Source organism: Thalassophryne amazonica, chromosome 12 (assembly GCF_902500255.1).
Source record: "Thalassophryne amazonica chromosome 12, fThaAma1.1, whole genome shotgun sequence".
Lineage (NCBI taxonomy): Eukaryota > Metazoa > Chordata > Actinopteri > Batrachoidiformes > Batrachoididae > Thalassophryne > Thalassophryne amazonica.
In genome coordinates, this window is record NC_047114.1 from 15712767 (window position 1) to 15784855 (window position 72089).

The 72089-nt window shown below is 42.6% G+C and overlaps 3 non-coding genes and 1 pseudogene across 3 annotated transcripts; 3 read left to right on the forward strand and 1 right to left on the reverse strand.

Annotated features, from left to right (window-relative positions):
- Window positions 1–32356: 32356 nt before the first annotated feature.
- Window positions 32357–32566, forward strand: LOC117522712. The gene has a single exon (XR_004564300.1). It is a non-coding gene; the product is annotated as a small nucleolar RNA U3 (small nucleolar RNA).
- Window positions 32567–35093: 2527 nt separating this feature from the next.
- On the reverse strand, window positions 35094–35303 carry LOC117522721. The gene has a single exon (XR_004564309.1). It is a non-coding gene; the product is annotated as a small nucleolar RNA U3 (small nucleolar RNA).
- Window positions 35304–36908: 1605 nt separating this feature from the next.
- On the forward strand, window positions 36909–37088 carry LOC117522725 (annotated as a pseudogene).
- Window positions 37089–64374: 27286 nt separating this feature from the next.
- Window positions 64375–64592, forward strand: LOC117522716. Its single transcript, XR_004564303.1, has one exon. It is a non-coding gene; the product is annotated as a small nucleolar RNA U3 (small nucleolar RNA).
- The last annotated feature ends 7497 nt before the right edge of the window (window positions 64593–72089 follow it).

Consider the following 72089-nt stretch of genomic DNA (forward strand, 5'->3'; position numbering starts at 1 on the left):
GCAGCTCCCAATTAATTAGAGGGAATTGTTCTTTCTTTTGCTTCAGATTGATTACCTTAGTAATCTGCCATAATTTCTGATTGATCTCTTGTTCGTCCTGCCAATGTTCTGCTCCTACCCTGTCAAAATAGGTCCTTTCCAGCCAAAAATGTGTCCTGATTCCCTGGGTTTCGATGTCTCCGTCAGTCAAGTAATGTTCTGGGAGTATTATTTCATCATCACTTAAGTCTCCCATCAAAGACTGTCCCAAGCATTGATCAGTCTGTCAGCTTTTTCACTATAATCTAAGCTTGAACTCTTTTGATTTATAACCAACTTTATTTATTTAATCCTCTTACAACCCTAACACTTCCTAATGTCTTGGCTCCCGACTATCTATTTTTCCTTCTAGTTTTCTTTCTTTGAAATAATATCTACCTTCTCTGTATTTACATAGCAGTCTCTTCTCCTGTCTTTTTTCCCCACTGTCTCTGTTTCTCACTTTTTCTCTTTGCCTGTCATGCACCTCCCAAGTCCTCCTGTTGGGTCTACACACCTCCTCCTTCTCGTACTCTTTACATTAATCTTGTATGTCAGCCAGCCTGCAAGCCCTCACAGTTTTGCCTGCAACTCCCCGCTTACTCTCCGCTCTCCCACACACCAATCTTCAAAAGCTTTATACACAAAAATTATTAAAAACAACTTTCTATATATCTCTATCTAGACTTCTGCCACCCTTTACTCCGCGGCTTTAAACAACCTTTTTATTCACTTAACACCAATGTGTTCTGTTTAAGTATGTATCTCTTCTTCACGTTAGACAGCTTCTCTGGCGCTGCCAGCAACTCATATATTATTTTTTAACAAGCCCTCTTTGAGCGTACAATATTTCATTTACTTCTACGCCTTACCGCGCCTCGCGTGCGTATCCTGTGCTTAATATATTATTTTTCACAAGCTCTTCTCTGAGCATACAATATTTAATTTACTTCTACGCCTTACCGCGCCTCGCGTGCGTATCCTGTGCCTTTCTGCACTTTCTTCTACTTTTTTCCCCACTTACTGAGCTCCTCGTGAGCTTAATGTGCCTTTGCACTGAAAATATTCTCTTTTTCTTTTCTTATAAAAAACTCATATTACTGTGTACTTAATTACTTATTCTTCTCCCACGCCCCACAAGCGTGTATTTGGTGCCTTACTGCACTATTTTCTGCTTCATTAATTCTCATATATTCTGCACTAACTCTCTATTTATTTTATTTTTTTTATAGTTTTTCTCTTTTCTTAAAAAATGACGTCCTTTATTGAGCTCTTTTACTTACTGTCAGCTGTGCTACTTCGCACTTTTCTCTTTAAATCTCTTTATCACGTACGGTATTTCTACTGCGCCCCCTCAGGCGCTTATCTTGTGCTTTCTCTGCACGTATTCTCTTGTTAAACTCTTTTTTCTCACTTATTTTACTTCCGTCTCTTTTTCTTTAAATAACTTCGTATTATCTTGTACCTATTTGTCAGTATACTCCCCTAAACTAACCCCTACAGCGCATGCTATCAGCCGGCACGTTAGTAACGAATTTCAACACCAATTATTCCCCAAGCATCCAGGTTAGTTCTCCACGCACTCTTTTCCGCACCAGAGTTCATGAACATTCCTGACCTTTCACTCACACAGACATTCTTTTTCCCGGGAACACACACACCTTCTGAGCATTTTATCTACAAGGCCTGATAATTTTCAATCTTATCTTTTTTAGTCTCTTATCAATTTTCTTAGTCCAGGTTCTTTTGGGTAAGAGGCAATTAAAAATATCACCTGTCAACTTGGACGGAAATCCCGACTCACTCCTCCAGATCGTGCAGAAGTTACAAAAGGTTTCTGCTTACCTTTTAGTCATGATCACTGTTATTTACGGTCTGGAGGGATGAGCTGGACTGCCCCAGGCTGCCGGAATGCCCCTGGACCCTCCTGAAGCTGGCTCGCCAAGTTCTGTCGTGGTTTGTCTTTAGTCTTCTCGGGATGTCGTCTTTTAGATAGCACAAACTAATTGCAAGTGATATGCTAGAAAAGGACACAACACTTTAGAATAATTCAGCCTTAAGCAAGATAAAATGCACAGAGTTTTTAAGTTTATTTAAGCCTTTGACACAGAGCTTAGATAAACTGAGTCCTCTAGAGAGACTGAATATGTGACAACCGCGCTCATCTATTTATTGGAGACCCGCGGGCATCGCTCCTCCTTCGACTTTTTTATTTATTTCATTCCCAAGACATGGTTTTCTATTGGAAGCGTCCTCTAGTGAACCCTAAGCAGGTGTTAGGCCATTATTTCAATGTGACAAACGCTCCCATTAAAACGTGAAGGATTTACAACTGATTTTTTTAAAAGACCTTCAGCCACAGGTGCAGCTGGCCTGAGGCCCCCCGCACGTGGCCTCAGCCACAGGTGCAGCTGGCCCGAGGCCCCTGCACGTGGCCTGCGGGAAAGCACCTAAGAGGCCTTGGAAAGCCCCTGACAGACTGAATGACTAATAGAGCCCTTTTTTTTGGGTTGAACACCTGCTAGTTCAGCCAGAGGACATACAGTTCAGATCAGGACACTTGATAGTTCATCACAGTTCAAATAAGGACCTAAAAATTCTTCTACAGATTTAAAATCAGAGGGTGTCTGGATGCACTGCACATCAGGACCAGGGTTTGGTTGCACATTACCAGACAAGAGTAATAGTAAGACAATCAACAATCTCTGCTTTATATCATGTGGTCCGATGAAACCAAAATGGAGCTTTTTGGAAAAACTCAACTCATTGTGTTTGGAGGACGACGAATGCTGAGTTGCATACCAACATCACCATATCTACTGTGAAGCATGGGGGTGGAAACATCATGCTTAGGGGTTGTTTTTCTGCAAAGGGGACAGGACGACTGATCCATGTTAAGGGAAGAATGAATGGGGCCATGTATCGTGAGATTTTAAGCCAAAACCTCCTTCCATCAGTGAGAGCATTGAAGATGCAATGTGGCTGGGTCTTCCAGCATGACAGTGATCCCAAACACACTGCTAAGGCAACGAAGGAGTGGCTCCGTAAAAAGCATTTCAAGGTCCTGCAGTGGCCTAGCTAGTTTCCAGACCTCAAACCCATAGAAAATTTGTTGAGGGAGTTGAAAGTCCATGTTGCCCAGTGACAGCCCCAAAACATCACTGCTCTAGAGGAGATCTGCATGGAGGAATGAGCCAAAATACCAGCTACAGTGTGTGGAAACCTGGTGAAGACTTACAGGAAACTTTTGACCTCTGTCATTGCCAACAAAGATTATGTTACAAGGTAACAAGGTAACAAAAGTTATTACAAGGTAATTGACCAAATACTTATTTTCCACCATAATTTACAAATAAATTCTTTAAAAGTCCTACAATGTGATTTCCTGGATTTTTTTTTTTCTCATTTTGTCCCTCATAGTTGAAGTGTACCTATGATGAAAATTACAGACCTCTCTCATCTTCCTAAGTAGGAGAACTTACACAGTCAGGGGCTGACTAAATACTTTTTTACCCCACTGTATCTTGTTGTATTCTGATGATATTGTCTTTGTCTAGAGTCTGAAGTGAAGTTACAAAAAATGTTGAATATTTTGAATGCATGGTGTAAAAATGGAGACTGTCTCTGAATAAGGATAAAACAGGTAATGTTGGGAAGGTGTCGTAGCACGGACCCACAACAGGGGGCGCAAAAGAATGGACAATGAGTAAGCCAAAAGATAACAATTTACTGTTGTGACAATACACAACTGAATATACAGAATTTGCAAAGTCAATTAACACCAGGTGACGTGTGGGCAGGCTCGAAGATAGAAGACCCCGACGAGAGAGAGGCCGCGTCCCACACGGCCTCCACCACCAACGGTCTGAAGAACACCGGAGCCACCAAGTCCCGAATCCCCAGGTGACCTCTGTCTTCGGCTGTCGACCCTGGTACTGCTGGCAAAAAGCAGAGACAAGATGAATGAGTGTAAATCCTTACACTCAGCGGTCTACAGTCTGTACACAGTTAGGAGGAGGACCTCCACCTCCGAATCACACACTCGTGCAGCTCCTAGTGTAACCACTTATCTGTAGCGCAGTCGTCGTCGTCACGCTCCACGCCAATTCCCAGATAAGGGCGAACACCACAGGATACCGGCTGCAACAGAAGTTTAGAATCCACTCAATGATACGAGTCAGCAGAGAAGTTACCTCTCGGTAGTCGATTTCTCGGCGGGGAGGTGGAGTTGCAGTCCGGCTTAAGTACTGGTGTAGATGAGTGACAGCTGGTGTGATGAGTGACAGCTGTCACTTCCTCTGGGTCTGGCGCCCTCTCGTGCTTGGAGCCCGCACTCCAAGCAGGGCGCCCTCTGGTGGTGGTGGGCCAGCAGTACCTCCTCTTCAGCGGCCCACACAACAGGACCCCCCCCTCAACGGGCGCCTCCTGGCGCCCGACCGGGCTTGTCCGGGTGACGTCTGTAGAAATCGGCCAGGAGGGCCGGGTCCAGGATGAAGCTCCTCTTCACCCAGGAGCGTTCTTCAGGTCCATACCCCTCCCAGTCCACCAGATATTGGAACCCCCGGCCCTTACGACGGACGTCCAGGAGCCTGCGGACCGTCCAAGCAGGCTCCCCGTCGATGAGCCGGGCAGGAGGCGGCGTGGGTCCAGGTGCACAGAGGGGCGAGGTGTGGTGGGGCTTGAGACGGGACACGTGGAAGACAGGGTGGATCCGCAGCGAAGCCGGGAGACGGAGCTTCACTGCGGCCGGGTTTATGATCTTGAGGATAGGGAACGGTCCAATGTATCTGTCCTTCAACTTGGTTGAGTCCACACAGAGGGGGATGTCCTTTGTTGACAGCCACACCTCCTGCCCGGGCTGGTACGTGGGGGCCGGGGACCGTCGGCGGTCTGCATGGGACTTGGCCCTCGTCCGGGCCTTCAACAGGGCAGAGCGGGCGGTCCGCCACACCCGGCGACATTTCCGAAGGTGGGCCTGGACCGAGGGCACACCGACCTCTCCCTCCACCAGCGGGAACAATGGGGGCTGGTACCCCAAACACACCACAAAAGGGGAGAGGCCAGTAGCAGACGAAACCTGGCTGTTGTGGGCATACTCGATCCAGGCCAGATGGTGACTCCAGGCCGCCGGATGTGCGGAGGTGACACACCGAAGGGCCTGCTCCAATTCCTGGTTGGCCCGCTCTGCCTGGCCGTTGGTCTGGGGTTGGTACCCGGACGAGAGACTCACGGTGGCCCCCAGCTCCTTGCAGAAACTCTTCCACACCTGTGAAGAGAACTGGGGACCACGATCTGAGACGATGTCCGACGGTATCCCATGCAGCCGCAAGACGTGGTGAACCAGGAGGTCTGCTGTCTCCTGGGCCGTCGGGAGCTTCGGGAGGGCCACGAAGTGGGCCGCCTTGGAGAACCGGTCCACTATCGTGAGGATTACGGTGTTGCCCTGGGACGGCGGGAGGCCCGTGATGAAATCCAGGCCGATGTGAGACCAGGGGCGATGAGGCACTGGCAGGGGTTGGAGGAGGCCCGTCGTCCTCCGATGGTCTGCCTTGCCCCTGGCGCAGATGGTACAGGCCTGGATGTAGTCCCGGACGTCGGTTTCCAGGGACGCCCACCAGAAGCGCTGCTGGACTACTGCCACGGTCCTACGCACTCCGGGATGACAGGAGAGCTTGGACCCGTGACAGAAGTCCAATACGGCAGCTCTTGCCTCTGGTGGGACGTACAGTCTGTCCTTGGGGCCAGTCCCCGGGTCCGGGCTCCTGGTCAGGGCCTCCCGGACGGTCTTCTCCACGTCCCAGGTAAGGGCGGCCACGACAGTGGACTCGGGGATGATGGTCTCGGTGGGGTTCGACAGCCCCGCTTTGGCTTCTTCTTCGTGCACCCGGGACAGGGCGTCTGATTTTTGGTTCTTGGTCCCGGGGCGATATGTAATCCGGAAGTCAAAGCGCCCGAAGAACAGAGACCAGCGGGCTTGCCTGGGGTTCAGCCGCTTGGCGGTCCGGATGTACTCCAGGTTCCGATGGTCAGTGAAAACCGTGAAGGGCAACGAAGCCCCCTCCAGCAGGTGTCTCCACTCTTCAAGAGCCTCCTTCACCGCAAGAAGTTCCCGATTGCCAACGTCATAGTTCCGTTCAGCTGGGGTCAACCTGCGGGAATAAAAGGCACAAGGATGGAGAACCTTATCAGCCTCCACGCTCTGGGACAGCACGGCTCCTATCCCTGAGTCAGAGGCGTCCACTTCAACTACGTACTGGCGATCAGGATCAGGCTGCACCAGAACTGGTGCAGTCGAGAACCGGCGTTTCAACTCCTGGAACGCGGCTTCGCATCGATCCGACCAGGTGAAGGGGACCTTGGTGGAGGTCAGGGCAGTCGGGGCTAACTACCTGACTGTAACCTTTGATGAACCTCCTGTAAAAATTTGCAAAGCCGAGGAACTGCTGTAGTTTCCTGCGGCTTGTTGGTTGGGGCCAATCTCTCACCGCCGCAACCTTAGCCGGATCAGGGGCGACGGAGTTGGAGGAGATTATGAACCCCAGGAAGGACAAAGAAGTGCGGTGGAACTCGCACTTCTCGCCCTTCACAAACAGCCGGTTCTCCAACAACCGCTGTAGGACCTGACGTACATGCTTGACATGGGTCTCAGGGTCCGGGGAAAAGATGAGTATGTCGTCCAGATATACGAAGACGAACCGATGCAGGAAGTCCCGCAAGACATCGTTTACCAAAGCTTGGAACGTCGCGGGGGCGTTAGTGAGGCCGAACGGCATGACCGGGTACTCGAAGTGACCTAACGGGGTGTTGAATGCCGTCTTCCATTCGTCTCCCTTCTGGATCCGAACCAGGTGGTACGCATTTCTAAGATCCAATTTCGTAAAGATTTGGGCTCCATGCAGGGGCGTGAACACTGAATCCAACAGAGGTAACGGGTATCAGTTGCGAACCGTGATCTCGTTCAGCCCTCTGTAATCAATGCATGGACGGAGTCCGCCGTCTTTCTTGCCCACAAAAAAGAAACCAGCACCCATCGGGGAGGTGGAGTTCCGGATTAGCCCGGCAGCTAAGGAGTCCCGGATGTAGGTCTCCATTGATTTGCGTTCCGGACGTGAGAGGTTGTACAACCTACTGGACGGGTACTCAACGCCCGGGACTAAATCGATGGCACAATCATACGGTCGGTGCGGAGGAAGAGTGAGCGCCAGATCCTTGCTGAAAACGTCAGCAAGATCATGGTACTCCTCAGGCACCGCCGATAGATTGGGGGGAACTTTGACCTCCTCATTAGCTGTAGTGCCGGGGGGAACCGAGGATCCTAAACACTCCCGGTGGCAGGTTTCGCTCCACTGCGTAACAACCCCGGACGGCCAATCGACCCGGTGATTGTGCTTCACCATCCATGGAAAGCCCAAAATCACTCGGGAGGTAGATGGTGTTACATGGAACACTATCTCCTCCCTGTGATTCCCAGACACAACCAAGGTCACTGGTTGTGTCTGATGTGTGATTAATGGAAGAAGAGTGCCATCTAGTGCTCGCACCTGCAATGGTGCCGGCAGAGCCACCAGAGGGAGCCCTACTTCCTTTGCCCATCTGCTGTCCAGCAGATTCCCTTCTGACCCCGTGTCTATCAGTGCTGGGGCGTGAAGGGTTAACTCCTCACAAAGGATTGTTACTGGGATTCGTGCCGATCTGCGGGGTCTTTCCGCGTGTGTGTTATGGCCCACCCTTAGCCCAGATTCTAAGGACGGGCGTTGTAGTTTGACCGTTCAGGGCAGTCCCTCTGCATGTGCTCACAAGAGCCGCAGACAAAACACTCCCCGCGGGCCAGTCTCCTTTGTCTGTCACTTAATCTTACTTTGGCCCTGCTCGTGTCCATAGCCTCCTCAGCAGGGGGAGCTGTAGCCCCACGGGGCTCTCTGGCAGTGAAGCGTGGGGACGACGTCGCCTTGTCGGAACCGGAAGGGGGAGGGACGGCTCGTACCCGGTCACGCCCCCCGGCCTGCTCCCGACGATGCTCATTCAAACGGTTGTCTAAGCGTATAACCAAATCGACAAGCCCGTCAAAATCCCGCGGTTCCTCCTTAGCCAGTAGGTGCTCCTTGAGGACCGGTGACAGTCCATTTACGAAGGCGGCGCGGAGCGCAACGTTATTCCAGCCGGACCTCGCTGCCGCGATGCGGAAGTCGACTGCATACTCGGCTGCGCTACGGCGCCCCTGTCTTATCGACAGCAGCACGTTTGAAGTGGTCTCGCCTCTGTTGGGATGATCAAACACTTGTTTGAACTCCCGTACAAACCCAGTATAAGACGTTAGGAGCCGTGAGTTCTGCTCCCAAAGCGCCGTAGCCCATGCGCGTGCCTCTCCTTGAAGCAGATTAATAACATAAGCTACCCGGCTAGCATCTGATGCGTACATGACAGGGCGCTGTGAAAAGACGAGCGAACACTGCATGAGGAAGTCCGCGCACGTCTCGACACAGCCCCCGTACGGTTCCGGAGGGCTTATGTAAGCTTCAGGGGATGGTGGGGGGGTTTGTTGAACGACCAGTGGTACTTCTGATTCAGGCCCAGGACCAGCCAGAGGAGGAGCTGCAGCAGCGCCCTGATCGTGCGCTTCCACCCTGGCGGCGAGAGCCTCCACTCTCCGATTAAGGAGGACATTCTGCTCGGTCACTAAATCCAACCGAGCCGTGAAGGCGGTTAAGATCTGCTGCAGCTCACCCAACACGCCTCCCGCTGACGCCTGCGCTCCTGGCTCTGCCATTGGCCGTTCACGCTCGAGCTGACGCCCCTCGGAATCCATGACGATTGGCCGAGAAATCCTGTTGGGAAGGTGTCGTAGCACGGACCCACAACAGGGGGCGCAAAAGAACGGACAATGAGTAAGCCAAAAGATAACAATTTACTGTTGTGACAATACACAACTGAATATACAGAATTTGCAAAGTCAATTAACACCAGGTGACGTGTGGGCAGGCTCGAAGATAGAAGACCCCGACGAGAGAGAGGCCGCGTCCCACACGGCCTCCACCACCAATGGTCTGAAGAACACCGGAGCCGCCAAGTCCCGAATCCCCAGGTGACCTCTGTCTTCGGCTGTCGACCCTGGTACTGCTGGCAAAAAGCAGAGACAAGATGAATGAGTGTAAATCCTTACACTCAGCTGTCTACAGTCTGTACACAGTTAGGAGGAGGACCTCCACCTCCGAATCACACACTCGTGCAGCTCCTAGTGTAACCACTTATCTGTAGCGCAGTCGTCGTCGTCACGCTCCACGCCAATTCCCAGATAAGGGCGAACACCACAGGATACCGGCTGCAACAGAAGTTTAGAATCCACTCAATGATACGAGTCAGCAGAGAAGTTACCTCTCGGTAGTCGATTTCTCGGCGGGGAGGTGGAGTTGCAGTCCGGCTTAAGTACTGGTGTAGATGAGTGACAGCTGGTGTGATGAGTGACAGCTGTCACTTCCTCTGGGTCTGGCGCCCTCTCGTGCTTGGAGCCCGCACTCCAAGCAGGGCGCCCTCTGGTGGTGGTGGGCCAGCAGTACCTCCTCTTCAGCGGCCCACACAACAGGTAATTCACTTCAGAAAGAAATGTGAACAGAGATGCTCATACAATTTTATGTATGGAGACATCTTTAGCATTTACAAGTTCATATACAGTGAGGAAAATAAATATTTGAACACCCTGCGATTTTGCAAGTTCTCCCACTTAGTTCTCCACTGCATATCCACTGTGAGAGACATAATCTAAAAAAAAAAAAAAAAAAAATCCAGAAATCACAATGTATGATTTTCTAAGAATTTATTTGTATGCTACTCCTGCAAATAAGTATTTCAACACCTGTGAAAAATCAATGTAAATGTTTGGTACAGTAGCCTTTGTTTGCAATTACAGAGGTCAAACGTTTCCTGTATGCTTAACTATCAAATTCAGTTTCAACTTGGGACTCCGACAAGAGCGGTCGCATCTCCTCTCCACTCTCCCTTAAGTCCTTCAAGTCCCTACTTCACCAGACTGTGAATTCCTCAAATTATATTGGATACCGGATCTATTGGACTACTATTGGATTAACCATGGAATTGATCAGCTGGTCTCTGAACGCTACTGACACCATCTTTTCTACAAGAAGGTCAGGACCGGGGGATCCTACCTGCCCAGATGGAACGTATCCTGCGGGCTATGTTCTTGACTCCTGGGAGACGTGGCGTGTTGCATGCTTTGCACCTTTCTCTGTTCAGGACGTTGAGGATTTATTCATATTTAGACTTATGATAGCAGGGCTGGTACTTTCTGGCTTATGTGCCGCCCTGATCTACCGGAAAATTGGCAAGACGGCGGCATCAAGAACCACGGCCCCTGGCTTGTCCGTCATGATTAAGACTGCGATGACTCTTGAACTCAGACACAGATTGCATGATATCTTGGAGCAGATGCGCACCATGCAGATGAAGATTTCGGAGGCCGGGGAATATTCTTAATTCATAATTGGGATTTGGTTGTTCAAGTGAAGCTGTAAAAAGTGTTTTTCACTGCTCAAACTACAACACGGCAGGCTTATCAGCCTGAAGGACAAATTGCCCTGCTGTTTTCCTCCAGAGGAATATCTTCTGCCTTGGTGAACATTTGGCTGTTTCCAGTGGTGGGCACAGATAACCAAAAAATTAACTTTGATAACAGATAACTGAAAAGTTATCTTCCATAAAAATAAAACAATAAACCACCAAAAAATGTATCAAAAGTTACAGATAACTGATAAAAATTCTAATATTATCTCTGGTACATTTACAACTACTAGTAAAACAAATGTAATACCTTCTAATAACATTAAAAATAACAACAGACCCAAACAATAAGACCACACTTTTTTCTTTCAACAGTCTGCCCCTGCTGGAAGCTCTTGTTTATTATAGCCGACCCAACACAGAGGCACTGTGAGAACAACTGTAAAGCCAGCTCTCTATCAATGACAAACCTCTGGTCATGCGGAGGTCTTGAAAAATAAAGTCATATTGAGTTATGATGTTGATTTATAAATAACATTAATACCAAGAGAATAACTCCATTAATATCAATTCTGTCATTTGTACAAAGTTAAAATATAACATATATCTTTTAATGTTGAATAATGCACTAATTTTGACATTTTGTAACAAAGAGACAGATCGCAAAGGATTCTGGGTAAACGTGCCTCTGCTAAACACTGATTGGTTCAGTCATTCATTATGTAAACTAACACCTTAATGTGACGTCTGTCGTGTGTTGGTGTTTAAATGTGCTTTTGTGGCCAATCGTATGGTCGAATGAGAATCAAACCTGTTTGATATATTATTGTGGTCGGCTGTCGTGAGGTTATCCTGCTGCTGAAAGCTACAAGCAGCATCCAACCGTTCGCATTGTGCCTGTGCAAACACTGCAGAGCTGTCTTGTAATAATGTTATTATTATTATTATTATTATTATTTTGCAGTTGTTCTGTTTTTAAACTTCATTTGTAAAAAAAAAAAAAAAGCCATTTGCAAAGCAAAAAAGTTGATGTGACAATCATCTGACGTAACCGGGGTCAAAATAAATAGAACACTGCCATCTACTGGTTCCCAGACACTGCCATGAACACTACTGGCCAGTAGATGCTAGATGGCAGTAGAGGCTTTCAAAACAAATTCTAGATAATCCCTGTCTGCTCACATTTAAAATGTGTGGAATTTAACAAACGCAATTAAAAAAATCAACGTCTATAAACGCAGAGAATATATTCAAGAGAGTTTTAGGCACTAGAGTTTAATGCTGTTGTCCGTGGAGCCTGAACAGAGTGTCTGAAATGAATGTGACGTACTGAAATTACATCATCCTACCCAAAATGCACTGCGGGGCAGAGCATGTGCTCACAAAACCTTAAAAATTAGCACATTACTTTAAAACTAAAATATATATCTGATATTTTTACTTTATGAAACTTCAGACATGACAGTAATTTTAAATAACTTGTCTGGATGACTTAGGTCATATTGCGGGCATATCAGTGTGGTGTTAAAGAAAATGTTTTTTTCTTTTTCCTTTTGGGGCTGTTTTTTCTTTGTTTGCAGAGGATTGAAATTTTTTATACAAGTAATTCTCTTCAGTTTGTAAAAGTTATAACTATATGTCTGTTACAGAACTTTTAACAGGTGGGTGCTGAACTAATCTTAAAAATGCTTGTTGCTGTTAAGCTTTGTTTATTGGTTTAAAAGTTATCAGATAAAAATTAATCGGAAAATAATTGTTTTGATAATGGTTTTTAAAGTTACCTAAAAAGATAATCTATTATCTTCGATAATAATCTGTTATCGGATTATCGGAAGTGTGCCCACCACTGGCTGTTTTCTATCTCAACTCACAAAGACAATAAACTGTTGCACAGGACTGAAGCATGCTCCACTCCCTCCCCCCCCCCACCCCCCCTCACACCCCCCCACTCTGGCTTCTGCTCACCTCATCCCTTCCCTTCTGCAGGGGCGGCGCGGTTTTAGCTGCAGCAAGTCCCCGTTCCTCCCCCCAAGCTGATGGTGGTGCAACTCATGGTTGCTGTGAGACCTTCACTCACTTGCCTCAATTCAGATAATGGACTTCTTCAAATTTAGTGCACATAAACAATGTCTTTAATTCTGATGTGTGCCATTATTATGGTAAACAAGTAATAATTGTGGACTAATTGCTGTCTGAGGTAACTCGAGTGTAAACATAATTTCTCCACTGTGAGATCAATAAAGTATATCTCATCTCATCTCAAATTTCAAATTTAGTAATTTATACAGCGCCAATTTGCAATGAGATCGCCTCAAGGCGCTTCGCACAGCATAATAAAAACAGAGAAAACTGAATTAAAAATTTAAAAACAAAAAACCATAAAAGAACAAAACAATAAAAACACATCATAACACAATAAAACTAATGATAAAACAAGGAAAACAAATGAGTCTGAACGTGATTTAAAAGTCTCCAAAGTATCTGTGTCAGGAACTGTGAGGACTTGGCACGACAGACAGGTGGACACAAATGCAGACTCATTGCACAGAGGTGGGATTTAGAAAAAGGTTTAATCAAAAACAGGCTCCAATTTATACACAGGGTGACAAGCAGGCAGGAGGAGTTACTGACAGTCCTGAGGTGGCGGCGTGGTCAGTAACAAGCAGAGTTCCAGCACAGGCAAACAGGTGTACCGGAGGAGGCAAAAGCGGAGTCAAAAAAACAAGCAGGGTTCAGGCACAGAGAAGCAGGTTAACTGGCTCAGGCAAAAGGCAAGGTCAAGACAGGCGAAGGTCATACACGGCAAGAAAACAGACTATGGCAGAAAAACCACGAGAGGCTTCGAACGAGGCAAAACGCACAACGAACTAACAGTGAGTGGTGGAAGACAAGGGGTTTAAAAGCAGAGGATAATCAGGGCGTGATGAAATGCAGGTGCAGGAAAGAAGGCGTGGCTGAGTGAGACGAGTGGAGTAACAGGTGGGCGTGTCAGACAAAAGCAGCAAGGAGAGGAATGTGACAGTGACAGAACAAATGTTAAACAATTCCTAAAATCCAAAAGTGAGAAACAGAATGAAAAATGAAAAGGCAGAAACACAACAGAAAATTAAAGGCTGGATCAAAACTAGAGAAGAACTCAACATGTGGCAGGAGTGTACAGAAAAACCTAAGGGACTAATGTGCTCAAAACAGAGTGACTGAATAACTGGAAAATAAGACAAAGACTAAACTAGAACAGAACTCAATAAGTGGCTGACGTGTGGCATAATCCTCAAAACCTAATGTGATAACACAGAATGACTAAATAACAGAGACTAAACTAAAACCAAACTTAACGTGAGTGAAGTGAAACAAATCATAAAACCAAGACTAAAGTGTAAGAAACAGAAAAACACTCAGGGTCGGACAGAAGGACAAAGAGAGGGAAACAGACGGAGACTGGGGGACAAAAACAGATTCTGGGCAGGTCCAGGGCTAATCAATCAATCAATCAATCAATTTTATTTATATAGCGCCAAATCACAACAAACAGTTGCCCCAAGGCGCTTTATATTGTAAGGCAAGGCCATACAATAATTACATAAAAACCCCAACGGTCAAAACGACCCCCTGTGAGCAAGCACTTGGGGACAGTGGGAAGGAAAAACTCCCTTTTAACAGGAAGAAACCTCCAGCAGAACCAGGCTCAGGGAGGTGCAGTCTTCTGCTGGGACTGGTTGAGGCTGAGGGGAGAGAACCAGGAAAAAGACATGCTGTGGAGGGGAGCAGAGATCAATCACTAATGATTAAATGCAGAGTGGTGCATACAGAGCAAAAAGAGAAAGAAACACTCAGTGCATTATGGGAACCCCCCAGCAGTCTAAGTCTATAGCAGCATAACTAAGGGATGGTTCAGGGTCACCTGATCCAGCCCTAACTATAAGCTTTAGCAAAAAGGAAAGTTTTAAGCCTAATCTTAAAAGTAGAGAGGGTGTCTGTCTCCCTGATCCGAATTGGGAGCTGGTTCCACAGGAGAGGAGCCTGAAAGCTGAAGGCTCTGCCTCCCATTCTAAGTAAGAAGAAGAAGCATAAAAATTCAAAAAGATCATTTGTAACCTTCACTAATTCTGTTTCTGTACTATGATGAATTCTAAAACCTGACTGAAACTCTTCAAATAGACCATTCCTCTGCAGATGATCAGTTAGCTGTTTTACAACTACCCTTTCAAGAATTTTTGAGAGAAAAGGAAGGTTGGAGATTGGCCTATAATTAGCTAAGATAGCTGGGTCAAGTGATGGCTTTTTAAGTAATGGTTTAATTACTGCCACCTTAAAAGCCTATGGTACATAGCCAACTAATAAAGATAGATTGATCATATTTATGATCGAAGCATTAAATAATGGTAGGGCTTCCTTGAGCAGCCTGGTAGGAATGGGGTCTAATAGACATGTTGATGGTTTGGATGAAGTAACTAATGAAAATAACTCAGACAGAACAATCTGAGAGAAAGAGTCTAATCAAATACCGGCATCACTGAAAGCAGCCAAAGATAACGATACGTCTTTGGGATGGTTATGAGTAATTTTTTCTCTAATAGTTAAAATTTTATTAGCAAAGAAAGTCATGAAGTCATTACTAGTTAAAGTTAAAGGAACACTCGGCTCAATAGAGCTCTGACTCTTTGTCAGCCTGGCTACAGTGCTGAAAAGAAACCTGGGGTTGTTCTTATTTTCTTCAATTAGTGATGAGTAGTAAGATGTCCTAGCTTTACAGAGGGCTTTTTTATAGAGCAACAGACTCTTTTTCCAGGCTAAGTGAAGATCTTCTAAATTAATGAGACGCCATTTCCTCTCCAACTTACGGGTTATCTGCTTTAAGCTGCGAGTTTGTGAGTTATACCACGGAGTCAGGCACTTCTGATTTAAAGCTCTCTTTTTCAGAGGAGCTATAGCATTCAAAGTTGTCTTCAATGAGGATGTAAAACTATTGACGAGATACTCTATCTCACTTACAGAGTTTAGGTAGCTACGCTGCACTGTGTTGGTATATGGCATTAGGGAACATAAAGAAGGAAACATATCCTTAAACCTAGTTACAGCGCTTTCTGAAAGACTTCTAGTGTAATGAAACTTATTCCCCACTGCTGGGTAGTCCATCAGTGTACATGTAAATGTTATTAAGAAATGATCAGACAGAAGGGAGTTTTCAGGGAATACTGTTAAGTCTTCAATTTCCATACCATAAGTCAGAACAAGATCTAAGATATGATTAAAGTGGTGGGTGGACTCATTTACATTTTGAGCAAAGCCAATTGAGTCTAATAATAGATTAAATGCAGTGTTGAGGCTGTCATTCTCAGCATCTGTGTGGATGTTAAAATCGCCCACTATAATTATCTTATCTGAGCTAAGCACTAAGTCAGACAAAAGTTCTGAAAATTCACAGAGAAACTCACAGTAACAACCAGGAGGACGATAGATAACAACAAATAAAACTGGTTTTTGGGACTTCCAATTTGGATGGACAAGACTAAGAGTCAAGCTTTCAAATGAATTAAAGCTCTGTCTGGGTTTTTGATTAATTAATAAGCTGGAATGGAAGATTGCTGCTAATCCTCCGCCTCGGCCCGTGCTACGAGCGTTCTGGCAGTTAGTGTGACTCGGGGGTGTTGACTCATTTAAACTAACATATTCATCCTGCTGTAACCAGGTTTCTGTAAGGCAGAATAAATCAATATGTTGATCAATTATTATATCATTTACTAACAGGGACTTAGAAGAGAGAGACCTAATGTTTAATAGACCACATTTAACTGTTTTAGTCTGTGGTGCAGTTGAAGGTGCTATATTATTTTTTCTTTTTGAATTTTTATGCTTAAATAGATTTTTGCTGGTTATTGGTAGTCTGGGAGCAGGCACCGTCTCTACGGGGATGGGGTAATGAGGGGATGGCAGGGGGAGAGAAGCTGCAGAGAGGTGTGTAAGACTACAACTCTGCTTCCTGGTCCCAACCCTGGATAGTCACGGTTTGGAGGATTTAAGAAAATTGGCCAGATTTCTAGAAATGAGAGCTGCTCTATCCAAAGTGGGATGGATGCCGTCTCTCCTAACACTACCAGGTTTTCCCCAGAAGCTTTGCCAATTATCTATGAAGCCCACCTCATTTTTTGGACACCACTCAGATGGCCAGCAATTCAAGGAGAACATGCAGCTAAACATGTCACTCCCGGTCCGATTGGGGAGGGGCCCAGAGAAAACTACAGAGTCCGACATTGTTTTTGCAAAGTTACACACCGATTCAATGTTAATTTTAGTGACCTCCGATTGGCGTAACCGGGTGTCATTACTGCCGACGTGAATTACAATCTTACCAAATTTACGCTTAGCCTTAGCCAGCAGTTTCAAATTTCCTTCAGTGTTGCCTGCTCTGGCCCCCGGAAGACAATTGACTATGGTTGCTGGTGTCGCTAACTTCACATTTCTCAAAACAGAGTCGCCAATAACCAGAGTTTGTTCCTCGGCGGGTGTGTCGTCGAGTGGGAAAAAACGGTTAGAAATGTGAACGGGTTGGTGGTGTAGACGGGGCTTCTGTTTAGGGCTACGCTTCCTCCTCACAGTCACTCAGTCGGCCTGCTTTCCCGGCTGCTCGGGATCTGCCAGAGGGAAACTAACGGCGGCTAAGCTATCTTGGTCCGCACCAACTACAGGGGCCTGGCTAGCTGTAGAATTTTCCACGGTGCGGAGCCGAGTCTCCAATTCGCCCAGCCTGGCCTCCAAAGCTACGAATAAGCTACACTTATTACAAGTACCATTACTGCTAAAGGAGGCCGAGGAATACTAAACATTTCACACCCAGAGCAGAAAAGTGCGGGAGAGACAGGAGAAGCCGCCATGCTAAACCGGCTAAGAGCTAGTAGCTGCGCTAAGCTAGCGGATTCCTAAAAACACGCAAAGTGAATAACGTGTAAATAATTTAGAGGTGATTCAGCAGAGGGAGTGCTTTAGTTAAGGCACATGAAGATAACACTGTGAAACAAATCGTTATCTAGGTAACTAGATCAATCTAACTGCGCAGATTACACAGCTAACAGATACAGCAAAACACCGCTGTGCTCCGGAACAGGAAGTGATACAATACCGCAGTGAGAGCCAACCACCAGTAGAGGCCAAATAAATATGACAAATGGCTAAAATATGACAGCACCCGCCACCAATGCAGCCAACACCGGGGGCTGCCCACACCACCCCCCCAAAACCCTGAGTGGGATAACCCCGCTCACAGACGACTACGGGTGGGAAGGAGGGTGGATGGAGGAGGGAAAAAAAAAATCAATTCAAAATCAATTTTATTTATATAGCACCAAATCACAACAACAGTTGCCCCAAGGTGGTCTCAAGACCCCTGAGACCAGGCAGGGACCCACAGAACCCACCCACAGCCTAGGGGAGAGGAGGCAAGTGGCCGACGCAACAAAAAAGGACCCACAGACGGGCGACGGAGGAGTATGCAGGGGTTAGACAGGGTATCAGGCAGGTGAGCACCGACAGGGTCCAGAGGCGACCATGTGGACAGACACGGCCAGAAACTGAGGTAAGGGATCTGTCAGGAGGATCACCAAAAACTGGAGCTGTGAGACCTGGAGGACTAGGAGCAGAAACAGAATCATAAAGAGTGGAATCATGGGTCTTGCAAAAACTGTTAATACGGGAGGGGCAAGAACGTCCACCAGGGCCACATGCACAGACAACCTGCTTTTGCCCAGAGCACCAAAAATGAGGAAACAGATTAAACAACCAAGCAATCAAAATCAAAAACAAATAAAGACATGAATCCAAAGAAAAGAAGGAATACAGATGAACAAGACAGGAAACAAAAACCCGAGTAATTCTGAACCCAAGAACCACAGGACCTCAAATACTAAGAAAAACCTAAGAACTGAACCAAAAGATATGGAAATGTTTTGACATATGGACATCATCCACTTGCTCATGGACTGCAAAAACTGAAAAAAGTTACAAAAAGCAATGCAGTGAGAGCTGTATACAGAAAATGGATTAGTAAAGGTGCCATGTGGAGGCAAAAATGGCATTGGCCAAACACACAGAAACCCAAAAAATGTGCAAAGTGAAAAAACAAGAAAGCAAAACATATATGTACGCAGTGGCGGTCCTAGAGTGATTTACTCCCCGGGCGAAACCCCCTGCGTGCCCCCCGCGCACACTAATGTGGCCACCACCTCCGCCCCACCACCCATGAAAACACTAACTTCATCCAGAACACCCACAATCCCACAAATTAACTCACAGCAGCTATTTTCAAGAACTAATTTCCGGTTTTAATGACTACTGCAATAACAAACACAAAGATAAACAATAATTACCTCAATAAAGTTTTTGAACATAAAAAACAAAAGACTCAGTGACTTCACATTACAACTATGTACAGTACAGGTATTTAACAAAGCACAACTGCACTACATCACCACCCGATGGTCAAAATATTGCACGTCATTCAGTTTTACCAACAGAGTGCACTTTGCATTATCATAGAGTACCATTCACCATAATGAACAAAACTTAAACCTCCATTAAAGTCGCATCATATAAATAAGTGCTCACTATCCGTGACGTGAAATTCCATCGAGTAGGAGCATTTCTGGGCAACCTTGAGCAGCCTACAGACTCAAGAAAAGACATCCTCTTTGTGGATTTTGAGAAAAATGTGGCAAACCCAGAGAGTGATGCAAAAATTATTCTGCACTCAGATAAGCATTTAGCCCCCTGAGACAGAACCAGATTCAGTCTGTGTGCATAGCAATGCACAAATATTGCACTGGGGGCTATTGCTTTAACTTTGGCCTGCAAACCATTGAGAGCTGAAGCCATGACAGCAGCCATGGCTTCATCGTTAAGGAAGACTATCAAATGGCTTCGCCAAAATCCGGTCCACAACATTCAAATTGTCTGCCATTATGTGCAGCTTGCTACCTAGCTAGCTCGCTAGCTGGGACTGGCGCGAGGCTAATGTGAACTGTGTCCGCCTGTGAGTGCTTTGTGACGGTGGAGGGGCTCAGCAGCACCCGCTGCTCGGTAGGGACAGAAAGTGCGATAGAAGTCAGAAAGAGTGATAGAAGTCAGTCTCCAAACACAAGAAGCTACAAAAAAAACCCACCAGAAATAGAAGCTCGATTTGTCGCTAGTCGTTTTTAACAAAGAAAATGCCGCTAAGAGGATTAGGAAAGTCTCCGGTTCAACTCAGAACAGAATGAAAATTAAAAAAATGCTCCCACGGATGTTTACACCAAAAGATCGCTGATTCGCTCATTTCGCTGTCAATCAAAAAGGGATTCAGCCTCAGACAGATCATCCAATCATCATGCAGAAGCTGAGCGTCCGGGCTGCCCCATAGACCCCCAGACACGCTGAGCGTCCGATGGGCGGGACACAGCCCAGCATTTATCCAATGACTCGTCTTGTTTCGCTGCACTCTTTGCTTCGCTATTGAACTCTGTGGACGCTCAGCGTCCACACTGCCGTGTGGACGTGCCCCCCCCCCCCGCGATGCTGCCCCAGGCGGCTGCCCGGTTGGCCCGCCTCCAGGACCGCCCCTGTATGTACGGGAGGAGTAAACTAAGGTAATTATACTGCGAAATGACTGAGAAACTAATCCAAATACTGAACTGTGATCAAGCAGATCCAAAAAAGAACATAAAATATAAAAGTGCAGGCATAAAAAATGCACAAGATGATAAATCCACAAAAATGCATTCCAGGACCACTCAAAAATGGAAACCCTAACCAGAAAATAGCAAGTGGTGCCAACGAAAGATTCCAGTGAAAAAAGAAAGAGCCTAAGCCAAACGGATGAAAAATAAAAAACCTGCCGAAAAAAAATGCAAGAACCAAAGAAACCAGCTGCCGGATTACATGAAGAAAAATGCTTGGCAAAAGAAAACAAAAATGAGAGAACCAATAAAGTAAAACCAGGAAGTAATCACAAATGGAAGAATTAATACTGGATCCAGGAAAGGAATTAACCAAACAAAAAGGAGAAAACTTTAACCAGAAAAACACAGACAAGCAACTCATGGTTGTCAAAACCCTGGCGTTGAGTTGTAGCAGAGACCTGATTGGATGTAGATAAGAGATGTTAGACAGTGTGTCCAAAAGACACAACAAATGTGGAAAAAAAAACAGAAAAGCATGACCAATAATTAGTATAATGTCACACCAACCGTCCAGAAAATTGTGAGTCCAACAGTTGTCCTTGGAGAGGTCACTGAAGGTTGGACACGAACAGGAGTTTCTGGAGATGCTGGCTGGGCTGCACGTTCGGGTGAAGCGAGTGCTGTGGACGCATGGGGTGAGGCGCTCTCAGGTAAAAGCAGTGATGGCTTCAGCACCACGGGTGATGTAGCTGCAGCAGGAGACGTGACGGGAGCACGAACAGGTGATTCTGAGGGTGCCACTGGAGGTCTGGAAGCAGGGCATGCTGTAGAGGAAACTCAAGCGGTTCTACAGATGGTGCACCGCAGATCTTCCACGGTGCCACTGATGAGATGGGAGGTGCACATGTTGCTGAAAGCTCCCGCGAAGTGATCTTTTCCTCTGGCTCCTCTGCTTGTGGTTCCGGGAAAGCAGGAGGCACAGATGACTCCGGAGGTGTGCGGGTCACTGAGGATGTGGCGAGCGCCACAGGTGGAGTCCTCAGTCCGCACGATTGAGCTGGTGGAGATGTGGTCTTCAGGAGGGTGGACTCAGAGGGAGGCACTCCTGAAGACCATAGCTCCACCAGTTGAATCGTGCGGACTGAGGTCTTCACGAGCACGGACTCAGAGGGAGGCGCTCTCACAGCTCGATGAAGTGGTGGAGCGCATGCTGCAGGTCCTGCTGGCATATAAGCGGTGAGGCGCAGAGCTGATGAAACACTTCCTGATGGCTCTGATGACAGTTCTGGGGGTTGTGGAAGTGGAATCACATCAAAGGTGACAGGCAACAGTGGAGCTCCTGCTCCGGTGTCAGGTGCGGTCGGGCACCGCGGCGGTTGCGCTTGGCGTTTACGTGGTACTGGCACCGGGGACGTGGCCGAAGACGGTGCGGAGATACGCCTCGGTGCAGGTATGGGTGGCTGGCACGTCGAGGGTGATGTGAGCGATGAAGACTGACTGGATGCCAGCGAGGAAAATCGGAGAAACGAGGCTGATGTGGACATAATCCTCAAAACCTAATGTGATAACACAGAATGACTAAATAACAAACAGAGACTAAACTAAAACCAAACTTAACGTGAGTGAAGTGTAACAAATCATAAAACCAAGACTAAAGTGTAAGAAACAGAAAAACACTCAGGGTCGGACAGAAGGACAAAGAGAGGGAAACAGACGGAGACTGGGGGACAAAACCAGATTCTGGGCAGGTCCAGGGCTAAAACATGACACATGTTGCATGTGTACCGGGAGATCGTTCCACAGAACTTGGGCACGGTAGGAGAAAGCTCTGTGACCGGCAGACTTTTTATTCACTCTGGGAATGCAGGGCCAGAGCTGGTACATAGGGGCTTATCAGGTCAGCCAGATAGGGAGGTGCAAGTCCATGAACAATTTTATAAACTAATAATAGTACCTTAAAATCCGATGTTGCAGTGACTGGAAGCCAGTGAAGGGATGCCAAAATGGGCATAATGTGGTCAAACTTTCTGCTTTTTGTCAAAAGTCTGGCAGCAGCATTTTGAACCAGTTGAAGACTCGTAACACTGGACTGTGGTAAAGTAGAAAATAGATCATTGCAGTAGTCCAGTCTAGAAGAGACAAATGCATGAATCAAAGTCTCAGCATCAGCCATAGACAGGATGGGACGAATCTTCGCTATAATCCGCGAATGGAAGAAAGCAGTCCTCGTAATGTCTCTAATGTGGAGGTCAAAAGAAAATGTAGAATCGAAAATTACCCCAAGATTCCTCACTTTGCCCGTATGATGTATAACACACACTAAGCTAAGCGCTGACTGATCAGATTTGATGCCAATACCTTGCTGGACCAAGAACCATCATTTCAGTCTTATCAGAATGCACAAGTAGGAACAGTGTTGCCACAGTTACTTTGAAAAAGTAATCCAATTACTCATTACTGATTACTCCTTGAAAAAGTAACTTAGTTACTTTACTGATTACTCATTTGGAAAAGTAACTAAGTTAGATTACTATTTACTTTTTAGTTACTTTCCCCAGCTGCCGAAAACAACCCTCTGCCACCTCAAAATGACAATACCTGTTTTGCCAAAACTTACTTTATAGTCACCCTTTCTTGACTTCAATGAAAATAAATATTTGTTTTATAAAAAATAAAATAAAGACCTCTTTCTTGACCTCATATTTAACTATTGACAGCACTGCAACAGTAAAACTTGCAGTTTCTAACCTACATTGTTTATAAATGTAACTATAAAATTCATTCTAACATTTAAATTATCTATAAACATTTTACTTGTCAAAATTATTATTATTTTAAGTAGTATTAGTAGTTCTATTCAGGTGTCCTCAACAACAGACTGAATCAGTACATTGAAGCACATAATATTTGAGCAGATGATCAAAATGGCTTTAGAAAAGGTAGGGCTTGCATCGACCCTACCTTTTGTATATGTTCTATCATCAGTGGTAAGGGCCAGACTGTATGAAGGAAAACATATATTTGCCTGTTTTATTGATTTCCAGAACGCTTTTGACTAGGTTAACAGAGACCTGCTGCAGTTTAAACTATTAACATATGACATTTCAGGTAGATTTTATAATGCAGTCAAATCTCTGTATAAGGCCTCAGTTGCATGTGCTCAGGTGAATAATTTGAGGACTGGCTGGTTCCCCACTCCATTTGGAGTAAAACAAGGCGATGTGTTATGTCCTGTGCTATTTGGTTTGCATATAAATGACTTAGTAGATGAAATCAAAGAAGCCAACCTTGATATCTATATTGACAACCTAAACCTAAGTACAGTGGGGCAAAAAAAGTATTTAGTCGGGCCCCTGAGTGTGCAAGTTCTCCTACTTAGAAAGATGAGAGAGGTCTGTAATTTTCAACATAGTTACAGTTCAACTATGAGAGACAAAATGAGGAAAAAAAAAATCCAGGAAATCACATTGTAGGATTTTTAAAGAATTTATTTGTAAATTATGGTGGAAAATAAGTATTTGGTTACCCACAAACAAGCAAGATTTCTGGCTCTCACAGACCTGTAACTTCTTATTTAAGGAGTTCTCTGTCTTCCACCTGTTACCTGTATTAATGGCACCTGTTTGAACTCGTTATCTGTATAACAGACACCTATCCACAGCCTCAAACAGTCAGACTCCAAACTATGTCCAAGACCAAAGAGCTGTCGAAGGATACCTGTTATGTGCCGATGCGGGTTGAGGAGCGGACCTGCGTCTGACTGAACTCAGCGCTAAATAACGAGAAAGCGTTTCCAAAAACAAAACAATTTTATTTTCCCCTCTTGTGCAATACTCGGTGTACAACATAAAATATGGTTTGTCTGGCGGAGTGAAGGACGGCGCGCTCTCCAGCGCCCAAAGGGATCGAAGCCCGGCGCTTCTGGACTCACATTCACCGCCAAACACCCCCCAGGTGGACACGACAAACTGACTCTGTGAAGGATAGAAGAGGTGAGGTAAGTCAACAGCTACAACTAATTTCCTTCAGAGGCACACACTATCAGCAACACATTCAGGTCTGAATTTAAGCTTTATGTAAATGAGCAGCTTCTCACAACAGGTGGAGGATCATCAGTCCGCACGCCACGGCCGTGAGAAGCGAGCTGCAGAATTCTCATCAATGTTCAAATATACTGCATAACAAAATACCAAATTACTATTAACACTTATTCAGACAATCAATCACCTCTGATGTGTGCTGACAGCATGTGTCCCTCACCCGTCCTCCTTCACAGGCACGATCTGTCAAACCCAGGCGCGGTCCTCAGCGTCTCACAAACGAACGTCACAAGGTCGAGTTCCCGGCAATTCTGCTTGAATCACTCATGGCTTAAATGCAGAACGCCATCTCATTATCTGCTTCAGCTGAAAGTCTTTAAGTCTGCACGTGAGCATCATCCACAGGTGCTGCGAGTCATTAGGCCTGCACATGAACATCCTCCACAAGTGCAGCCAATAATGTTGATGAGGGTGAAGGATTCTTCTGCCAGCACCTTCTCCACAGACAAAAACCAGTTTGCATACCACCTGGAGAGCAAAGAAAAGAAAACAACACAAAAACATCCAGCCAAACCCCCCAACACACAACAATACCAGGAAGAAAATTGTAGACCTGCACCAGGCTAGGGGAGGTGATGGTCTAGTAGTTAAGGTGTTGGGCTTGAGTCCAGAAGATCATGGGTTCAAATCCCCGCCTGACTGGAAGATCACTAAGGGCCCTTGGGCAAGGCCTTTAATCCCCTATTGCTCCCGGTGTGTAGTGAGCAGCACCCTAACATCGGGGTAAATATGAGGCATAATTGTAAAGCGCTTTGAACGTCTGATGCAGATGGAAAAGCACTATATAAAGGCAGTCCATTTAGGAAGAGTGACTCTACAATAGTCAAGCAGGTTGGTGTGAATAAATCAACTGTGGGAGCAATTGTAAGAAAATGGAAGACATACAAGACCATTGATAATCTCCCTTGAAGTGGGGCTCCACGCAAGATGTCATCCCGTGGGGTCAAAATGATCAGGAGAACGAACAAAAATCCCAGAACTACACGGAAGGACCTGAAAATGACCTGACTGACAATGACTGAAATCCTGCAGTGACAGGCGTGTCCCCCTGCTTAAGCCATTACGTGTCCAGGCCCGTCTGAAGTTTGCCAGAGAGCATATGGATGATCCAGAAGAGGATTGGGAGATATCATGTCAAACCAAAATGTTTTTTGTTAAAAGGTCAACTCGTGTTTGGAGGAAGACGATTGCTGAGTTGTATCCCAAGAACACCATATCTACTGTGAAGCATGGGGGTGGAAACATCATGCTTGGGGGCTGTTTTTCAGCAAAGGGGACAGGACAACTGATCCGTGTTAAAGGAAGAATGAATGTATTGTGAGATTTTAAACCAAAAACTCCTTCCATCAGTGAGAGCATTGAAGATGCAATGTAGGTATTAAAGGCACTGCGCTGCGGTGGTTTGAATCATATTTAGCTAATAGATTACAATTTGTTCATGTAAATGGGGAATCTTCTTCACAGACTAAGGTTAATTATGGAGTTCCACAAGGTTCTGTGCTAGGACCAATTTTATTCACTTTATACATGCTTCCCTTAGGCAGTATTATTAGACGGCATTGCTTAAATTTTCATTGTTACGCAGATGATACCCAGCTTTATCTATCCATGAAGCCAGAGGACACACACCAATTAGCTAAACTGCAGGATTGTCTTACAGACATAAGGACATGGATGACCTCTAATTTCCAGCTTTTAAACTCAGATAAAACTGAAGTTATTGTACTTGGCCCCACAAATCTTAGAAACATGGTGTCTAACCAGATCCTTACTCTGGATGGCATTACCCTGACCTCTAGTAATACTGTGAGAAATCTTGGAGTCATTTTTGATCAGGATATGTCATTCAAAGCGCATATTAAACAAATATGTAAGACTGCTTTTTTGCATTTACGCAATATCTCTAAAATTAGAAAGGTCTTGTCTCAGAGTGATGCTGAAAAACTAATTCATGCATTTATTTCCTCTAGGCTGGACTATTGTAATTCATTATTATCAGGTTGTCCTAAAAGTTCCCTGAAAAGCCTTCAGTTAATTCAAAATGCTGCAGCTAGAGTACTGACGGGGACTAGAAGGAGAGAGCATATCTCACCCATATTGGCCTCTCTTCATTGGCTTCCTGTTAATTCTAGAATAGAATTTAAAATTCTTCTTCTTACTTATAAGGTTTTGAATAGTCAGGTCCCTTCTTATCTTAGGGACCTCATAGTACCATATCACCCCAATAGAGCGCTTCGCTCTCAGACTACAGGCTTACTTGTAGTTCCTAGGGTTTGTAAGAGTAGAATGGGAGGCAGAGCCTTCAGCTTTCAGGCTCCTCTCCTGTGGAACCAGCTCCCAATTCGGATCAGGGAAACAGACACCCTCTCTACTTTTAAGATTAGGCTTAAAACTTTCCTTTTTGCTAAAGCTTATAGTTAGGGCTGGATCGGGTGACCCTGAACCATCCCTTAGTTATGCTGCTATAGACTTAGACTGCTGGGTGGTTCCCATAATGCATTGAGTGTTTCTTTCTCTTTTTGCTCTGTATGCACCACTCTGCATTTAATCATTAGTGATTTATCTCTGCTCCCCTCCACAGCATGTCTTTTTCCCGGTTCTCTCCCTCAGCCCCAACCAGTCCCAGCAGAAGACTGCCCCTCCCTGAGCCTGGTTCTGCTGGAGGTTTCTTCCTGTTAAAAGGGAGTTTTTCCTTCCCACTGTTGCCAAGTGCTTGCTCACAGGGGGTCGTTTTGACCGTTGGGGTTTTTCCGTAATTATTGTATGGCTTTGCCTTACAATATAAAGCGCCTTGGGGCAACTGTTGGTTGTGATTTGGCGCTATATAAATAAATTGATTTGATTTGATTTTGGCTGGGTTTTCCAACATGACAATGATCCCAAACACACTGCTAAGGCAACGAAGGAGTGGCTTCTTAAAAAGCATTTCAAGGTCCTGCAGTGGCCAAGCCAGTCTCCAGAGCTCAACCCCATAGAAAATTTGTTGAGGGAGTTGAAAGTCCCTGTTGCCCAGTGACAGCCCCAAAACATCACTGCTCTAGAGGAGATCTGCATGGAGGAATGGGCCAAAATACCAGCTACAGTGTGTGCAAACCTGGTGATGACTTACAGAAAACGTTTGACCTCTGTCATTGCCAACAAAGATTATGTTAGAAAGTACCGAGTTGAACTTGGGTGGTTGGCTCTCAATGCGGTATTGTATCACTTCCTGTTCCGGAGCACAGCGGTGTTTTGCTGTATCTGTTAGCTGTTTAATCTGCGTAGTTAGATTGATCTAGATAACTAGATAATGATTTGTTTCACAGTGTAATCTTCACGTGCCTTAACTAAAGCACTCCCTCTGCTGAATCACCTCTAAATTATTTACACATTATTCACTTTGTGTGTTTTTAGGAATCCGCTAGCTTAGCGCAGCTCCTAGCTGTTAGCCGGTTTAGCATGGTGGCTTCTCCTGTCTCTCCCGCACTTCTCTGCTCTAGTTGTGAAATGTTTAGTTATTCCTTTGCCTCCTTTAGCAGTAATGGTACTTGTAATAAGTGTAGCTTATTCGTAGCTTTGGAGGCCAGGCTGGGCGAATTGGAGACTCGGCTCTGCACTTTGGAAAATCCTACAGCTAGCCAGGCCCCTGTAGTCAGTGCGGACCAAGGTAGCTTAGCCGCCGTTAGCTGTCCCCCAGCAGATCCTGAGCAGCCAGGAAAGCAGGCCGGCTGGGTGACTGTGAGGAGGAAGCGTAGTCCTAAACACAAGCCCCCTGTACACCACCAACCCGTTCACATCGCTAACTGTTTTTCCCCACTCGGCGACACACCTGCCGAGGAACAAACTCTGGTTATTGGCAACTCTGAGAAGTGTGAAGTTAGCGACACCAGCAACCATAGTCAGTTGTCTTCCGGGGGCCAGAGCAGGCAACACTGAAGGAAATTTGAAACTGCTGGCTAAGGCTAAGCGTAAATTTGGTAAGATTGTAATTCACGTCGGCAGTAATGACACCCGGTTACGCCAATCGGATGTCACTAAAATTAACATTGAATCGGTATGTAACTTTGCAAAAACAATGTCGGACTCTGTAGTTTTCTCTGGGCTCCTCCCCAATCGGACCGGGAGTGACATGTTTAGCCGCATGTTCTCCTTGAATTGCTGGCTGTCTGAGTGATGTCCAAAAAATGAGGTGGGCTTCATAGATAATTGGCAAAGCTTCTGGGGAAAACCTGGTCTTGTTAGGAGAGACGGCATCCATCCCACTTTGGATGGAGCAGCTCTCATTTCTACACTCAACAAAAATATAAACGCAACACTTTTGGTTTTGCTCCCATTTTGGATGAGATGAACTCAAAGATCTAAAACCTTTTCCACATACACAATATCACAATATCTAAATCTGTGATAGTGAGCACTTCTCCTTTGCTGAGATAATCCATCCCACCTCACAGGTGTGCCATATCAAGATGCTGATTACACACCATGATTAGTGCACAGGTGTGCCTTAGACTGCCCACAATAAAAGGCCACTCTGAAAGGTGCAGTTTTATCACACAACACAATGCCACAGATGTTGCAAGATTTGAGGGAGCGTGCAATTGGCATGCTGACAGCAGGAATGTCAACCAGAGCTGTTGCTCGTGTATTGAATGTTCATTTCTCTACCATAAGCCGTCTCCAAAGGCGTTTCAGAGAATTTGGCAGTACAGCCAACCAGCCTCACAACCGCAGACCACGTGTAACCACACCAGCCCAGGACCTCCACATCCAGCATGTTCACCTCCAAGATCGTCTGAGACCAGCCACTCGGACAGCTGCTGAAACAATCGGTTTGCATAACCAAAGAATTTCTGCACAAACTGTCAGAAACCGTCTCAGGGAAGCTCATCTGCATGCTCGTTGTCCTCATCGAGGTCTCGACCTGACTCCAGTTCGTCGTCGTAACCGACTTGAGTGGGCAAATGCTCACATTCGCTGGCGTTTGGCACGTTGGAGAGGTGTTCTATTCATGGATGAATCCCAGTTCACACTGTCCAGGGCAGATGGCAGACAGCGTGTGTGGCATTGTGTGGGTGAGCGGTTTTCTGATGTCAATGTTGTGGATCGAGTGGCCCATGGTGGCGGTGGGGTTATGGTATGGGCAGGCATCTGTTATGGATGAAGAACACAGGTGCATTTTATTGATGACATTTTGAATGCACAGAGATACCGTGACAAGATCCTGAGGCCCATTGTTGTGCCATCCAAGAACATCACCTCATGTTGCAGCAGGATAATGCACGGTCCCATGTTGCAAGGATCTGTACACAATTCTTGGAAGCTGAAAATGTCCCAGTTCTTGCATGGCCGCCATACTCACCGGACATGTCACCCATTGAGCATGTTTGGGATGCTCTGGACCGGCATATACGACAGCGTGTACCAGTTCCTGCCAATATCCAGCAACTTCGCACAGCCATTGAAGAGGAGTGGACCAACATTCCACAGGCCACAACTGACAACCTGATCAACTCTATGCGAAGGAGATGTTTTGCACTGCATGAGGCAAATGGTGGTCACACCAGATACTGACTGGTATCCCCCCCAATAGAACAAAACTGCACCTTTCAGAGTGGCCTTTTATTGTGGGCAGTCTAAGGCACACCTGTGCACTAATCATGGTGTCTAATCAGCATCTTGGTATGGCACACCTGTGAGGTGGGATGGATTATCTCAGCAAAGGAGAAGTGCTCACTATCACAGATTTAGACTGGTTTGTGAACAATATTTGAGGGAAATGGTGATATTGTGTATGTGGAAAAAGTTTTAGATCTTTGAGTTCATCTCATACAAAATGGAAGCAAAACCAAAAGTGTTGCATTTATATTTTTGTTGAGTATATGTCCAAGTGTGGTTCCCCTTTTTGCAGAGGGACAAAGATACGTTGGATGAAATGGATGAAATGTAATAGAGCTGAGAAACATCTGCAGAGACCCTAATAGCATTATATATCCCAGAGCGTGGCAGTGATATGACATGCTGTCAGCTTTTTATCATCATTCCTTTGAGTCTCATAAATGTCACAAATTGCTCTATGAAAATTAATGACAACATACACACAATGCAATGCAACTTAATACACCTTAACTAAAGTGACATGAAATATACAATAACATGGCTAAAATTCTTCTCTATGACCCATGCATAGAACGGGTAAGTCAGGCAGTATATAAATAAAGTATGAGAAATTACTAATCCAGTTAATACACTCACCTAAAAAGACCTGCTTTTAGAAAAGAAAAACACTTCTATAAATAAAAGAGTTAAATAGACTAAACCATATTCACTGTTAAATAAATAAAATACCAATGCACACACCGAAATGTGAACAATCACTGGCCACAACTTCAAGTTGGACCAATGCAATGCATTCTGGGTAAAATGTACTAATAAATAAATGTGTCCTTATTCTACAGATTGCAGTGCTTTATGCTACTGCTGTGGTGAACATGTTGAAGTTTCTTAGATCTTGTTAAAATTGTGTTCGTAGGTATTTTTGATGTCTAAATTATGAAACATCATGACACCATAAGTGAGTGGTTGAGTTGTATTATGGGCTTCAAAGTGCTGAGCTTCATAAACTTGGAGAACAGTGATGTTGAAATAATTCCAAAAATTTTTTTCTGCTTGTTCACAAAAAGCTGACAATAATTGAAATTTTTCTGGAGTCTGACTTGTGCATTTCAGTCTTCCACTAACATATCACTCCATAAAAAAAGTTTTAATTTGTTTTATGAAATGATTCCTTAGTTTAAATAACTTTAAGGTATCACTCCATAACAAATACTCTTAAAACACTAAGTTATTTATACTAAAATGAAAAAGGATAGTAAAAAGTTAATTTTTTTTATGGAATTATATGAAAATTCAGTAAGGAATATCTTAGAAATTATATATATTATATGTTAATTTGAAGGTTGAAATTCACAAGTCAGACTCCAGAAAAAAAAAAAATTAATGAATAAATTTGATATTACCAGCTTTTTGTAAACATGCAGGGGAAATTTCAGGGATCACTACAATACTATGAAGCTCAGCATTTTGAAGCCCATAATACAACCCAACCACTCACTTATGGTGTCATGTTGTCTCATAATTTAGACATCCAAAACACCTACGGACATAATTTTAAGAAGCTCTAAGAAATTTCATCATGTTCACCACAGCAGGAGCATAAAGCACTTCAATCTGCAGAATAAGGACACATTTATTTATTTGTTGTTGCAGTTGAGGATGCCCCAGAAAAAAAGAGCATTTTATGGGGTTCCTTGAGACTTGGAGAGCTCAACATCTCCTTTGGAGACTGTAGGGGGCAGTCTGATGATCATGGTGCAAATATCAATCAATCAATCAATCAATTTTTTTATATAGCGCCAAATCACAACAGTTGCCCCAAGGCGCTTTATATTGTAAGGCAAGGCCATACAATAATTACGGAAAAACCCCAACGGTCAAAATGACCCCCTGTGAGCAAGCACTTGGCAACAGTGGGAAGGAAAAACTCCCTTTTAACAGGAAGAAACCTCCAGCAGAACCAGGCTCAGGGAGGGGCAGTCTTCTGCTGGGACTGGTTGAGGCTGAGGGAGAGAACCAGGAAAAAGACATGCTGTGGAGGGGAGCAGAGATCGATCACTAATGATTAAATGCAGAGTGGTGCATACAGAGCAAAAAGAGAAAGAAACAGTGCATCATGGGAACCCCCCAGCAGTCTACGTCTATAGCAGCATAACTAAGGGATGGTTCAGGGTCACCTGATCCAGCCCTAACTATAAGCTTTAGCAAAAAGGAAAGTTTTAAGCCTAATCTTAAAAGTAGAGAGGGTGTCTGTCAAATATGGAAGGGAAGAGGAAGGAAGTCCAAGTCAGACCTGTAGAAATAAATCAGAACTGTGTTTGACTGTGTGACGTGTATATAAATAATAATATTTCTGTTTTGTGATGGTTCAATTTGTTTCTTAAACTCGGTTAAATATGTCGGGGGGGGGGGGGGGGGTTATTCGGCACCATAACAGAGCGTGGTGTGTCGGTGGTTCTAGTCCCGCGGCAGGAACATCAACAGCTTAAGATTATACTTTCAGGAATCATTTCTATAGTTTTTGACTTGAGAAATGTGTTTTTAAAGTGTTTGGTTTCGCCAACCATGATGAAGAGTCCTGATACTTCTTCCTGAGCATGAAATGGACAGAAAGAAATGATATTTATCTTCTGTCATTGATGATTGTTCATTGCTTCCAATTGGTGGTGATGATAGAAGGAGTATGGTCTGAGTGGTTCTAACATTTTTTTACATAGAATTTAGTGTTTAGAAATTACCCAATACATGTTTCTGTGACAGCAAATCAACAAAAACTTGTTTTGGTGCTTACATCTGTTTAAATGGCATTTAAGGTTGCATTCATGTAGGCAGTAAAGGTGGGAAATCTATTATCTGAGAAGTGTGGATTCACTTAGTGAGCTCAGAAAACAAGATTAAATTTTGGACAATTTTGCAAACACTGTATTACTAATACACAAAAAACACAATAAACAGGCTTGTTGTCAAAACTTACTCATTTGTCAAAAAATATTGGTCCAATCACCTTGCTGTTTTCAAGACATGAATCTTCTTGAAAAAATTAATAAGTACACCAAAAGGACAAGAGAGGCTGCTCCCCTTTTATTATGGATGGTATTTACAAGATGATATTATTAACAATTGATTATGAAGTGTTTGCAAAATTAAAAACAAGATTAAATTTTGGACAATTTTGCAAACACTTCATAATCAATTGTTAATAATATCTCTTGTAAATACCATAATACCATCCATATAATAAAAGGAGAGCAGCCTCTCTTGTCCTTTTGGTGTACTTATTAATTTTTTCAAGAAGATTCATGTCTTGAAAACAGTAAGGTGATTGGACCAATATTTTTTGACAAATTAGTAAGTTTTGACAACAAGCCTGTTTATTGTGTTTTTTGTGTATTAGTAATACAGTGTTTGCAAAATTGTCCAAAATTTAATCTTGTTTTCTGAGCTCACTAAGTGAATCCACACTTCTCAGATAATAGATTTTCCACCTTTATCGCCTACATGAATCAATCAATCAATCAATTTTTTTTTTATATAGCGCCAAATCACAACAAACAGTTGCCCCAAGGCGCTTTATATTGTAAGGCAAGGCCATACAATAATGATGTAAAACCCCAACGGTCAAAACGACCCCCTGTGAGCAAGCACTTGGCTACAGTGGGAAGGAAAAACTCCCTTTTAACAGAAAGAAACCTCCAGCAGAACCAGGCTCAGGGAGGGGCAGTCTTCTGCTGGGACTGGTTGGGGCTGAGGGAGAGAACCAGGAAAAAGACATGCAGTGGAGGGGAGCAGAGATCGATCACTAATGATTAAATGCAGAGTGGTGCATACAGAGCAAAAAGAGAAAGAAACAGTGCATCATGGGAACCCCCCAGCAGTCTACGTCTATAGCAGCATAACTAAGGGATGGTTCAGGGTCACCTGATCCAGCCCTAACTATAAGCTTTAGCAAAAAGGAAAGTTTTAAGCCTAATCTTAAAAGTAGAGAGGGTGTCTGTCTCCCTGATCTGAATTGGGAGCTGGTTCCACAGGAGAGGAGCCTGAAAGCTGAAGGCTCTGCCTCCCATTCTACTCTTACAAACCCTAGGAACTACAAGTAAGCCTGCAGTCTGAGAGCGAAGCGCTCTATTGGGGTGATATGGTACTACGAGGTCCCTAAGATAAGATGGGACCTGATTATTCAAAACCTTATAAGTAAGAAGAAGAATTTTAAATTCTATTCTAGAATTAACAGGAAGCCAATGAAGAGAGGCCAATATGGGTGAGATATGCTCTCTCCTTCTAGTCCCCGTCAGCACTCTAGCTGCAGCATTTTGAATTAACTGAAGGCTTTTTAGGGAACTTTTAGGACAACCTGATAATAATGAATTACAATAGTCCAGCCTAGAGGAAATAAATGCATGAATTAGTTTTTCAGCATCACTCTGAGACAAGACCTTTCTGATTTTAGAGATATTGCGTAAATGCAAAAAAGCAGTCCTACATATTTGTTTAATATGCGCTTTGAATGACATATCCTCATCAAAAATGACTCCAAGATTTCTCACAGTATTACTAGAGGTCAGGGTAATGCCATCCAGAGTAAGGATCTGGTTAGACACCATGTTTCTAAGATTTGTGGGGCCAAGTACAATAACTTCAGTTTTATCTGAGTTTAAAAGCAGGAAATTAGAGGTCATCCATGTCTTTATGTCTGTAAGACAATCCTGCAGTTTAGCTAATTGGTGTGTGTCCTCTGGCTTCATGGATAGATAAAGCTGGGTATCATCTGCGTAACAATGAAAATTTAAGCAATACCGTCTAATAATACTGCCTAAGGGAAGCATATATAAAGTGAATAAAATTGGTCCTAGCACAGAACCTTGTGGAACTCCATAATTAACTTTAGTCTGTGAAGAAGATTCCCCATTTACATGAACAAATTGTAATCTATTAGACAAATATGATTCAAACCACCGCAGCGCAGTGCCTTTAATACCTATGGCATGCTCTAATCTCTGTAATAAAATTTTATGGTCAACAGTATCAAAAGCAGCACTGAGGTCTAACAGAACAAGCACAGAGATGAGTCCACTGTCCGAGGCCATAAATGCAATGCATGAATGCAACCTTAAATGCCATTTAAACAACAGATGTAAGCACCAAAACAAGTTTTTGTTGATTTACCGTCACAGAAACATGTATTGGGTAATTTCTAAACACTAAATTCTATGTACACAATGTTAGAACCACTCAGACCATATTCCTTCTTTCATCACACCCAATCAGCAGCAATGAACAGTAATCAATGACAGAAGATAAATATCATTTCTTTCTGTCCATTTCACGCTCAGGAAGAAGTATCAGAACTCTTCATCATGGTTGGCGAAACCAAACACTTTAGAAACACATTTCTCAAGTCAAAAACTATAGAAATGATCCCTGAAAGTATAATCTTAACCTGTTGATGTTCCTGCCGCGGGACTAGAACCACCGACACACCACGCTCTGTTATGGTGCCGAATACACCCCCCGACATATTTAACCGAGTTTAAGAAACAAATTGAACCATCACAAAACAGAAATATTATTATTTATATACACGTCACACAGTCAAACACAACTCTGATTTATTTCTACAGGTCTGACTTGGACTTCCTTCCTCTTCCCTTCCATATTTGCACCATGATCATCAGACTGCCCCCTACAGTCTCCAAAGGAGATGTTGAGCTCTCTGAGTCTCAAGGAACCCCATAAAATGCTCTTTTTTTTCTGGGGCATCCTCAACTGCAACAAGTTGAATTCTGATTGATAGTTGCTCTTCGTGGCTCAGATCAGGAGTGCAGTCTAAAAGTATTTATGATTACTTCATCTTACCACCCACAGACTCCACAATTTTTCCACTAATGTCATCTATTTAGAGGAAGCCCATGAGGTCGAACACAGATCAACTGGCTTCACAATGACAAAATGTAAAGAGTGAGCAGCAATGTTCACTGCCTGAGAGCAGCACTTATAATGGAGGAATTTAAATATCTATTAAGGAAAAGAGGGAACACGGCAGCAATAAATAAACTCAGAGAGAAAAGCTGGCAGGAAACTGCTGATTGACTAAATGCGTACGATTAACAAACCAATGCATTCTGGGTAAAATGTACTGATAAATAAATGTGTCCTTATTCTGCAGATTGAAGTGCTTTATGCTCCTGCTGTGGTGAACATGATGAAATTTCTTAGAGCTTCTTAAAATTATGTCCGTAGGTATTTTTGATGTCTAAATTATGAGACATCATGACATTATGGGCTTCAAAGGGCTGAGCTGCATGATTTTAGAGAACAGTGATGTTGAAATAATTCCAAAATTATTTTCTGCTTGTTCACAAAAAGCTGACAATAATTGAAATTTTTCTGGAGTCTGACTTGTTGTGCATTTCAGTCTTCCACTAACATATCACTCCATAAAAAAATTCCTTAGTTTAAATAGCTTTAAACTAAGGTATCACTCCATAACAAACACTCTTAAAACACTGTTATTTATACTAAAATGAAAAAGGATAGTAAAAAGTTAAAAAAAATTTTATGGAATTATATGAAAATTCAGTAAGGAATAGCTTAGAAATTATATATATTATATGTTAATTTGAAGGTTGAAATTCACAAGTCACAAAAAAATTAATGAATAAATTTGTTAGCGGCTTTTTGTAAACATGCAGGGGAAATGTTATGAAGCTCAGCGTTTTGAAGCCCATAATACAACTCAACCACTCACTTATGGTGTCATGTTGTCTCATAATTTAGACATCCAAAACACCTACGGACATAATTTGGATAATATGGAAGGGAAGAGGAAGGAAGTCCAAGTCAGACCTGTAGAAATAAATCAGAGCTGTGTTTGACTGTGTGACGTGTATATAAATAATAATATTTCTGTTTTGTGATGGTTCAATTTGTTTCTTAAACTCAGTTAAATATGTCGGGGGGGGGGGGGGGGGGGGTATTCGGCACCATAACAGAGCGTGGTGTGTCGGTGGTTCTAGTCCAGCGGCAGGAACATAAACAGGTTAAGACTATACTTTGAGGGATCATTTATATAGTTTTTGTTTCACCAACCATGATGAAGAATCCTGATACTTCTTCCTGAGCATGAAATGGACAGAAAGAAATGATATTTATCTTTTGTCATTGATGATTGTTCATTGCTTCCAATTGGTGGTGATGAAAGAAGGAGTATGGTCTGAGTGGTTCTAACACTGTGTACATAGAATTTAGTGTGTGGAAATTAACCAATACATGTTTCTGTGACAGCAAATCAACACTGATGTATAGTTAAAAAACCAAACAACAAAAACTTGTTTTGGAGCTTACATCTGTTGTTTAAATGGCATTTAAGGTTGCATTCATGTAGGCGGTAAAGGTGGAAAATCCATTATCTGAGAAGTGTGGATTCACTTAGTGAGCTCAGAAAACAAGATTAAATTTTGGACAATTTTGCAAACACTTCATAATCAATTGTTAATAATATCATCTTGTCAATACCATCCATATATTGAAAGGGGAGCAGCCTCTCTTGTCCTTTTGGTGTACTTATTAATTTTTTCAAGACGATTCATGTCTTGAAAACAGCAAGGTGATTGGACCAATATTTTTTGACAAATTACTAAGTTTTGACAACAAGCCTGTTTATTGTGTTTTTTGTGTATTACACTCAACAAAAATATAAACGCAACACTTTTGGTTTTGCTCCCATTTTGTATGAGATGAACTCAAAGATCTGAAACTTTTTCCACATACACAATATCACCATTTCCCTCAAATGTTGTTCACAAACCAGTCTAAATCTGTGATAGTGAGCACTTCTCCTTTGCTGAGATAATCCATCCCACCTCACAGGTGTGCCATATCAAGATGCTGATTACACACCATGATTAGTGCACAGGTGTGCCTTAGACTGCCCACAATAAAAGGCCACTCTGAAAGGTGCAGTTTTATCACACAGCACAATGCCACAGATGTTGCAAGATTTGAGGGAGCGTGCAATTGGCATGCTGACAGCAGGAATGTCAACCAGAGCTGTTGCTCGTGTATTGAATGTTCATTTCTCTACCATAAGCCGTCTCCAAAGGCGTTTCAGAGAATTTGGCAGTACAGCCAACCAGCCTCACAACCGCAGACCACGTGTAACCACACCAGCCCAGGACCTCCACATCCAGCATGTTCACCTCCAAGATCGTCTGAGACCAGCCACTCGGACAGTTGCTGAAACAATCGGTTTGCATAACCAAAGAATTTCTGCATAAACTGTCAGAAACCGTCTCAGGGAAGATCATCTGCATGCTCGTTGTCCTCATCGAGGTCTCGACCTGACTCCAGTTTGTCGTCGTAACCGACTTGAGTGGGCAAATGCTCACATTTGCTGGCGTTTGGCACGTTGGAGAGGTGTTCTCTTCACGGATGAATCCCAGTTCACACTGTCCAGGGCAGATGGCAGACAGCGTGTGTGGCGTTGTGTGGGTGAGCGGTTTTCTGATGTCAATGTTGTGGATCGAGTGGCCCATGGTGGCGGTGGGGTTATGGTATGGGCAGGTGTCTGTTATGGACGAAGAACACAGGTGCATTTTATTGATGACATTTTGAATGCACAGAGATACCGTGACGAGATCCTGAGGCCCATTGTTGTGCCATCCAAGAACATCACCTCATGTTGCAGCAGGATAATGCACGGCCCCATGTTGCAAGGATCTGTACACAATTCTTGGAAGCTGAAAATTGCAATGTATTATTAAAACAGCTAGTAGGATAACTGGGTGCAATCAAACATCAGCTGCTTCAAGATATCGTACTACACAAGGCTGAAAGTATTCTTGCAGACAGTACCCACCCTTTACATAACAGATTTCAGTTAAAAGCCAACGTGGTAAGGGGAGGCTACTACAAAGGAAAATAAGGACAACCAGGTTCAGCAAGTCATTTGTTCCCTCTGCAAAATTGTTAATGAAAGACACAGTTCTCAGCAGGGGACTTGACACTGTAGTACTATGTGTGTGTGTGTGTGTGTTTGTGTGTGTGTGTGGTATGCAGCAGCATGCAGCAGCTTAGCTGTGTGGAGAGGAGCCAGAGAGGCATGGGGGAGGGGGGTGTATTTATCTGTCTTTTATTTATTTATCTGTTTTTAAGTTTGTCTATCTTGTCTGAAGTTGTCTGTATTATACGCACCTTGACCATCTGAATTTCCCTTCTGGGATAATAAAGTTAACTTTGACTTTGACTTTCAAACTCAACTTAGATTGCAAGGCCAGTGACTTCAAACCGAGAAAAGATGAACTCAAAGCTGCTAAGAGTGGCACTTAGCTCCACTGGACTTTTTAATTTATTCATTTATTTACTATTTTACATACTGTGCAATTAATTAATTAGGATTAATTAACTAATTAATAAGAAAGAAAGAAAATATGCACAACACTCTACAGGGCTCAAGGTTGGGTTGTAAATTCATTATAAGTTTATGGCAAAAAATATCTCCCTCTCTGATATTTCCCAGAGTTGACAGGTTTGGTTCAGCGGCAACTCAGGCTAAGCCTGACAATTAGCCTAGTAGTGACCAGAGTAGTTCAGAAGTATAAGTTACTACGGTAACTCAGCAAGACTTGACGTTACTGAGATTGTTGGAATGAAACCCTTGCCTAGAAAGTTGCAACTTGTCAAAATAAGAGTGGATTTGGTTTCATGGAGTTTGCTGGAATACCCCTCTGGTAATTGGATCATTGTATTATTCTATACTAATGTTTTGTAAACAACGAGAAAAAGTGAAACAGCTTCATGTAACTTTATAAATGACATTTCATCATCAGACAACATGATCCAACGCGTCATGTCACTCAAAGAAACATCCGACAAGTTTCACTCATGGTTTCATTTAGAAACATAAACTCTGGACAGTTTATCGACATTAACTGCAGCTTTGTCATTTTTACAAAGTGAAAATATCACACATCTGTTTTTACACAATGAGCTAATTCTGAAGCCTCACTTGGGATAATTTCTCTCGGGAGCATTTAGAGATCAGTTGAGTTTGATTTATATATATATCTATATATATATATATAGATATATATATAATTATTAAATGTATACATATTGTATTTTGACTGTATTGTAGAATAATAATAAAATTAGCAATGATTGCAGTGTTTCACTCTGAATGCATTGTCCAAAAATATTTTTCTTAGTTATTGAATTTTATTGTTTCAGATTGTACAGACACTCAACTTACCACAGTTTTACCTGGTGGGTCTGTGGCAAACTTGGGAGGAAATGCAGAAAGGTGATTCCAGCCTGTGCAGTTATGGCGATAAGAAACAGGTTCCCAGAAGAGAATGACATTTATGAAGGCTTCCATGCTGCACTGAGTGGGAAACCGGTCCAACTTCTCCACAAGGATCCACACATGACTTTACATTTGTAAAATGACACTTGATAAATGAAAAGTTTTGATTGTGGTTGCTTAATAGAAATATAATAAAATTATAAACTGTACATGGTGCTGATTGCTTAATTGAAAGTCTTCTTTGTCTTTCAGCTGTTCCCGTTAGGGGTCGCCACAGCAGATCAATCGTTTCCATCTCACCCTGTCTTCTGTATCTTCCTCTGTCACACCAACCACCTGCATGTCCTCCCTCAGCACATCCATAAATCCACATCCTTGCTTCTACTGACTTTCATTCCCCTTCTCTCCAAAGCATATCTCCACCTCTCCAGACAAAACTCAACTTGCTCTCTACTCTCACTACAGATCACAATGTCATCTGCAAACATCATAGTCCACGGGGACTCCTGTCTGATCTCATCCATCGACCTGTCCATCACCACTGCAAACAAGAAAGGACTAAGAGCTGATCCTTGGTGTAATCTCACCTCCACCTTGAATGAGTCTGTCATTCTGACTGCGCATCTCACCACTGTCCTACCGCGTGCTGGGTAATTGGGAGAGTCGGGAGTTTTCCCGGTGGGCTGGTCCAACCTGGGGCCGTTGTGAGGGGGTGTTAATATGTACATACATATATGACCACCACTGTTAGGCTACACAGCAAGACACTTAACTAAACTCTGGTTATTGGCGACTCTGTTTTGAGAAATGTGAAGTTAGCGACACCAGCAACCATAGTCAATTGTCTTCCGGGGGCCAGAGCAGGCGACATTGAAGGACATTGAACACACAGAGGGTGAGTTACAAATATTTTTTGATTTTAGCATTGAGTTATTTTTATAATTTACACACAATACTTTGGTGTGTATTTATTTCAGTTAAATCATTTTTAGTTTACCTGTTTGATTTGTAATCTGTTGACAAACAGACACTGAAGGAGTTAAAAGTTGCTTTCTGCTTCAAAACGTGTCGTCAAGCTGCTGGTTTGTGTGTTTATGAAGTAAAATTCAGTCTGTGCTCTCAGAAAGTCAGTGAGTTGCTCAAATGTTAGGAGAGGAGTTGTTGTCTGGTTACCAAGGAGACATTATGCTGCATTCAAAACTGTCAGGATTTTGGTGATTCCAACCTCTGGCTCTGGGAAAATGCCTTGAATGCTCCATCGGACCAGAATTTTCACTTGTGACACACAGCAGTGATAGATGCATTTTTGATTAGTGTTGAAAATGCATAATTTTTAACAAAATATTACTGCTGTATGTAATATTTTTACATTCTATGTATATTTACTCTAGTTACCAGCACCACACATCAGAAAAAAGTCATTGACGGTAACATTTAGCCATTAATACATAACATTAGCCTAGCTCTACTATGATAGGCTCAGTACTTGGTCCATATTTGTCTACAAGGTGATCCTTTGAATGCACTTTTTCTTTGAAGTGGTGATTTTTCATGTCAGCTATTTCAGAGCTTCCAAGGGTTTTGAATGCAGCATTAAAGTTATACGCTGCATCATATTTCATCAACCATATATCTGAACCATTTTAGAAAAACTGCAGTATTTGAAGGGTTTTTTTTTTTTAAATAAAAGAACTTTAAATTAAATTTACTACTGATTTCTTCTTTTTTAAATCCATGATATTACCTCTGCCAGTGAAGTTGGAGGAAGTTATGTTTTTGCCCCTGTTTATTTGTTTGTAAACAGCATGGAGTCCACAATTTTTCAAATGTTATTATGACTATTATTATTATTATTATTTTATTATTATTATTATTGCAGATTCATATTCTGATAGGCAAGAACTGGTTCAATTTTCAAGGTAATAGGTCAAATGTTAAAGTCAGGAAAAATCTTGGGAAATTGGAAAAATGAAAAATCTCTACCTTTAACACTGAACAGATTGTCAAAAATTTATAACTGTCAAAAAAGACCAAATTTATTGAATATTTGAGTGCTTTATGTGGCTTTATATCCTTTATTGACTGACGAAATTTGATCTGGATCTGATCCATAGTATATTTTGGGGCCATTTAAATTTAACATTGTAAACCCCATTTAATGTATACAGTATTTTACATTATATCATAACATGGACCAATCTCTCTCATATTTGAAAATGAGCTGCAGACTGGCACTCACTATCAACTGTTAAATTTTGATCCAGATCTGATCTGGATCAAAATTTGTCTAATAGATTACAATTTGTTCATGTAAATGGGGAATCTTCTTCACAGACTAAAGTTAATTATGGAGTTCCACAAGGTTCTGTGCTAGGACCAATTTTATTCACTTTATACATGCTTCCCTTAGGCAGTATTATTAGACGGTATTGCTTAAATTTTCATTGTTACGCAGATGATACCCAGCTTTATCTATCCATGAAGCCAGAGGATACGCACCAATTAGCTAAACTGCAGGATTGTCTTACAGACATAAAGACATGGATGACCTCTAATTTCCTGCTTTTAAACTCAGATAAAACTGAAGTTATTGTACTTGGCCCCACAAATCTTAGAAGCATGGTGTCTAACCAGATCGTTACTCTGGATGGCATTTCCCTGATCTCTAGTAATACTGTGAGAAATCTTGGAGTCATTTTTGATCAGGATATGTCATTCAAAGCGCATATTAAACAAATATGTAGGACTGCCTTTTTGCATTTACGCAATATCTCTAAAATCAGAAAGGTCTTGTCTCAGAGTGATGCTGAAAAACTAATTCATGCATTTGTTTCCTCTAGGCTGGACTATTGTAATTCATTATTATCAGGTTGTCCTAAAAGTTCCCTAAAAAGCCTTCAGTTGGTTCAGAATGCTGCAGCTAGAGTACTGACGGGGACTAGCAGGAGAGAGCATATCTCACCCGTGTTGGCCTCCCTTCATTGGCTTCCTGTTAATTCTAGAATAGAATTTAAAATTCTTCTTCTTACTTATAAGGTTTTGAATAATCAGGTCCCATCTTATCTTAGGGACCTAAGTAGTACCATATCACCCCAATAGAGCGCTTCGCTCTCAGACTGCAGGCTTACTTGTAGTTCCTAGGGTTTGTAAGAGTAGAATGGGAGGCAGAGCCTTCAGCTTTCAGGCTCCTCTCCTGTGGAACCAGCTCCCAATTCAGATCAGGGAGACAGATACCCTCTCTACTTTTAAGGATTAGGCTTAAAACTTTCCTTTTCGCTAAGGCTTATAGTTAGGGCTGGATCAGGTGACCCTGACCATCCCTTAGTTATGCTGCTATAGACGTAGACTGCTGGGGGGTTCCCATGATGCACTGTTTCTTTCTCTTTTTGCTCTGTATGCACCACTCTGCATTTAATCATTAGTGATCGATCTCTGCAACCCCTCCACAGCATGTCTTTTTCCTGGTTCTCTCCCTCAGCCCCAACCAGTCCCAGCAGAAGACTGCCCCTCCCTGAGCCTGGTTCTGCTGGAGGTTTCTTCCTGTTAAAAGGGAGTTTTTCCTTCCCACTGTAGCCAAGTGCTTGCTCAGAGGGGGTCGTTTTGACCGTTGGGGTTTTACATAATTATTGTATGGCCTTGCCTTACAATATAAAGCGACTTGGGGCAACTGTTTGTTGTGATTTGGCGCTATATAAAAAATTGATTGATTGATTGATTGATCTGGATTGTGAATTTTGTTGACATTTGAATTTAGCATTGAAAAGCCTATTTGGTGTACATTTTACATAATGAAGTTGTGGTGATTCTGTAGGCAGAGGACTGGTCTGTGCTTAAGTCCCTGACCATATCTTGGCTAAGCTGAGCAAGTGGAAGGCCAACAGTGTGTTATGTGTCGACGCGAGTAGAGGAGCGGACCTGCGTCAGACAGAACCCAGCGCTAAAAATAACCAGAAAGCGGTTCCAACAATATCTTTCAAAAGACACACGCTATCAGCAACACATTCAGGTCTGTATTTTTTAACTTTATGCAAATGAGCAGCTTCTCACAACAAGTGGAGGATCACTTATCCGCACGCCACAGCAGTGAGAAGCAAACTGCACAATTCTCATCACAATTCCAGTACACTGCGTAACAAAACACCAAGTCACCATCAACAACCAGTCAAACACTCAATCACCTTTAATGTGTGCTGACAGCAAGTGTCCTCACCCTTCCTTGCCTCACGGGCTCGATATGTCAACCCCAGGCGCGGTCCTCAACGTCTCACAAACGAACATCACAAGGTCGAGTTCCCGGCAGTTCTGCTTGAATCACACATGCCTTAAATGCAGAACGCCATCCAATTATCTGCTTCAGCTGAAAGTCTTTAAGGTTGCATGTGAGCACCAGTCACAGGTGCTACACATGATGTTGATGAGGGTGAAGACTCTTCAGCCAGCACCTTCTCCACAGACAAATCAGTTTCCATGCCACCTGAAGAGCAAAGAAAAGAAAAGAACACCAAAACATCCATCCACACCCCCCAACACACAACACAGTGATCTTCTTGAAACTTGGGTTGAGGCTTATCCCCACACAATTTTTGAGGATATAGATTGCAGCCGAAAATTTGCTTTAATGTCATCAATTTATACTTGCATCATACCTTAATGTGCCACAATGTCAAATTAGTGGAAAAACACCACATTTTATCCCATCTTTGACCTAAAATCTCTGTAGCTAGGCCGACTTTGATTTAATTTTTGATGCCATATTTGAATTCAGTTCCCCAAAGTAACTTTTTTTTTCTCTAGAACCGTTGGGGAGTTTTGAAAATCTCAACACACTGACACGCCGGAACGCCCACCGAGGCAGTGAGAGACGCACATGCAAACAGGTGAGAAGCGAGCAATAAATCCAGCCATTTTGTTGCACAGAAGTTGATTGTCACCCTTAAAATACATTCAGAAGTGATACCGTAGTGACTGAAATGACATGAAGCCTATTGATGTGGGTTTACTATGTTTGAACCGTGTTGGTGAGTTTCAGTGAAGCTAATTCAACTAATAGTGGTTGTCTATAAAATCTGTGATCTTAATTTTTCAGAGACTTCAAAGTGAAATGTATCTCAACTCGTATTTTACAAACAAGTGAAAACTCGATGGTCACTGTGTTCTTCTGTGGAAAGCGGACAACCTTCCAGAAGGACGACCATCTCTGTAGCAATCCACCAATCAGGCCCGTATGGTAGAGTGGTCAGACGGAAGCCACTTCTTCATAAAAAGTACATGGCAGCCTGTCTGGGGTTTGCCAAAAGGCACCTGAAGGACTCTCAGACCACGACAAACAAAATTCTCTAGTCTGATGAGACAACAATTGAACTCACTGGCGTGAATGCCAGGCATCAAGTTTGGCGGAAACAAGGTACCATCTTTACAGTGAAGCGTGGTGGTGGGAGCATCATGCTGTGGGGATGTTTTTCAGCAGCTGGAACTGGGAGACTAGTCAGGATTGAGGGAAAGATGAATCAGAGTCTCTCATCCACTTCATGTCATGGATTCTGGGGGACAACCACTGACACCAGTAGATTTTAGGGCCTATTTTGGTTAGCGTTAGGTTTCCTTATGCACCGTCCACAGCAGAATAATCACAAAATGTCTGCATATGGGATGACCTTGAGCTGTGCTGGAAGATTGTGTCATGTAAGTGGAAGATGAAAGGTGACAGCACAGTCCATCGTGGAGCTCCTGTAATCTTCACACCTGTTTCAGATAGAATGCTGCCCACTTATCCAAACTGTGGTCATCCTGTCAGGTAATGAGTAGTCCAGGAGATGGTAGATGGTGTGTCTATAACCGTCACCCTGCAGCTTCTCCATCAGCAGCAGTGGCTGGATGGTGTTGAATTCACTGGAGAAAATAAAGAACATCATTCTCACAGTGCCACCTGTTTCATCCAGGTGCAGGTGACCTCACTGCAACGGGCAGATGATGGTGGTGTCCAGTCACAGATGGGACTGGTAGGCAAAGTGCAGATGGACCAGCAGTCTGAAGTGGGCCAAGGGGAGTCTGTCCACTATTTTCATCATATGTGATGTGAGGGTAGATGACTGATCTGGCAGCTGGAAAACATTCTGTAAAATGTAGATGAAAATTTTCAGTTTGGTTCAGTTTGGAGTTGTCATCAAACATTTGCCTCCTGAGCCTGATCTCTGATGCTCTATTCTGTCTGTCTCTTGTGTCGTGAGGGAAGCTGAGCAGTGACATTTTTGTCCACATGGTGCATTTCTCAGGTCATGATACAGGATGCAGGTGCCTCAGTGTTGAGGACCCAGCAGCTGGAGAACAGCAAAGACACACCCACCTGCCTTGGTAGTTGCCATCCAGTTACTTACTTCAAATGTACTTGTTGCCATTTGTAACATCTTGTCTTTTTGTAAATGTTGAGCAGGTTATCTGAAGAAAAAAGCACATGATGAAGACGCAGTTCAAACGTTCATGGAAAAGGAAAGAAATGAGGAGGCGACAAACTGAAGAGAAAATGAAAAAAGAGACATCACAGAGAGAGCAGGATGAGATGAGAAGACAAAGACTGCAGGAAGTCTACAGGAAGCAGCGAGAAGCAATAAAATCTTCTGCTGCAAGGTCACGTGTGGTCCCTTTAAAAAATGAACAAGAGGAGACTGACAGCAGACTTTGGCTGGAGGAGGAGCAGGAGGACTAGGAAGTCCCACAGACACCATCACCTTCTCCTGTTGAAGAGGTATAACTCAATAAGTACATGAAATATCATCACACCAAATCCATATAACATCTGAAGTGGTTAAAATGAGTCCAAATAAATAACAAAGGTGCCATTTTATTATGTCCAAAAAGGAACAGCAGCAACTCTCAGGAGAATCAGACAAAGACGACAGTCTAGAGTCTCTGCAGAGTCCTTCAAGCAGAGACCGGTCTGTGACTGATCGTCCAGTTTCTCCATCGCTCAGGTTTGCTTGTTACATTCACTTAAACACCTGTCTGTTGTTCTCCACACACTCGTACAAACCTTCTTCATTTACGTATCAACAGCTGTAGAAATCTGTCTCACTGTGTGTCCTCAGGGGGTTTTCTAAACTGGATTTGTGTTCTGCATTTTAGAAAATGTGTCATAAATCCATTTTGGTTTCATCTGACCACATGATATTCTCCCAATCCTCTTCTGGATTATCCATATGCTCTCTGGCAAACTTCAGACAGGCCTGGACATGTACTGGCTTAAGCAGGGGGACACGCTTGGCACTGCAAGATTTGAGTCCCTCTCTGCATACTGTGTAGCCTTTGTTACTTTGGTCCCAACTCTCTGTAGGTCATTCATCAGGTCCCTCCGTGTAGTTCTGGGATTTTTGTTCACTGTTCTCATGATCATTTTGACCCCATGGGATGACATCTTGTGTGGAGCCCCAGATCGAGGGAGATTATCAATGGTCTTGTATGTCTTCCATTTTCTTACAATTGCTCCCACAGTTGACTTATTCACACCAACCTGCTTGACTATTGTAGATTCACTCTTCCCAGCCTGGTGCAGGTCTACAATTTTCTTCCTGGTATCCTTTGACAGCTCTTTGGTCTGACTGTTTGAGGCTGTGGATAGGTGTCTTTTATACAGATAACGAGCTCAAACAGGTGCCATTAATACAGGTAACAGGTGGAGTACAGAAGAGCTCCTTAAAGAAGAAGTTACAGGTCTGTGAGAGCCACAAATCTTGCTTGTTTGTTATTGACCAAATGCTTATTTTCCACCATAATTTACAAATAAATTCCTTAAAAATCCTACAATGTGATTTCCTGGATTTTTTTTTTTCTCATTTTGTCTCTCATAGTTGAAGTGTATGTCATGGATTGGAGGTGTTTGGCTGGTCCTGCTTTTCTTTGTGTCTCCCCAGGTGGTTTGCATTTGGCCCTGAGTTGAGAAGAGGTGAAGTGGCCAGAGGGTTAACTTTGTGCCATCCGTGTGAGGCTGACTTTGAGAGATCAGCCTCGTTACAACAGACGCTGAGGACCGCTCCAGGTTTGACGCACGTATCTCTGAGAGAGGAGAAGTGAGGTTCTCAAGCTTTACTGCGCACTTCCTGAGGTACTTTAATGTTTATGATTCCTAATAATTAACAGCTGTAATTAAGCGTTCCCGCACGCTGTTCTATTTGAGGCTGTTACTTTAATTGTTTGGTCCGCTCCTCACCGCCGTGCATGGAAATTGTTAGTTTGGCACTTGCTGTGAGGAGCTACCTCTAAATTAAGCCTGGACGTGTTTGCTGATTGTATGCTTGTGTGAACTTCCCTCTGAGTTGAAGGTTTGGGCTTACTAACCTCATTCTCCTTTTCACAGACTCGGTGGTCCGTGCAGCCGACTGGGGGGGGGGGGGGGGGTGCCGGCAGGGTTCCTGGGTCCAGAACATTCGTGGCTCCGGTCCATTTGCGTGGCTGAGCGCGTGCCGTCCTCCCACGCCAGACCGCTGCTCCTTTTTGCACATTACTGCACAGTTGGTTAATGAATCTGTTTTCTTTGAACTGCTCTCAGTTCTTTTAAAGCTGGGTCCGGTCAGACACTGGTTCGGTTCCTCCAAACCGCATCGCCGCACATAACAGTGTACCTATGTTGAAAATTACAGACCTCTCTCATCTTTCTAAGTAGGAGAACCTGCACAATCAGGGGCTGACTAAATACTTTTTTGCCCCACTATACATAGGTTTAGGATGTCAATATAAATACCAAGGTTGGCTTCTTTGATTTCATCTACTAAGTCATTTATATACAAACCAAATAACATAGGAGATCATCAAATCATCAATAGGAGATCATCAATAGGAGAACATCAAATTTTGCCAGAAACTTGGGCGACAGCCAGGTGGAAACCATTCGGAAGGCTCAGACGGCTTTCGGTGACGATCCTATGGGCATCACACAGATTAAGGAGCGGTACAACTGGTTTAAAGACATCCGCACAACGGTGGAGAGTGAGCCCCACTCCGGTCGACCATCAACATGCTGAAATGACCAGATCATTTCCAAAGTGAACACTGTGGTGATGCGGGACCGTCGTGTGACTATCCGAAAATTGCGGAAGAGGTGGACATCAGCATTTTTTTCGGAACATTCCACTGTGACAGAAGATTTGGCGGTGAAAATCATGCTGATGGCTTTGGCACGAAGCTGCCGACGGTGGAGCAAAAGCGCCTTAGTTTGAAGTCTCACAGGACATGCTGTGACATGCCCACCTCTTCCACAATTTCTCGGATAGTCACATGCCTGAAAAGTCACGGAAAGCCATCTGAATCATCCGAATGGTTTCCACCTGGCTGTCGCCCAGTTTCTGGCAAAATTTGATGCAGCGCTGCTCCAGTGGTTGCGTCTTTTTCCTTGTCCCACACAAAGGCTGCTTACCAGGAAATGATGCAATCGACAGGCGTGAAAAAGTTCATGCATGCGCACGAAGGTTCAAGGTTTGCTCATGCAAGCACACGTGATTCAAATCCATCAGGTTTTTGAAAAAAATAAAAAGGTCCGATACTTTTCTAACAGACCTCGTACATTAAAATCAAGACACGATTGTAAACCAGCATGAAGTGTTATTATATAATCAACAACAACTCTTCCCGTCACAGATATGGAGGTAAAATTATCTGCTTGGGGGTTTAACCTTCCATTTATCACACAGCATTTAGAATCTTAAAAAAAAAATCAATAAATGCTTCACCATGTTTATTTAAACTTAAATCTAGTGCCACTCTATACACTGAAAAAAATGCTACTTTGGATCAACTTAAAAAAATTGATGTAATTTGTTACAGCTAATTTTTTTAGTTTCTCACAATGTATATTTAGGATTTTCTAAAGTGATTCCAGCAGATTTAAACTGGAAACCACAATTTCCCATTAGACCAATGTAAATAAGTACTTTGAATGAAGTGCACCGTGTTTCACTTTTGTCAGTGTAGTGGATATCGTCCGTATCAATATAATCTTTCAAGTCAGCAATACGGGCATTGAAGTCACCACAAATATATAAAAAACATCCTCAAATGTGTACAACAATAAGAACAAATGCCCCAAAAAATAATTCAGCATTCCTTCCCCAGGTTGATATTTCAGGGGGCAGGTAACAGGAAATGATGACAAAGGAACACTGTAAAGTTTGGTTTTCAAAACATAAACACAATAATCCATCAAACACCTTAACCACAATAGTAACACAGAACTGGTCAAGAACAGAATTCCTTACAAAAATCCCCACACCACCCGAAGCCTTGACTGCTCTCCTGTGCCCAACACGGTTATGTCCAAACTACGTATATCCACTCAGTTCAATGTTCTGACAAGACAAATGCATCTCGTTTAGCGAAACAAAATTGGGATCAACATAATATAGTAAAACCTTTCGAAAGTCACAGTTTGATTCTGTCCATTAATTACTGTAATATTCCACTGGACTAAAGGAAAGTCAGTGTTGGGTATTTTCTCCTCCAAACATTCTTCAAACTTTTAACAAGACAAACAGAGTCAAGAACCACCAGTGAGACAGAAAGTCAAATTTAGCTCGCGAGGAGTGCAAACAGTCCGTACACGTAGTACCACTGAAAGCACTAAGGACTGTTGCGCCTGCTCACTCTTTTTATTAGGAAAACCTACCCACAGCGTGAAACTTGTCCTAAGGGGGGGGGGGGAGAACGCATGACAAGTTTCTTCAAGTAAAACAAACACATGCGTCAATAAGTGCAGCTGCGTGGAGAAACAGTTTCTTTCCTTTAATCTTATCATCAAAGGTCAGCACATCCCGTTCTTGCAGGCTCTTCTGTTGCACTTATCATCTGTTCTGCATCACAAATTCACAACAGTCAAAACTGACCTCAGCATACTATCTTCACTCCCAGTTCAGACTGACCTCAGCATACTTAAGACAAAGTTGAATAACAAGTACATTATCAGGGTTATTTTAAAGACAGACAGGTACAAAGCAGCACAATAACATTTTCATCAGAAAGAAGACAAAGGTACAAATGTTTAACAGTGATAACATATATATATATATATATATATATATATATATATATATATATATATAAAATCTTTAACATTTCCCACCTGTTTATCGCCTGTTAAACATATAGTAGTAGTTATCACCTAGCTTAGCACTTCTTTCTTGAGATTTTCACTAAGAGGTTCATCATGGTATGTTCTACAGGCTTACACCCCAGAGGTTATGTCATCGTCATCATCATCGGTGTCTGGGTCATCATACTTAGTTTGGTCAGGGAAAAGTTCATGAACTCCTTGCTCCCAGTCATCATTGTGGCTATCTTCATCCTCGTCATTGTCCTCGGCTTCAGATCCAAGGAGAGGGTATGTAGCTGAAGTGGGCATTCCTGGCCCTATTGCTGTTGTGATCATTCGATTAATAAGTCCACGTATACACGGAATACAACAACATCCACACAATGTCAGAATCGCAGCAAACACTGCTATAGACCTAATTTCTGCACATTGTAGTGGATGTAGGTTATTCTGTCTACGTTCTTATTAATTGAACACCACCAACAGATGGAGGATTCGAATCCAGCTGCTATTTGATCAGCCAGTTTATACTCGTCAGGCACTCCTCTGGGGACTCCTATCGCATCAATATATGTTGGATCTCCCACTCCTTTCCAATCTCTTTTTACTCTATGTCTGGTTATGCCTTTCTGCCAGTCTTCAGGAATGAGAGAGGCTGTATATGTCATGACTTCTTCAGGTGTCATGGGCATGGCTTTAACTGGTAACAATAATGATATAAATGCACAATAACCTGACACATTTCTTGGCAGTCTGTCAAAGATTCTGTTATCACCACACCACCACCACACGTCACTTCGGCTGACTGGTATAAATGAACCGTTTTTCTGTATTATTCGACTACACCACATGTCTTATTACTTTTTCAGCTAAAGCTTCATAGGCTAAGAGTGTGTTAACTCATCACGTCAACAGTTCAAGCTTGAACTGGAGTTGTGAGCTTTTCAATATCATCATAATTCTCAGCACAGTCATTATAGTTTTCTCCACTAAGGTCTGACTGTTTCAATGCTTGATATTTTGGCATAGTTTGTTGGAAGGCCAGATTACACTGTACAAATGTATTTGACACCATTTTGCCAACCATTGTTTTAATATAAGGGATCACACAACACATGCAAAGTCCAATCAGAATTAGGACTATAATAACTGGTGTCACCATTTTCAATAGTAACTGCCAACATGGTCCTGAAGTCAACCAGGACCAGGGATTCCACCGGTTCACGGCTAGGGTGTCTTTATGCATTGCATCACGAAGTTTATTCAGCTCTTCCAATGCGTCCTGCATATCCACTGAATGAATGGAGTCTGGGATGAAAGTACAGCATGTTGTGTTCAGCAGAACACAAACTCCTCCCTGTGAACCAGTAAGCAAGTCTAAAACCATGCGATTTTGCATCACCATGGTACGTAAAGCATCTATTTCAGTGTTTTGAGCTGCTACTATTTTTTCAGTTACATTCATGAACAGACCCAATCGATAATTCAGAGTTTCAATCATTAATGAATTTTTTTCCCACTCCTATCCAGGGGAACAATGAATGTGCTATTTTATCTCCTACAGACCACAATTTTTGGTCCTTTGGTACATCCGAGCCCCACATGTGATCATGTGGTAACACATCTGGGTATATCAATCTCCTCCGTCTGGTGCTGCCATTCTTCTCTGTGGAGGTCCTTGGCACTACCACATATGTATGGTCAGTCACCTGGGTAGGTGCACACACACCACCCCAATTTGGTGGGAGACTCATGTACAGTCTGGAACCACAAAGCCAATAGATGTCATCATACACCGGAGTACCATTTACAGGTGGTAGCAAAAACTTACTAACATAAGCACATGATTCATCCGTTCCCCATGGACAGGAGCCTGTATAATTACATCCCCGTCCAATGTGATGAAGATAAGTACCATCCACATATTATGTTTTGGTTAGGCTTAAATTATTTGATAAAACATACGTTTGGGTACACAGACGTTTCTTAATTTTACCTACAGTTTTATTCCCTGTCCCGTAAAAGCAAATTGGGAATGGCCGTTGTGATGACAATTTAACGTGATGATATTTTTGCGTTTCCCTTCAGTCTAGTCAATGGAGCAGCACTTGGGCACGCTTGTACGTCCTCTGTTGAAATCCCTATCATATAAGTGGTTGCACTGAGGCAAGTGGTGTTAGAACTGCCCCCGAAATACAGTTTGATTATGCATCCGTATGATAAGACATTCTGTCACCCTAGCAGGGTACGGTTTAGCCGTCAGAGCTGGGTGTGTTGAGGATATAGGTATTTGCGAACAAACATAACAATTAGTAACGTAATTCCATAGCCAATAAATGAACATATCTGTACCACATATTAGTATGGTATATATGAGGGTGTCCATCTGTCTCATTCACATTATGAATAAACCTCTTCTGACGTTGCTTGCGTTGTTCTCTGGCTCGGTCCACAGTGAGCTGCAATTCTTGGGTCAACCACCAGGCCAGGAATCCGAGGAGCACGAAACACACTAAGATCACAACGCAACCGGCTGCCCTACCAACAGTCCGGCAGCGGCGGCGCTGAGCACGCCGCTCCGGGGTCTGCTGTAGTTCAGTCATGATTGCTAGGATACAGTGTTGTTAACCAACCTCACCTAATAGTGCAAGGATCTCCCGTGCTTCACTGGCATTGAGACAATCTATTGCTAATTAAATAGACTCCCTTTGTAGCCAGACTTCCCCTTACACTGTGGAGGCAGCCAACACACGCTGTATCTTACAGTGATGTATCCACGTTGATCTCTCCGCTATCTTTACTGCAGTTGGTGTTGTTAACAGCACTTGGTATGGACCTTCCCAACGAGGACTGGACCAGTTCTTCCCCTTAATCACTCTGATGAACACCCAGTCTCCTGGCTAGACTACTGGAAGGCCGTCCTGTGGAAGATCAAAATTATTCGGCAGTAAATGTGTTTAAGTTATCTCTTTCTGTGTTAATGTCTTTTTCATAAAATTTGCTAATGTTTGTTCCTCATCTGCTGTTTTAGTATCCATGTCAAAATTGGTAGACGATATGGTCGTCCATAAAGTATCTCAAATGGTGTTAACCCTGATGGTGTTGGTGTTATTCTCATATACAATTTTACTAGGTCCAAACATTCAATCCAGGTTCGTTTTGTCTCTTCTATACATTTCCTTAATCTTATTTTTATTGTGCCCTTTGTCCTTTCCACTAATCCTGCACTGTGTGGATGATAAGCACAATGATTTTTGAGATTAATCTGTAGCGCTTCTCCTACGTATTGCTCTATTGTATTAACAAAATGCGCTCCATTATCTGAATAGACTGTTTCTGGTATTCCAAATCGTGGAATGATGTCTTTGCACAATGCTTTAGCCACTGTAAGTGCATCTGCATGTTTTGTGGGGAACAATTCTACCCATTTTGTGAACGCATCAATTATGACTAAACAAAATTCCTTCCCTTCATGTTTACTCAACTGTATATAATCCATATGAATCACTTGAAAGGGATATTGTGGTGTGGGGAATTTGCCTCTTTGGGGTCTCAAATTGCCTTGTGAATTGTGTTTTGCACATGTCATGCATGCTCTACAATGCTGTTTTGCATATGCATCGAACCCATAAAGACAAAAAATAGATTGTAATTGCGATATCATACCCCCTGATGAGACATGCGTCACGCCATGGCTCATGATAGCTGCCCATTTAAACATATTTTTTGGCAATATGGGTTTCTTTTGTGGTCATAAGTACAAATCATTTGCATATGTAGCTCCTTTATTTAACCACATTTGTTTTTCTTTTTCAGTTGCCTGCTGTTGCATGTCAGCAAGCAGTGTATGGCCTAAATGCAAATCCGGAGGGGTTTCGTGTAGGAGAAAAATAGAAAAAGCTGCTGCTGCCTTTGCGGTTTTGTCAGCAAAATCATTTCCTTTTGAAACACTGTCAGAGCCTTTGGTGTGAGCCGCACATTTGCATATAGCAATTTGTTTAGGCAATTTCACAGCTTTCAGTAGTGCAGTTAGGAGTGTGGCATGAGTCACTGGTTTTCCAGATGATGTCACCATTCCACGCTCTTCCCACAGTTTTGCAAACACATGCACTGTGCTGAAAGCGTACTGGCTGTCTGTATAGATTGTTACAGCCTTTCCTTTAAATAAATGACAAGCTGCAGTTAGAGCTACTAATTCAGCTGCTTGCGCTGAGAATGATGATGGCAACGAAGTAGAATCCAATACTTCTGAATTTGTGACAACAGCATATCCAGATTGTGTTTGTCCATAAGCATTTTTAGTGGAGGATCCATCCACATACACAATTGTACTGTGTGGGATGGGCGTATCCAAAAGATCAACACGGGCCTTCATACAAACAGTTGCTACATCAAGACAACTGTGCGGCTCACCATCCTCAGGTAAAGGTATCAATGTGGATGGATTCAATGTTGTACATCGTTCTACCGTAAGGTGTGGTTGAGATAATAGCAAGGACATGCACGAAAGATGTCTTGCTGGGGACAAAAAGCTCATGTTTGTCTGCAACAGAAGTGCAGAAACTGCATGTGGAACTTTCAGTGTCAACTGATGGAACAGAACAACATTACTACTACTTTGAATAGCCATGGAGGCTGCAATTACAGCGCGTACACATGGTGGCAAAGCACTTGCTACTGCATCCAATTTAGATGAGTAGTAGGCAACTGGCCTTAATTTTGAGCCATACACTTGTACCAAAACACTAGTCATGAACTTATTCTTACAATCAACTGTTTGAATGAATGGTTTACTATAATCTGGTAGTGCCAAAACTGTGGATGACACTAATGTTTGTTTTACTTTTACAAAAGCTTCCTCAGCTTCTTTGTTCCATTCCAACACGGTTGACATTGAAATATCATCCTTGTACATCAAATCAGAAAGTGGACTAGTCAATTCTGCATAGCAGGGAATCCATGCCCTGCAGTAATTAGTCAGTCCAAGAAATGACATCATCTGCTTTTTGGTTTGTGGTTTTGGAGCGTGCAAAATTGCTTCCTTCCTGTCAGACAGGATCGTGCGCCCTGTGGCTGATAATTCATGTCCTAAATATTTTACTTTATCCCTACACAACTGAACTTTGTTTTTACTCACTTTGTGGCCATTATCAAATAAGAAACACAATAATGCTACTGTGTCAGTTATGCAGTTTTCTCGTGTGTCAGAGGCAATCAAAATGTCATCAACATACACTAATAGTTGGCTATCTGCCGGTGGAACGAAATTGGCTAAACATGCTGACATGACTTGAGAATAAATAGTTGGACTCTCTGCGTAACCCTGCGGTAATCTGGTGAATGTATATCGTTGTCCCTTAAAGGTAAAAGCAAACCAAAATTGACTATCTGGGTGTACTGGCACAGAGAAAAATGCATTACTTATGTCAATTACTGAGAAACTATTACAATTTGGTCTCAGCGAATTTAACAAGGTGTGTGGATCTGGGACACATGGTGCTCTTTTAATCACAGCAGCATTTACTGCCTGCAGATCTTGAATCATTCTCCATCCCACTGAGGGCGGAGCCTTTTTTACAGGAAATATGGGTGTGTTACATGGTGAATCTGGACATGGTACTATAACTCCTGCTGTTAACAAATCCTCTACTACTGGCCTAATTCCTTCAATTGCATCAGGTTTCAATGGATACTGTCTTACACATGGTCTGTATTCTGTTTTTGGTCTTATAACTACAGGTTGTGCATTTTTAATCAGTCCTACGTCTGAAGGACCTGTTGTCCACAATCCTGATGGTACTGAAGAAAGAAGATCATCCTCTTCAGGACTCAACTGAAACACTCAGGATTGTGAAGTGGACACATCAATGTGTGTTCCAGCTGTCAGCACCAATGAGACATTAACTGGCACTTTATACAATTTAGTTGATGGACTGAACTCTGTTCGTGGTCCAACTCTGCTCCAATCAGTGGCTGACAAAGCTGTTATGACTGTCAGTCCCAAATCTTGCCATTCTGTCAAATATGGTTTACAAAGTGACACATGCAAAGGCATACCTGTGAATCTCAATTTTAAAATGTCTTCAGTGGCACCTGTCACTGTTATGACAGCTGTTGAGTTGCCATCATGAATCAAATCTGTCATTGTCAGCTTCACAGGTGAAATGTCTTTCAATTTGTTTTCATAGTCACCATCCGGACCTGGAGGATCTTTATGCCACATTGTGACATGCAGGTCAGGTGGCGACATCTTTTGTTCAGGATTTTTTAGTAGGGCTGTCGCTTGCAAGACGACATCTTTACCCCATCCTGCAGCATCTTCTTCTGAAATGTCAAATGTATAGTAATAGTGGAATGTGGGGTCATCGCTTTCTTCTCTCACCATGTTAACACCACCTGTGCGCTTAACAACTAATTTCCCTTGTTCCACAATTATGGACAAGCCCAATGCAGTCAATCCGTCTCGTCCTAGCAGATTTACGGGACACTGTGGCATGTTCAACAATGGCATTGTACACGCCATTCCAAAGGGATCTTCCAAGGTTATGGGTTTAGTATTCGAACAATTTCTAGACATGTGTCCCTCTCTTCCACAGTTCCAACAAATCAGGGGACCACGTGGTGGCCCTCCCTGTCTGCGCTGCTGTTGCGGTTGCCATGGTCCTTGACGTTGTGGCTGTCCACCTTGTCTGTTCTGCCATGGCTTTTGGGGGCGTTTCCACTTCTTCTGCTGTCTTAAGTTACCCTGTTGGTAATATATTTCATCATCTCCTTGTGCTACATACACTCCTTTGTCGCTGTTACCTGTCTTTTTCTGCTTTAAGACTTCTTCTGCATGACAACAGTGGGTGTGTGTTTCTTCCAATGTGCCTGTAGGCAGTCCAATCCAATGTTTCTGTATCCAAGCTTTTATATCCTTGTTGGATTGCGGGTTCAGAGCGTTTTTCAATTGTTGTTCATACACTGGTGTTCCTGGCATTATGCCACTGTGGACCTTAAATACACTCTCAAATCTGCATCTAAACTCTGTCCATGGCTCTCCTTCTTTCTGAGCTGTCCTGGTAATTTCAGTATAATTTATTTTTGGTTTTACTGCTAAGTCATAATGCTGTGGTTCGTCCTCTACCTGAGGATATAATGATTTTCCAGACGGTCCTGCCGCCTGTTTCTGAGGTTCTTGTGGTTCTTGTTGTACTATTACCTCTTCCCTACTCCTTTCTTTTTCCTCATTTTTTCTAGTCTCCTTTTCTCTGCTTCCTCCTCCCAAAACGCCACTGAATCTGCCCCTCTTGCTGTTTTTTTTTTTTTGTTTTTTTTCTCATCACCTTTATGTTCCTTTTCTAACCTTTCCTTCAACTTCTGAATACTAGTCAGGTTCAGTCGTCCGTCAAAGTCATGTTTATTTATCCAGGTCTCCAATTTCTTTGTTGCTTTTGGATTTTTTGCTTCCATAAATTTCCAGTCGTCAGTTGATAAATTTCCCTTATTTTTAGACGTCTTTCCCCCCATTTTTTATTATTATTCTTTGTTATAATTTGGACTTCAGACGGGGGCACACCTAGGGTGTTCTAAATCTGAAGTTTTCACCTTCTTTGGACGTGACAATTAATTTGCCGTCGTGTGGTTGATTCCTTTCACCTCCCCGTAGGAAGCGGAATCACTTGCCTCTGCATCCACACACACGGTTGTCACTTACGTTGTCCAAAGTATTACACTTTCACACTTTTATTCTCAAAACCGGTATTACTTCGTATTTAAAACAGAGGAGTCCGTACCCTCCTTCCGGAATTTAACTACGTGCGTCCCTCGCAACCGTAGAGGAGTCCGCCCTCCTCGCGGAGTTTAACTGCTTTACATTAACAGACGATTCCACGCCATCGCTTACGGAGTTTAACTGTTTATGTGATCACACTTTTATTCCCTACCGGTACGCGTATATAAACAGAGGAGTCCGCACCCTCCTTCGGAATTTAACTACGTGCGTTCCTCGCCATCGTAGAGGAGTCCGACCTCCTTACAGAGTTTAACTGTGTTTCATTAACAGACGATTCTGTATCATCGCTTGCGGAATTTAACTGTTTATGTGATCTGATCACCACTCACTCAGTACTGTTACAAAGAAATTTTACTCACTGACTCGACTTCCTGTCTGTCTTCTTCGGGAAAATCTCGTCAACCAGACGATGCCAACGGCGGTCGACAATTGCAGACACGATCAATCGATCGGACCTTGGCCAAGGATTTACGTCTGGACTTGGCGACCCCCGCCGGACACCTCCGGTGTTGTTGAGATCCCGGACGAGCCCCCAGTCAATGTTGGGTATTTTCTCCTCCAAACATTCTTCAAACTTTTAACAAGACAAACAGAGTCAAGAACCACCAGTGAGACAGAAAGTCAAATTTAGCTCGCGAGGAGTGCAAACAGTCCGTACACGTAGTACCACTGAAAGCACTAAGGACTGTTGCGCCTGCTCACTCTTTTTATTAGGAAAACCTACCCACAGCGTGAAACTTGTCCTAAAGGGGGGGGGGGGGAGAACGCATGACAAGTTTCTTCAAGTAAAACAAACACATGCGTCAATAAGTGCAGCTGCGTGGAGAAACAGTTTCTTTCCTTTAATCTTATCATCAAAGGTCAGCACATCCCGTTCTTGCAGGCTCTTCTGTTGCACTTATCATCTGTTCTGCATCACAAATTCACAACAGTCAAAACTGACCTCAGCATACTATCTTCACTCCCAGTTCAGACTGACCTCAGCATACTTAAGACAAAGTTGAATAACAAGTACATTATCAGGGTTATTTTAAAGACAGACAGGTACAAAGCAGCACAATAACATTTTCATCAGAAAGAAGACAAAGGTACAAATGTTTAACAGTGATAACATATATATATATATATATATATATATATATATATATATATATATATATATATATATATATATAAAAAATCTTTAACAGTCAGTATTCACGAGCTGGGTGCATATCCCTCACATCATGTTCCTCCAGGGTTGACGCGCAGTGCGCTTGATCAAACGTCCATTTGCAGTCACATAAAAGTCTTTCCCGGCTCCAGTCTCACAAAAACACAAAAACCCTCTGATATCGCTCTTTATCATTAAGGTTACCTTTGCATCATAGCACAGCCACCTTTGCCTCCACCAACGGCAGCTCCACCTTCACCAGACCAGGTTTAGTGCCTCACACGCAAATCCGCTCACCCGCAGCTAGGGTGGGCACCGGGTTGCAATCAAGGCCATATCATAGCAAATCCAATACTGTAGACATTAGATCCTCATTGTCCTCCTGCGGCAGGCCCATTATGATGAGTGACACAGTAGGATCAAATCCTGGTTTTAGACATTTATTGGCAAGTTGCGCCTCCATTGTCTCCATTCTTGCGCTCATTATCCCCACCTCCAGCTCCAAATGATCTCACATTTCCTTTGCAGTTTTTTCCCAAATTCATCTTCATTTTCTCTTGACTATCTTTAGTTAGTGAGAAGTTTAATGTCTAGTAACTTCCTACCTGTGCATTCTGATAAGACTGAAATGATGGTTCTTGGTCCAGCAAGGTATTGGCATCAAATCTGATCAGCCAGCGCTTAGCTTAATGTGTGTTATACGTCATATGGGCAAAGTGAGGAATCTTGGGGTAATTTTTGATCCTGCATTGTCTTTTGACCTCCACATTAGAGACATTACAAGGACTGCTTTCTTCCATTCGCGGATTATAGCAAAGATTCGTCCCATCCTGTCTATGGCTGATGCTGAGATTTTGATTCATGCATTTGTCTCTTCTAGACTGGACTACTGCAATGTTCTATTTTCTGGTTTACCACAGTCCAGTGTTAGGGGTTTTCAGCTGGTTCAAAATGCTGCTGCCAGACTTTTGACACAAAGCAGAAAGTTTGACCACATTATGCCCATTTTGGCATCCCTTCACTGGCTTCCAGTCACTGCAAGATCAGATGTTAAGGTTCTGTTTTAGATTATAAAATTGTTCATGGACTTGCACCTCCCTATCTGGCTGACCTGATAAGCCCCTATGTACCAGCTCTGGCCCTGCATTCCCAGAGTGAATAAAAAGTCTGCCGGTCACAGAGCTTTCTCCTACCGTGCCCCAGTTCTGTGGAACGATCTCCCGGCACACATACGACAGTCAGATACTGTGGAGACTTTTAAATCATGCTTAACGACTCATTTGTTTTCCTTGTTTTATTATTAGTTTTATTGTGTTATAATGTGTTTTTATTCTTGTGTTCTTTTATGGTTTTGTCTTTTAATTTTTTAATTTATTTTTCTCTGTTTTTATTATGCTGTGTGAAGCACCTTGAGGCGATCTCATTGTGAACTGGCGCTATATAAATTAATAAATTAATACATTTGAAATTTTAATTTGATAGTTAAACACCATGTTTTACTTGTTGCTCTGAGGATCAGTGATGATATGTGCCTTGATTGTCAGTATATACTGCTGCTTGGGATGATATGTGCTGGAGACATTTTGTGCAGGTGCCTTTGAACGTCGCCATACATCGTTGTGGCAACAATATATGCACTGCAACAATATGTGTTTTAACACTGTGTCACTATATAGTGATTTTGGCAGGATCTAGACATTTTCTGGTCCTAAAACTGTTGCCATGGTATTCATTGACCATGAAAACAGAGCTGTAGACAACTCTTTTGTGATGTTATCATGGATAGTTTTCTAGATATTGATGAAAACAGGTTTTTCGGTAATGGTGTCACTATTTAGGTGTTTTGGGCGGAAAAGCCACAGCTCAGACATGGTAGCAATGCATTTTTGTGATGTGTGTGTGTGTGGGGGGTGACCCTTCAGCCCATGAGGTCAAATGTTACGACCCTTTTCACTTGAATAAATTTTTTGGGCTCCTGGCCTAATAGTCACTGAATCACCTCATGTGCCTCTCACTTTAGTGTTCCCGGATTCAGTGTCGACTCAACATTTAGCATTTCCTGTTTCAGTGTCGACTCTACACTGAATTCTCATGAGATCTACTCTTTCTCTTTTTAAAATTTTCTTTTCTTTTTTTAAATTGAGACAAACAAAAAGTTACACAAAAACCTTACAGAGGATAAACACAGCAGTGCAAAAACAACATAATGAAAAAGAGGTTAATGTCCTCTGCTGTAGCTCCAGGAATTGTTCAAGATTTGTACTGGTCCTGTTTCACTGTGGGCTCAAAATTTGGCACTTCCTGTTTCCGTGTCAACTTGCTACTGAATTCCCGCAAGATCCAACAAGATCTCCTCTATTGTCAATCTAGGAAGTGTTCTATATTTTACACTTCCTGTTTCACTGTGGGCTCAAAATTTGGCGCTTCCTGTTTCCGTGTCAACTTGCTACTGAATTCCCGCAAGATCCAACAAGATCTCCTCTATTGTCAATCTAGGAAGTGTTCTATATTTTACACTTCCTGTTTCACTGTGGGCTCAAAATTTGGCATTGGCTGTTTCAGTGTGAACTTGCCACTGAATTCCCATGAAATTCCATGAGATCTCGTCTATTGTCAATCCAAGCAGTGTAGATTCAGGACGTGTTCAGCATTTGACACTTCTTGTTGGGCAGCATGGAGGTTTAGTGGTTAGCACTGTTGCCTCACAGCGAGAAGGTCATGGGTTAAATTCCCGCCTGTGGTCTTTCTGTGTGGAGTTTGCATGTTCTCCCTGTGTTTGCGTGGGTTTCCTCCTGGTGCTCCAATTAAATATAAGACAAAAAGGTAGGGTCAATGCAAGCCCTACCTATTCGTCTTATATTACTGTTACTGTAAAGTGCTTCGAAGGTTTTCATAAAACTAGTGAACAGTGATGTTGAAATAAGTCCAAAATTTTTTTTCTGTTTGTTCACAAAAAGTTGACAACTTAATAATTGAAATTTTTCTGGAGTCTGACTTGTTGTGCATTTCAATCTTCAACTTATATATCACTTCCTAAAAAAGTTTTAATTTGTTTTATGAAGTGATACCTTAGTTTAAATAACTTTAAACTAAGGTATCACTCCATAACAAACACTCTGAAAACACTAAGTTATTTAAACTAAAATAAAAAAGGATAATAAAAAGTTTAAATTTCATATGGAATGATATGTTAGTTTGAAGGTTGAAATTCAAAACTCAGACTCCAGAAAAAAATAAATAAAACAAATTTGACATTATCTGCTTTTTGTGAACGTGCAGGAGAAATTTCAGGATCACACTAATGTCATGAAGCTCGGCATTTTGAAGCCCATAATACAACCCAACCACTCACTTATGGTGTCATGTTGTTTCATAATTCAGACATTCAGACATTCAGAAACACCTACGGACATAATTTTAAGAAGCTCTAAGAAATTTCAACATGTTCACCACAGCAGGAGCATAAAGCACTTCAATCTGCAGAATAAGGACACATTTATTTATCAGTACATTTTACCCAGAATGCATTGCACTATGTTAATCATATGCATTTAGTCAATCAGCAGTTTCCTGCCAGCTTTTCTCTCTGAGTTTATTTATTGCTGCTGTGTTCCCTCTTTTCCTTATTAGATATTCAAATTCCTCCATTATAAGTGCTGCTCTCAGGCAGTGAACATTGCTGCTCACTCTTTACATTTTGTCATTGTGAAGCCAGTTGATCTGTGTTCGACCTCATGGGCTTCCTCTAAACAGATGACATTAGTGGAAAAATTGTGGAGTCTGTGGGTGGTGAGATGAAGTAATCACAAATACTTTTAGACTGCACTCCTGATCTGAGCCACGAAGAACAACTATCAGTCAGAATTCAACTTGTTGCAGTTGAGGATGCCCCAGAAAAAAAGAGCATTTTATGGGGTTCCTTGAGACTCGGAGAGCTCAACATCTCCTTTGGAGACTGTAGGGGGCAGTCTGATGATCATGGTGCAAATATGGAAGGGAAGAGGAAAGAAGTCCAAGTCAGACCTGTAGAAATAAATCAGAGTTGTGTTTGACTGTGTGACGTGTATATAAATAATAATATTTCTGTCTTGGTGATGGTTCAATTTGTTTCTTAAACTTGGTTAAATATGTTGGGGGGGAATTCAGTACCATAACAGAGCGTGGTGTGTCGGTGGTTCTAGTCCCGTGGCAGGAGCATCAACAGGTTAAGATTATACTTTCTGGGATCATTTCTATAGTTGCTGACTTGAGAAATGTGTTTTGAAAGTGTTTGGTTTCACCAACCACAATAAAGCGTTTTTATACTTCTTCCTGAGCATGAAATGGACAGAAAAAAAATGATACGTTTCATTTGTTTTTTTGTTTTTGGTGATTGTTCATTGTCTTGTCTCGGGGCGATGAGAGAAGGAGTATGGTCAGAGTGGTTCTAACACTGCGTATGGGATTTGGTGTGTAGAAATCAACCAAAATATGTTTCCATTATCAGTAGGTGTAGTGTGTTATTAAAAACAGTGACGGATACTTAAAAACCTACAAAAAAATGTGTTTTTGAGGTTACATTTGTTGTTTGCATGGCATTTAATGATACATTTATGTTGGCAGTAAAGTTGGAAAATCCATTATCTGGAAAGTGTGGATTCACTTAGTGAATCCACAGAAAATGACACTAAATTTAGGACAATTTTTCAATTAGTTCATAATCAATCGTTAATAATATCATCTTGTAAACACCATCCATATAATAAAAGAGTGTGTGTGTGTTAGTGTTAGCTCGCACACGTACATTTTCAACCTAAGGGCCCCAGTGACCTCCCCATTGATGCTCCCAGTCATCACACCAAGTTAGGTGTTGACTGCATAATTACTGTGGCTGTACATAGTGGAGCAGGTCATGATCTAACATATGAGGTTTTTTTTGTGTGTGTGTGTGCGTGTGCGCGTGTGCGTGTGTGTGTTCACTAAGGGTGTAGCAGTACATGTATTTGTATTGAACCATTTCAGTACGGGATGTTCAGTTCGGTACAGGGCTGTGCACAGGTTAGTTTGCGTGGCGTGTTTACATTCAGTGTTGCCAACTTAGCAACTTTCTTGCTAAATCTGGTGACTTTCCAAACCTTCTTGATGACTTATTTTCTCAAAGCGACTAGCGCCAAATCTAGCTACTTTTCCTGGCATTACCGGAGACTTTTCTGATGTTTGGGGACTGAAAGTGAAAGTCTCTGTTGTCATGGAGCAGCAGCGGTTCTCTCCCTCCTCTGCAGCCTGCAGCAGCCTGTAAAGCACACTCCCATAAGGAGTGTGTGTGACTGGGGGCAGTGTTGTGTGCTGTGCATGCTACTACACCCTATGTTTATGTATATGTTTGAGTGTTACGAGGGGCATAGACAAGCATTTTTGAAGAGACCAGCTACTGATGTCATGGTGCAGCTCTACTCTGATTGGGTGTCACCCGCGTCACTCAAACACAAAACGGATCAGATTGAAAAAGAATGTGACTTTTTAGCCTCTTAAAATACCTCTTAAAATACATCAAGGTTAACCATCTTTGAACTTGTCCAACGTCTGTGTCCCAAGAATTTTTCCTGTGGCGTAAGTAAGTCTGGGAACAACTTATTTTAAGTGATCTTGCTACATGGACAGACAATGTTATCAATATTAAATAAGCTTTCTCTTCAAATTCCGTCATTATTTACCATATTTTAGCTCAGATTTTTTTTTTAAGTGTATTAATGCAATGGTAATATCTAATTGAGGCAGGAAGTGCATTCAAACATCATCAAGGGCAAAAAACAAAAACCAAACAGCCTCATGCTGACATGCAGGATCAAAGTCGCCCACTTTGCTATTCACCTTATTCAGCCCCACCCACTTTTACAGCAGAGGCATTTCCGTTTTGGATTAGGACTTCAGGTGTGCGCTGTTTTCAGTATAGAACAACGGAAGATATTACATGGATAGAAACAAAAACCTTTTTTAAAAGCTCAAAGGGATCGACTCTGACTCACCCACACAGTTGAAGATGATATGAAAAAGTGGCCCTCGATTATTTTTAACTACTTTGTGTTGTCACTCAGCGTGGACAGTTTCGCTATGAGGAACTACGAGCTTTGCACCACACAGCACCGCTGAAGCTCCTATAAAAGCACAATCAAGTTAAAATACTACCCGACAAGTAGTATCACTGTAATGCCAAGATTACGTAACGTTATATACATATGGTGTTATTTCATGCAGTGTTTGGTTGTATCAAATGCCAGAAAATTAGTAAATAAGATAGCAGCTAATGCTATAAACACAGCTTACCCGTTTGTCTCACTAGCATCCCCCGTGACCTTTTCAACGGAGCGTTATAGTCCAATAATTTCTCTGGGTAAAGATCCAGTGGTGTGGGTTTTTTTCTCCATAAAATGAAAAGAATAGACAAGGACGTGTGGGTGGACTTTTCAAATTCAGCGCTTTTAGTCGACACTGGAGATCCTCGTATTTCAATGGAGGAGGGAACAAGTTAAATGCTGGTCCACAGCACTCAGATCTTTTTATATTTTATACTGTTTTGTTTGGTGTTTTATTATGTTTGTGATTTTCTACAAATAAAGTAATTATGATTAATGTCATGTTCAAACTCCAGTGGACGTCATGGATTCCACTCACACGTCACTCTACTTGGACCTGCTTGATCATGATGATGAAATTGATCGATTGGTGAAGATGGCCGACTTCATGATGGAGTGTTTCCGTGATCCCGGAGTCCCGGAGCACAAAGCTCCTCCTCCTACACCTCCTATGGAGGAACAGGTAGAGTTGGACAGAACACACAGTCAACAGGAGTATTATGTCATTACATCATGAATAAAATTATAAAGTTCAAAATGAACAAACACAAAATACTTTCAAGTGTCATAAAAGCAGGACGCTTGTCTTCAGTTCCGCCAGAAGCAACAAATAAAAACATTAAATACCGTGTTTGTTCAATAACATGAATGTAGATTTGACAAAAGATCAGCCACTCACACAGCAGAAAAAATATGAGTACTAATACTTTTGATCACTGCTAATGATGCATTATTTTGTTCATGAAAGAAGGCGCTGTTATGTTTAAAGTGCATATCTCACTCTAATCAACACTATCTTTACAAAAACTGTACACCAGATTATGAGTCATTACTTCCAACTCTTTAACTTGTGTAAGCCCTGATGTAGCTGATAAAAATAAAATTAGCCAAACAGCATCTGCACACAGACTCACAGCTGTTTTTAGTCATAACTGAATTAACCTCAGGTGCTGAGTATTTGGAGGCTGAAGGTCGCTCCACCTGTGTCCACTTACAGTCCACTTCATGACTTACACTGGGACACACAGTCAGTCTCTGTTGCTTTTTGTCTCCAAATATAATATGACTTTAATGTGGTTGTAATATTTTTGAATTTTGTCATCAGCATGTGTCTGTCTCCTCCTCTTTGTAACCCACAGTCAGTGTTACCTGATGTACGATAATTATCGTATTTGTACGATAGTTTTGCCCTCTGTACGATGTATGATCAATAATGGGAAAAAATCCAAAATGTAAGATAATTTCAGTTGGTTGCCCAAACACGCATCTCTCTCTGACACCCAAGAATCATTTTGCAGGCGTTGCAGTCAGGCGGCATCAAAGACACACCACACACAGGGCTGCTGCTGGCTTTGGCCATCCGGGACAAAGTCGTTTGAAATCCCACCCCCTCTCCATACAAAGTAATGAGTTCCCATCCAATCTCTGCCGTGACAGGAAGATTCCCCAACCAACAACATCTTTTTTTTTCGAAACTTTATTTCAACAAATGCAATAACAAACGAACAAAACAAATCAAATCAAATCAATTTTATTTATATAGCACCAAATCACAACAAACAGTTGCCCCAAGGCGCTTTATATTGTAAGGCAAGGCCATACAATAATTATGTAAAACCCCAACGGTCAAAACGACCCCCTGTGAGCAAGCACTTGGCTACAGTGGGAAGGAAAAACTCCCTTTTAACAGGAAGAAACCTCCAGCAGAACCAGGCTCAGGGAGGGGCAGTCTTCTGCTGGGACTGGTTGGGGCTGAGGGAGAGAACCAGGAAAAAGACATGCTGTGGAGGGGAGCAGAGATCGATCACTAATGATTAAATGCAGAGTGGTGCATACAGAGCAAAAAGAGAAAGAAACAGTGCATCATGGGAACCCCCCAGCAGTCTACGTCTATAGCAGCATAACTAAGGGATGGTTCAGGGTCACCTGATCCAGCCCTAACTATAAGCTTTAGCAAAAAGGAAAGTTTTAAGCCTAATCTTAAAAGTAGAGAGGGTGTCTGTCTCCCTGATCTGAATTGGGAGCTGGTTCCACAGGAGAGGAGCCTGAAAGCTGAAGGCTCTGCCTCCCATTCTACTCTTATAAACCATAGGAACTACAAGTAAGCCTGCAGTCTGAGAGCGAAGCGCTCTATTGGGGTGATATGGTACTATGAGGTCCCTAAGATAAGATGGGACCTGATTATTCAAAACCTTATAAGTAAGAAGAAGAATTTTAAATTATATTCTAGAATTAACAGGAAGCCAATGAAGAGAGGCCAATATGGGTGAGATATGCTCTCTCCTTCTAGTCCCCGTCAGTACTCTAGCTGCAGCATTTTGAATTAACTGAAGGCTTTTTAGGGAACTTTTAGGACAACCTGATAATAATGAATTACAATAGTCCAGCCTAGAGGAAATAAATGCATTAATTAGTTTTTCAGCATCACTCTGAGACAAGACCTTTCTGATTTTAGAGATATTGCGTAAATACAAAAAAGCAGTCCTACATATTTGTTTAATATGCGCTTTGAATGACATATCCTGATCAAAAATGACTCCAAGATTTCTCACAGTATTACTAGAGGTCAGGGTAATGCCATCCAGAGTAAGGATCTGGTTAGACACCATGTTTCTAAGATTTGTGGGGCCAAGTACAATAACTTCAGTTTTATCTGAGTTTAAAAGCAGGAAATTAGAGGTCATCCATGTCTTTATGTCTGTAAGACAATCCTGCAGTTTAGCTAATTGGTGTGTGTCCTCTGGCTTCATGGATAGATAAAGCTGGGTATCATCTGCGTAACAATGAAAATTTAAGCAATACCGTCTAATAATACTACCTAAGGGAAGCATGTATAAAGTGAATAAAATTGGTCCTAGCACAGAACCTTGTGGAACTCCATAATTAACTTTAGTCTGTGAAAAAGATTCCCCATTTACATGAACAAATTGTAATCTATTAAACAAATATGATTCAAACCACCGCAGCGCAGTGCCTTTAATACCTATGGCATGCTCTAATCTCTGTAATAAAATTTTATGGTCAACAGTATCAAAAGCAGCACTGAGGTCTAACAGAACAAGCACAGAGATGAGTCCACTGTCTGAGGCCATAAGAAGATCATTTGTAACCTTCACTAATGCTGTTTCTGTACTATGATGAATTCTAAAACCTGACTGAAACTCTTCAAATAGACCATTCCTCTGCAGATGATCAGTTAGCTGTTTTACAACTACCCTTTCAAGAATTTTTGAGAGAAAAGGAAGGTTGGAGATTGGCCTATAATTAGCTAAGATAGCTGGGTCAAGTGATGGCTTTTTAAGTAATGGTTTAATTACTGCCACCTTAAAAGCCTGTGGTACATAGCCAACTAATAAAGATAGATTGATCATATTTAAGATCGAAGCATTAAATAATGGTAGGGCTTCCTTGAGCAGCCTGGTAGGAATGGGGTCTAATAAACATGTTGATGGTTTGGATGAAGTAACTAATGAAAATAATGAAAATAACTCAGACAGAACAATCGGAGAGAAAGAGTCTAACCAAATACTGGCATCACTGAAAGCAGCCAAAGATAACGATACGTCTTTGGGATGGTTATGAGTAATTTTTTCTCTAATAGTTAAAATTTTGTTAGCAAAGAAAGTCATGAAGTCATTACTAGTTAAAGTTAATGGAATACTCAGCTCAATAGAGCTGAGTATTCCAGTAAATCAGAGTAAATCAGAAAGTACAAGAGATTAGTAAGGAAGAAGTGAGGGCTGCTATGAAGAAGATGAAGAGAAGAAAGGTAGTTGGTCCAGATGACATTCCAGTGGAGGCATGGAAATGTCTAGGAGAGATAGCAATAGAGTTTCTAACCAGATTGTTTAATAAAATCTTGGAAAGTGAGAGGATGCCTGAGGAGTGGAGATGAAGTGTGCTGGTTCCTATTTTCAAGAACAAGGGTGATGTGCAGAGCTGCAGTAACTACAGAGGCATAAAGTTGATCAGCCACAGCATTAAGTTATGGGAAAGAGTACTAGAAGCTAGGCTTAGAAAACAAGTGAAGATCTATGAGCATCAATATGGTTTCATGCTGAGAAAGAGCACTACGGATGCAATGTTTGCTCTGAGAATACTGTTGGAGAAGTACAGAGGCCAGAAAGAGTTACATTGTGTGTTTGTGGACTTAGAAAAAGCTTATGATAGGATGCCAAGAGAAGAGCTGTGGTATTATATGAGGAAGTCTGGAGTGTCAGAGAAGTATGTTAGGGTAGTGCAGGACATGTACAGGAATAGTGTGACAGTGGCAGGGGCGTGCTGGGAACATTTTTCAGCCCGGGAGTTTCATATCCAACCAGCCCAAAACCGTCAGCGCACAGAGATGATAAGAGTTCTGCTGTGGCATTTCAATCCAGCATTTATGTGCTGACTGACTGTGAAAATCGGGTGGCTTATAATCAGTGTTGCCACAGTTACTTTGAAAAAGTAATCCAATTACTGATTACTGATGACTCCTTGAAAAAGTAACTTAGTTACTTTACTGATTACTCAATTGTAAAAGTAACTAAGTTAGATTACTAGTTACTTTTTTAGTTACTTTCCCCAGCTGCCGACAACAACCCACGTCAACATGACAATGATACCTGTTTTGCCAAAACTCACTTGACTTCAATGAAAACAAATACTTGTTTTATAAAAAGTAAAATAAATACCTCTTTCTTGACCTCATATTTAACTATTGACAGCACTGTAACAGTAAAACTTGCAATTTCAAACCTACATTGTTTATAAATGTAACTATTAAATTCTAACATTTTTCTAACATTTAAATTCTCTAAACATTTTACTTGTCGAAATTATTATTATTTTAAGCAATATTAGTAGTTGTAGTACAAAACGGCTTAAAAACTGGACTGTTAATCTAGGGGTGTTGTGGGGGAGGGGGGCACATCCTTGCCCCACGCCCCCATTCCATCTGGATTCGCCCCTGCTTTGGCGTTTGAGCACAAAGAATGGATAACATTTATTTATGCAGAAAACAGGACCAGATTTACAGGTAAGAAAGTTTTATTGCGTTTTCACATCATGTGGTCCTCAGAAAGAGAGTTTAGGTGCATTTGAGTTGAAAACAGTGTTAGTTGTTGACGCGTCGCGGAGGATCAGCTGTTTTTAACGAGACGATACCGAGCGGCTCAGCTCAGAATTCTAAATATGAGGTCTGTCCATAAAGTATAGGTCCTTTTTAATTTTTTCAAAAACTATATGGATTTCATTCATATGTTTTTACGTCAGACATGCTTGAACCCTCGTGCGCATGCGTGAGTTTTTCCACGCCTGTCAAGGGCTTCCCACAGTGCGAGACGTCGCTCAGCGCTCTCAGGCGCCGTCATCAGCCTGTTTCAAGCTTAAAACCTCCACATTTCAGGCTCTATTGATCCAGGACGTCGTGAGAGAACAGAGAAGTTTCAGAAGAAGTCGGTTTCAGCATTTTATCCGGATATTCCACTGTTAAAGGACATTTTTTTAATGAAAGACGTGCGGACGCCACAGGAAAAACACCTCTGTTGGAAGCCTTAAGGACAAGTTGGAACATGTCCAGCTGTTAAACAATTTCTCATATACTCAC